At 38.7% G+C, this 72089-nt stretch overlaps 2 protein-coding genes across 2 annotated transcripts; one reads left to right on the top strand and one right to left on the bottom strand.

Moving 5' to 3' along the window:
- The first annotated feature begins 17191 nt into the window (after positions 1-17191).
- LOC127624800 (disks large-associated protein 4-like) lies at positions 17192-61931 on the top strand. Its single transcript, XM_052099713.1, has 12 exons — positions 17192-17485; positions 18235-18598; positions 19345-19838; positions 22000-22235; positions 27430-27574; positions 31038-31257; positions 44463-44887; positions 47250-47335; positions 51117-51514; positions 52545-52636; positions 55356-55508; positions 56363-61931. Exons 1-12 carry the CDS (start codon positions 17192-17194, stop codon positions 56585-56587), a joined length of 3132 nt encoding a protein of 1043 aa, XP_051955673.1. The 3' UTR covers positions 56588-61931.
- A 4913-nt stretch (positions 61932-66844) lies between these two features.
- LOC127625172 (myosin regulatory light polypeptide 9-like) lies at positions 66845-70255 on the bottom strand. Its single transcript, XM_052100276.1, has 4 exons — positions 70101-70255; positions 69299-69505; positions 68931-69092; positions 66845-67316 (listed from the first exon to the last, which is right to left on the bottom strand). The coding sequence occupies exons 2-4, from the start codon at positions 69483-69485 to the stop codon at positions 67141-67143; spliced, it is 525 nt and encodes a 174-aa protein (XP_051956236.1). The 5' UTR covers positions 69486-69505; positions 70101-70255; the 3' UTR covers positions 66845-67140.
- Positions 70256-72089: the final 1834 nt, after the last annotated feature.

The following is a 72089-nucleotide window of genomic DNA, read 5'->3' as shown; positions in this document are numbered from 1 at the left end:
TGCATGGCCAAAGAAATCAGAAGAAAAAAGTATGATGTTTCTGGGCCAAATGTTTCAGTATGTTGAGGAGCAGCTGGTGGCTCTATTGAGTTTGAGTGGCAGACCCTAAAATTGGTTTGGAGACTTTTCAGACTCAATCAGTAACATAACGTTCTCAGGGCTGCTATATTCAAGAAGATGTCTATCAAAACTGCACTATATGACCAAAGGTATGTGGACAACCCTTCCAAGTAATGGGTTTGGTTATTCCAAACATTCAAGGAAAAACGAATCTTAATGTACTTCATAGTCTGACATCGTGGAGAATTTGGTGCTTCAAAGTTTCTTGCAGCAGTTTGTGGATGGCCTTTTTTATTCCAAAATTGCAGTGTCATTGTGCACAAAGCAAGATCCATAAAGAAATTGATTACTTAGTCTGGTATTCAAGAACCTGACTGGTCTGCACAAAGCCCAGATCTGAATCCCACTGAACAACTTGGGGATGAATTAGCATTGATACAACTTAATACACCGGCTTAAGACTATAACTGGCCATGGCATGGGCATGTTGATGAATGGTCTCCTTTATTTTCTTTTTATCCATAAAAAAGCGTTAGCTACGTGACAGTTATGGGCGCTTCATTTCAAATCATGGAGAGGCTATATATATATATATATATATATATATATATATATATATATATATATATATATATATATGGCAGAATCATACAGCCGCCGATCATTTTGCCATGATGATTCAGATAGATCACTAATTATTACTTTGTTCTGTGACGTGTTTCAAGTGTAAAGCATCTATAGCCAAAATGTGTCAAGCCATCATTTTGACAAACTTTGCTAGTTGAATTCTAATGATAAATTATTTAATATTTCTGCACTGCACAGCATGAACCGCTAGAGGCCGTGTCTCTGTCTGCAGGGATTTATGAATATGAACTCAAATTGTTTGATATACAATGAGTACTTTCTAGATAAACTTGATAATTTATAGATATTGAATTCTAGATAGTCTTGGTTTAGAGCAAATGAATACCTACACTGGCTAAGAATTATTTAGCAGTTATTACTTATTCTATTATTTCTGAACATCTGGGTTTATTAGATTTTAATTTATTTTGCGTTTACACTATGTTGACAACTTCCCACTGTGGTGCATAGGTTCATTTTTCTTGCACACCTTTATTTCCTATAATGAAAATAACTTGGATTGCTCTAACCAGGTTGCCATGCATAATAGAGAACATATCATTTGAATAATGTTGGAGTACATTTCAAAGTTGAAAAAAACTTGAATCGTCCTTAAGTTTAAAATGGAGATTTTATTTTTTGGCATATCACCAAGCCCTAATGTTATTATATGATTTTATTTCTACAGGTTTTATATATATTTCTTAAGGCTGCACATTAGTAGAATATGATTAGATCAGTAAGTTTTGTGTAGCTTCATCTGAAGATCCTCTGAGCCAAAGTTTTGAGAAACTTTATAGGAAGAGTGTTCATTTTTGTACAATTCAAAATGTGTCAAGCAGGCAATGCGGATCCTGGTAAAAAATTATGTGTTCTTTGTAAGCGACTGGAAACTTGGAGTCCAGAAGTTTTGGCAAACTTGAAAAGTTGAACTCAAAAGTAAATGTAAAAAAGTGGAATCCAGATGGGTCAAGAGTTTTAATCACATCAATTTGTTTTGTTTTTTTAGCCATTTGTGGTGCTGTAGGGTTTGAGCAACATCCAAAATTGGTCTGGGATAATTTCAGACCCTTAACAATCATTATGCCAAATTTCACAACTTTTTAACATATGGTTCTATGTCTCACACGTGGATGCTGCGTGTGGTGTAAATGTCCATGATGAACGGAAGAGAGACCCCAATGATCTTCTCAGCTGTCCTCACTATACTCTGCAATGTCTTGCAATCCGAAATGGTGAAATGTACAAACCCGGCAGTGATGCAGCTGCTCAGGATGCTCTCGATAGTCCCTCTGTAGAATGTGGTGATGAAGGGTGGTGGGAGATGGACTTTTCTTAGCCTTCACAGAAAGTAGAGATACTTCTGGGCTTTCCTGGTTATGGAGGGACCAGGTGAGGTTCACTAAGGAGTTTGAGCTCTTGACGATCTCCACAGAGGAGTCATTGATGTTGAACAGATGTGCCTCATGACGAACCTCTCTAAGCAATCCATGATTATGGGTGTGAGTGCAACCGGACGGTAGTCATTGAGGCAGGACATTGAAGACTTCTTCGGCATGGGGACGATGGTGGTGGACGGCATTGCTCAGGGAGATGTTGAAGATGTCTGTAAGAACATCCCCCAGCTACCAGGAATGTTGTCTGTCCAGCAGCCTTCCGTGGGTTGACTCTGCATAGAGTTTTCCTTACATCAGCCTTGGTTAGACATAGCTCCTGGTCGTTGGGAGGAGGGGTGGTCTTCCTTGCTACCACGTCTTTCTGCACCTCAAACCAAGCGTAGAAGTCGTTCAGGGCATCTGGAAGGGAGGCATCACTGTCACAGGTAGGCAATGTTGTCCTGGAATTGGTGATGGCCTGGATACCATGCCACATGCGAAGCGTGTTGCCGCTGTCCTGGAAGTGGCTGTTGATTCTCTGGGCGTGTGCGCGCTTTGCATCTCTTATGGCTCGGGAGAGTTTGGCCCTCACTTTTCTTAGGGCCTCCTTGTCGCCTGCTCTGAAGGCGGAGTCTCGGGTCCTCAGCAGCGCACACACCTCCGCAGTCATTCACGGCTTCTGGTTGGAGTGTGTGGTGATGGTCTTGGAGAAAGTGATGTCATTGATGCTCTTGCTGATGGTAGCTGGTTACTGATGCCATGTATTCCTCCAAGTTGGTAAAGGTGGCATCCTCCCTGAACATGTGCCAGTCAGGGTGCTCAAAACAGACCTGAAGAGCAGAGCTGGCTCCTGCTGGCCAAGTTTCACCTGTTTCAGAACTGGTTTGGAGTGTCTGATGAGCGGTCTCTATGTTGGGATTAGCATAACAGAGATGTGGTCTGAGTAGCCGAGGTGGGGTCAGGGCTCTGCCCGGTATGCGCCGGGATGTTTGTGTAAACAAGATCCAGCGTGTTCGCTCATCTCGTTTGCAAAGTCCACATGCTGATGGAATTTAGGGAGCACTGACTTGAGATTTGCATGGTTGAAATCTCCGCCGACAATAAACAGTCCGTGTGTTTGAGCGTTCTGCATTTCGCTAATAGCCCATACATTTCACAGAGCACCTTATTATCATTAGCACTGAGGGGAATGTACACTATGATTATGAGGACAGTTGTGAATTTCCAATGGTAATTAAGAGTAACGCTCCCCACAGATGCAAATGAAACAGGGGGCGACTGACAAATAGAACCAGTCCAAGAAAGATTGCAACAATTTTACAATTGGTACAGTTAAAGAAATAAAAATATGACAAATATAAAGGAAAAGCTGAAGATGACCTCAACAAATTGTTGTGCTGAAAATGAAGATTTCGGTGGACTGTCCTCGAAGCATCTCTTTCACGCTCAGCCACAGGATGTAACGGTTTGCTGGAAGACCGAAAAACATGTTGATGCTGATGAAGCTGCCGATAAAATAGCAAGATAAATTGTAAATTGTAGAAAACACTGGAATTCTTTTTGAAAATGGATGTACTGCGCGTTGAAACGTTTGTCGTCTCCCACATGAACAGATTTTTTTTTTATCTATCTGAAAATGAAAAGAAACAAGATGGTGAAAGAGAAAATGCATTATGTAAAAGTAAAAGAACAAACAAACATGAAAGTCCACACGGTGATGGAATTTAGGGGGCACTGACTTGAGATTCACAAGAAGTCCTTTTTCAGAATGTTTTCTTAAATTTGTTTTCAATCGTTCTTCAGTGTTCAAGTCCACTGACCGATGACACGCAAAAGCACAATCAGTAGATACTACTACTTTGACTCTAAGCATTTGAATGTGTTTTGTATCACACACTGTAGAATTGCTTTATAGGAAGATTTGGACAGAAGAGGAAAAAAGAAAGAGATGGAGAAGAAGCATGATAGGGTTGACTGGTTCAGAATCTGTAATAGCCTATTTACTGAAGTATCCCTACTAACGAAAAGATCGCTAAAGGCCGCAAGAGTCGTGATGAGTATTGTTTACATTCACTGCCTGGTATTCTCCATACAATTCTAATTTAATCATGACAAAATATAGCTACATCATTAGAAAGGCCTAATCTCCAGCTTTGATATTTCACCACTGTTTTATGATAGAAATGTTACAGAGAGAGTAACTCCTTAATTTATATTATGAGTACACATCTGACATGCAAGATCTAAATGAGAGTTACGGGCATGTAATAAAGACACACATGCCAATTAAAGTGAGCTCTCGTCTTTTTGTCATTGCAAGGCTTTAGCAAACAATGGAGCCTAATTTACATAGGAAGGAGACATGTTAGCACGAAAAGAAATAACAATGACTTCATGTAAATACTAGAGATGCAGTACAATTTCAGTACTGATTGCACCTGCTAAAATAGATTAAGGGTTAGTGAATAAGATGCATTTTTTGCGCTGAAATTCTCGCTAAAGTAGCGCAACTGTTTAATTTAGTCTGAAGACTTTTTAGACTCTTCCCAATGAGTGTGCCAAGTTTCACAACTTTTTTACCATTCAGCTCTATGGGCTGCCATTTCCAAGCAGACAACTGTCAACCATCCTGTCTGGTCTCATGAAATTTACGTGAGCATTGCAATATATTTGCAAAACTCAAATTATGCGCTTCATTACACATTTGGCTGCAGTTTATAAGTGAAATGTCCTGCGGGGGGCGCCTAAACCGAGCAAAATGAGGTTGCAATTAGACAATGTTTTTAAGGTGAATTTTAGATGGAGGTTTCAATCTGTCAAACATACAGTGGGTACGGAAAGTATTCAGACCCCCTTAAATTTTTCACTCTTTGTTATATTGCAGCCATTTGCTAAAATCATTTAAGTTAATTTCTTTTCCTCATTATTGTACACACAGCACCCCATATTGACAGAAAAACACAGAATTGTTGACATTTTTGCACATTTATTAAAAAAGAAAAACTGAAATATCACATGGTCCTCCCTATCACACCTCCCTACGCTAAAACTTTACCCTAAACCTAACCAGTCATTTCCAAAAAGATAAATAAGAGTTTAAAAAAACAGACATCCTTACCCTTAATCTACACCCGACCCTAACGATAGTGTTTTAAAAATGAAAAGGAAAATGATAACAACTTTAAACTGAAACATACAATATGAACCAGCCAGGAGACAAAACCCAAAAAGGAGACTCAAGGATTGAAACAAGGTGTTGCCCATAAAGATAAGCAGCACTAATCAGTGCTGCCATGGCAACGCTGATTGTGCTGCTGAGAAGCACATGGGGAAACACGAGTTAGAGAAGAAAACACAAGCACACAGGACAACCTGAGAGTTGGGTGGAGGAAACTGTCACAACCTGAGGCGTAGATTCCAGGGGGATGGGGGAGGTAACCGGGTAGCTCAGCGAGTATTGATGCTTACTACCAACCCTGGAGTCATGAGTTCGAATCCAGGGTGTGCTCAGTGACTCCAGCCAGGTCTCCTAAGCAACCAAATTGCCCCGGTTGCTAGGGAGGGTAGAGTCACATGGGGTAACCTCCTTGTGGTCATGATTGGAGGTTCTCACATCATTTTTTTAGTAATCAACAATATGCCACAAATGTCACGACACACACACAAAGGTTAGGATCCAAGTGCATTTATTAGGGTAATCCAAAATCCGTAGCCAGCCAGGCAAGAGTCAAAATCCATACAAAACAGTCCAAGAAACAATGGGACAAGAACTAAGAGGTGCTGGTAACATTAAACAGACATTAAGCAAGGACTCAACAATTAACACAGAAACAGACAGGGTATAAATAGACCAGTGCAAACAATGTGAGTGGGAACAGCTGTGTGTAATGATCAGTGATGAGTGACAGAACAGGATGATGGGAAATGTAGTACAAGAGGAAATGTGACAATCAGGGAAAGCGCTTCTAGAAACCCAGGGAACAAACCAGACACTGTGACAACAAATGCTGTGGATTAAGTTTAATGAACCCAGAACACTCCTTTAAGCACTCACAAGAGAAGTGACACCCGTATTTGGCAGCAGTGTTTAAGTGGCAATTGAAAACAAATGACTTCTGATCATTTTGTGGTTGCAAAAATCTCCATTACAAAGTACATTCACCATCCCCGTCCAAATGCTTCAAAGTGTTCAGCAAACAGAGAAATGGAAAAACTTCTCAGCACAACTCTCACACTCTCAAACTAAGCATTTCTTACACTTTCACACATCCAGAGCCAAACCACACTCTCACTCACACAGATACTGAGTCATCAGCCTCGCGAGGACACGCAACATCTCTATTTTTTTTGTCATTCTCACAACATCTCCTCTGGTCCCCTGCTGTAGACGTGTTGGGCTCGTGAATGGAATTTTTTTGCAGAATGATCTCGGCTGTTCTGTCAGAGCTCATCCATTGAGCTCTGAGAGAGAGAGAGAGAGAAGAATAGATTGACCCTGTAACAGCGAGCACTAACCCCGGACACCTCTGCCACCCGAGAGACTGCTGACATCATATAAAGTCAGCACAGTTTCCTGTGGAGTCCCAGTTCATTAGACTGTTCAGTATTTAGTTTTCTAGAGGCTTGTTCTCTGGAGGTCAGTTCTGTGTTTAATATTCTGACAGATTGGAATGAGTACAAGTATTAGTATTGCTTATTTTTAGAATTCAAATACCCTAGCAACCAGAGAACCACTTTGCTGATAGCACAAGTACATCATCTATATGTCCATTGGATATGTCTGTTTAATTCTTTACATTGTTTGCTCATCTGCAGTATGTCTATAAGACATTTCCACTCGGATGTCAACAAGACATTGAGCAGATGTCTTTGAGATGTTTATGATTTAGAATGTTTGTAAATCTGATATTTTGATGTTAGATGCCAGATGAACAGATCTAAAAAAGACATTTCGGAGGCACATGTGCGCTATCTGGGTTGCTAACAACCACTCAGAACACCCAAGCAACCACATAGCAATGCCCTGGCAACCACTCACAACACTAGCATCATGGTGGTATGTTTAGCACAAACACGCACCTCAAATACAATAAAGGAATATTACAGATTCAATACAAGTTAAGCTCAATTGACAGCATTTGTGGCATAATATTTCTATCGGGAAGACACGCAGGATTGAGTGAAGTTTAAGATGCCATTTATTTGATGAATGTAAAACAGAAATGTAATGTCTCTCTTTGGCGTAGGCCCCGTCTGGCGGTCCAAGGGAGTTGTACTCAGAACCGTCATATCCTGCCGGAGATAGGAGGCAGGGGCGAGGAGCCTACCCCCGTGCAGGACGGGACTCGACTGGTGGTGGTGGGGTGGTGGAGGTTGCCGCGTTAGCACACTGAAACAGCAATGTGATAGATTGTGAGCAGACTTATAAAGCAATGGCTTACATGTGATTGGCTGGGAATTACCCAGTTAATAGTGCAATGATGAACAGCTGCTAGTCTTCCCGCTAGAACTACGCTGTGCTTACATTGATTACTGCAAAAAAATATTTTTGACTTGCCCCTCTTAAAAACAAAAAAGGAAAAATCAAGGTTTCAGTGACGTAATTTAAAGCAAAGTGAATGGGGCCAATTTTTGGACTGTTTAACGGTAGAAATGTGAAGCTTATTATTTCATAAAAACACTTCATTCTTATGTTAAAAATGATGTATTATTTGTGCTGTATCTTTTATTTAAATCACAGTTTTTTGTGGGATTACAGAGTTGGTATGTCGTCATAGCAACAAAGTTGAAAGAATGTACACAGAAAAGGTTAGTAAGCAATTTTAACACACTAAAATCATTTTAATAGGCATATGGTTTACATCTTGTAGCTATACTTTTGAAACAGTGAGTATTCTGTTGTTTACTGATTGGCCCTCATTTACTTCCATTGCAAATTGCTCACTGTAACTCAGAATTTTGCTTCTTTTTCGAGTCAATTAATTTTTGAGGCTACAAATCCTTAAATGTTACTTGTTTTAAACCTCCTGTATCTACAGGATGTAGTTCAGAATTTATGTAGTCTAACTGCACCAGGCAGATTCTCTTTCTGACCTCACAGTAAAATAAAAATCCTCTCCATGTCCTTCACTCCTGCTTTACCTCAACAGGATGCAAAGATGTAGTTTGAGGTGTAATAAATGACCTTGTACCTTGAAGGTCATGCTCAGTTCATGACATTGATTTTTTCAGGTTAAGTCAGGCTAAGTGCTTAAAAATGGGTCATGCTAAGATCAGAGAGCTTCAAAAACTTCAAAATCAAGAACTCCTAGAGGAACGGAGAGACAGAAAGTGAGGCAGTGGTACCAAGAACCACATAGTCACAAAAATGTTCCTTTTTTATTTCTATCATTGAGCAAATTGAGACAAAATCTCTTCGATCACAATCTTAAAGGGACAGTTCGCTCAAAAATAGAAATTCTGTCTTCATTCACTTTCACATTCACTGTCTTCACTTTCATGTCATTTCAAACCTGTGTTTAGATTTAGAATATAAAAGGACATACATTTTCATCTGTTTCTCACCCACACCTAGTATATTGCTTCTGAAGATATATATTTAAACACTAGAGCCTTATGGATTACTTTTATGTGATTTTTGGAGCTGCAAAGGTCTGATCATATTTCACTTGCATTGTATGGACCTACAGAGCTGAGATATTTATCAAAAATCTTTATGTTCTGCAGAATAAAGAAAGTCATATCTGGGATGGTATGAGGGTGCGTAAATGATGAGAGAATTTTTCATTTTTGGGTGAACTATTCCTTTAATGTTTTCAAGATCTGCTGTCAGGCACATTTTAATAAAGGCAGAGAAGTAATTAACCAGCCAACAGTGCGGTTCAGTGCTGATAAATGTGATTGCAACGAGCAGAGAGTTCAGAAGCTGCTTCTTGTAAGAGGCCGATACAATGACGGAAGTCTTTTGTGCACAATACAAATACAGCTGTAGAAGCTCATTTATTTCCTAAAGTATTTTAAAACGACTTGAGCACTAACATCTTAAAAGTGAAAAATAGTGTTTCAGTGTTCTGGTTCTATGCTTTAACAATTAAAAGGATAGTACACCCAAATATTTAAATGATGTAATAATTTGCTCACCCTCATGTTGTTACCCATATTACTCATATTATCTTCTGTGAAACACAACATTAGATGCTCTTTTCTATACAAAGAAACTGGCCAGTGATTTGTACTGTCAAGCCCTAAAGCAAGAACTAAAAAGCGCCATGAAAGTAGTCCATGAGACTTCTTCTGAATGACCGTGGCAACGTTTATGAAAAATGATATTACGTGCTTCATTACACATTTGGCTGCAGTTTCCCAGTGAAATGTCCAGCAGGAGGCGCCAAAAGCAAGTGAAGTGTTGTCATGGTCATGAAATGGTTAAATCAGATGAGGTTTTTAATGTGAATTAGGTTTTAATTTAGTTTTTTTTTATTTTAGGTTTTAATAAAAATGCACATCCCTAACCTAAAACCTATAGTGTCCTAGAAGCAAATGCGACATGAAAAGCACATTTTCTGAATCAACCAAGTTAGTTGTTGTTGCTTCAGACTTTTTCGTCTTTTGCGTCAGCTTGTGTGCTTAGCTAGGCTCAAACCATGGTTCAACATTATCAGGAAAGCTATCACGCAAGTTAATCAGGATAGAATAAGTGCAGGTGGGTCTGTAATACAAGCATTAAAATGTGTTAAAGTAAAAGAGTTTTGATATCATAACACAGCAGCGTGTGAGTAATGTGAAAAATAGGGCTGTCGATTTAACGCGTTAATTTAGAGCGATTAATTTTATAAAAAATAACGCGTCAAAAAAAATTACGCAATTAATCACAAAGCCCCCAGACCGTAATAAGGAAGATTCCTGAGAAATGCCAGCTTGTAGTACCACCTGTTTACTCCAGAGGGCAGTAAGTGAAACTTCAACTGTATGGGCAACGCACAGTTTATACAGTGAAGAAAACACTTCAGTAGCAGCGCAACACAAACATGCGTTACATTCTTACGATCAAAACACTTGGTAGAGCGCAAATTCGAACTAAGAGATCTCAAGAAGTATTAAACTAAATTAACTTGACACAGATATATATAATTTTTTAATATTTAAAGATAACTCCATAATTATTTCATCATTATTTAGTGAATTATTGTTATATGAGGGGCTTTCTCAGCAAATATTTGTATATGCGATTAATTAATCGGGACACCGTGTAATTAATTCCATAAAAAATTGTAATCGATTGACAGCCCTAGTGTAAAAATAAATGTTTATAAAGTCATAATCAACTGTTGTAGCTGTGATTTGTGTAAAAGTGAAGAAAACACAGTTGTTGTAGCGCTAGAGTTCATTTCACATAGAAACTGCAGCGAAACGTAGAATGCGGCACGTTAAAGTCAGTTTGTAAAAAATGTGTTATAGTAACGTTCATTCTATCGGGGAGAATCGCAGGCTTGAGTGAGGTTTAAGATGCCATTTATTTGATGAATGTAAAACAGGCGTCTGGCGGTCCGAGGGAGTTGTACCGGAATCATCATATCCTGCTGGAGATAGGAGGCAGGGCCGAGGAGCCTACCCCCATGCGGGACGGGGCTCAACTGGTGGTGGTGGGGTGGAGGAGGTTGTCATGTTAGCACACTGAAACAGCAATGTGATAGATTGTCAGCAGACTTATAAAGCAACGGCTTACATGCGATTGGCTTGGAGTTACCCCGCTAATGATGTGATGATGTACAGCTGCTAGTCTTCCTGCTAGAACTACGCTGTGCTTACATTTCTATGAGGCTAGGTTGGCTTTGCGTGAGGAACAGACCAACATTTAAGTCGTTTTCACTGAAAATCTTCCTCTGCCAAAGCTCTCAAATCTCATTCACATTTGTGTAAAGAACTAGCACCTTTTTAGACACGTCACACATATGTTGCATGACTAATTATGATGCTTTTTGAAGTCTGAAAAACAACTTAGAATGAAATTTGGTTGAGTAACAACTTACATTTTGTTGTGATGATCCTCATATTTTAGCACTTCTGAATACCTGGAATATCCTGGAACAGGTTGCATGGACTACTTTTATGGAGCGTTTCCATCCTTTATGGAGCTTGACAGTATAAATCACTGTCCACATCTGTTGTATGAAAAACAGACGCTCATACGTTCTGTCTAAATCTCCTTTTGTCAAAGATGAAAGAAAATAATGGGTTCATTTTTGAGTGAACTATCACTTTAAACTATTCCTTTTAAACTTCTGATTTTGAAACCGAGACTCTAAGGGAGGGTTGTGATTTATTTAATCAAAGCATGATAGTCTTTTTGAGAGCGAGAAACCCGTAGCTCTTGCCAACGCGCGATAAAGATTATAACCGAAATACGAAGGCAAAAGAGTTCAGTCTTTTATGGAAGCACATGTGGTCTAATCAGCACCCATAAGCCCGGAGTTGGTATCATCGAAGGGAATTATCTCTGCCTTTTTAAACTCTCAACATCCGATTATGGTAATAAACCACTGATCTGAAAACAGTATGCTCTGCCAATGAACTCTTCCTCATTAGAATAAAGCCGAGGAGTCTTAGCCACCCCATATCAGTCATGATCATACAGTACTGTTCATATAATATGTAATTTTCCTGGTTCGTATTCAGTTTGTTAAACGCAGCCCACAGATCCATCAAAGGGCCATTAATGACGTTTTAAACCTGACAGGTCAACCTAAAGCTTTAATCATCTCCAGAGAGGATACCTGCTTTAAATGGTCCATCTTGGTTTCACACATCATTTGCTTCCTGCCATGGTCAACGGCGCAACATTTTAATGAGCTGCTACATATGCAGGTATTCTATTTTGGTCTGTTGGGGTTTGTGCACGCTGTCAAATTCATCCATCATCCATTGTGCTGTCAGAGACATCACTGAAATGCCTCCTAGTAAAACACCTTGGTAACTGCAGGGGTCATGCCAGTGGGTGGAGTCATTTGCAAGAGGTGGGTTTCTTGAGCTCTGGATGGACAGTAGGGGAGGGGTTACATGACCTGGGCTCAAAGTGTGCTGTACGCCACTGGCTCACACCTGGCTGTTTGGATGGAACCACATATTCAAGATTAGGGGAGAAACGGTCATTGGAGAACCCCATATTGATCGACCAGCAATGTGAATATTGGGTGGTTACAGCGCTGGTACATTGTATGCTGTTTACTTTTTTTAGCATTTGAAACAGAAACAGTATTGAAAACATTAGTATGCTACACTGTCACAAGACCTCACCATGTTGCATACTTGCATTGTGCAATGCAATAGTATAATAGGATACTATAAACAATGTGTTACATATCTATCCATATAGGTCAGATCTCCAGATCTCTAAAGTTATTCAAAAACATAATAAAAAAATCCAATTCTTACAAAACAATTACATGAATACACCTTTACTAATATTAACATGTTTTCAATTTCTGAGTTCAGTCATGTTGATTTTTTTTTCAGTGCCTAAAACTAAAATAATAAATACAAAAAATGAATTTAACTAAATATAAATAAATACAAATTTTATTAAACTCTCATTAAAGCTAAAGGACTTGAAAAAAGCAATGTTGACATAAGTAGTTTGGAATCGTTTATTATTATTATTATTATTATTATTATTATTAAAAATTAAGCAGAGACATTTTTTGTGTGTATTTAGTTTTTAACAAATAACTGATATTTTGACATTTTTATGAAAAGGCATGTTTTGTTCAGGTCAAATGGAGTAACCTTGAGAAAACATCTTGATATTTGTGACTCAAAAATAAATACATAAATAAATACCTTATTATTATTATTATTATTATTTTGTATAAAATGCTATAAATGTTTTTCAAAAATGGATGAAACCTACAGTATATAAAAACAGCTGTTACTCAGTTGGTAGAGCGAGTTGGCTGCTAATCGCAGGGTTGGTGGTTCGAATCCCAGCCCACACGACTCCACAAGCCAAAGTGTACTTGGGCAAGACACTGAACTCCAAGTTGCTCCCAATGGCAGGCTAGCGCCTTGCATGGCAGCTCTGCCGCCATTGGTGTGTGAATGTGAGTGTGGATGGGTGATTGGGACACAGTGTAAAATGCTTTGGTAACCTCTAAGGTTAATTGCCCTATATAAGAGCAGACCATTTACCATTTAAATTATGATTTCAGGGATTTATCACCTTGGACAACCTTATACAGTGCAAAAGTCTTAGGCTTAGATGTTTGTCTTAAGATGGTTATTTTGTATCTCCTTCAGTGTCAATAGAAAATATACATTTTACATTTCCAAACATTCCTTTTGCATATACATTACAATAGAAGTAGACAAGGAGTCCTACAAAAGATGGTATGGCCCCCACAGAGCCCGGATCTCAACATCATTCAGTCAGTCTGGAATTACATGAAGAGACAGAAGCAACTGAGACTTTATACATACATAGAACGGTGGCAAATGCTTAGAACAGCCTATACACTGTGCACAAGTGTACTTAAGCAAACTGATCTCATAGTGAATTTGGAAACAGTATGTTGACTTCTCTTTAGCTAAAATCGGTCTTCACTGTCCCCAGTGGCCAAAGCAGTAAGTGTTGTTGGGTGTATGGACACGTGTGAGCTCTATTTTTCCAGGTGAAATTTCCACAGAGGGGTGCCAAAATTGAAATTGAAATTAAAATTGTTTTCAGTTTGACTGTAATACGATGTTGTGGAATGCATATTTTAAAACTGGACTCCCCAATCCAAACCCTACCAATAAAACTAACCGTCATTGGATGGCCGTTCCTTCACTTCCAGGTGGCCGAGTTCCTGCATCCCCCGACAGATGGCCGCGGCTGCTCCGTTGGGGTGGATGGTAGCGTCGAGAACTCCGCTACGGCGAATCCCTCTCCTTCCCGGGTTTCAGCACCAGTGTAAAGGGGGTTAATGGAAAGGAGGAGGCAAGAACCGGCTTGATAATATAAATAATATTTTAATATAAAATATAAACCAAAAGACACAAACATAAACACACAAAGGTGTCGGACAGCTGCACGTAAACGCTCTCTCTCTCTGTCGCACCACCATCTGCAGTCGGCCTTTATCCCTCTCGGAGGCTTGATTAGCCTGATCCCTCCGCCCTGTCACATAAACATTTAATGTTAGAGGGAAAAATGCAACCTCCAAATAGCACTCGTCACTGATTAGAGTTCCTGGTTCCGGGGAAGGTAAACATGCTGAGCGGATGTAAAAATGTCTGATAGCTGATGGTGCTTGTCGGTGAGTCGGCATAACGTGGCCGATCCTAGGGTACCAGAACTATCGGAAACAACATGCTGACTTCCTGTGTGATCATGTTGCCTTAGGACAAGGGTGGGGAACCCTGCTCCCTGCAGAGTTTAGCTCCAACCCTAATCAGACAAACCTGAGGAACTCAGTCTTGATTACTTGAAATATTTAAGGGCAGGTGTGTTTGATTAGGACGTTATTACTAACAGGATAAATGTTCAGAGGTTCACAGACGGTCGCTAATCAGGGAGCCAGAAATTCTGATGACATCACCACAATTGACGATTCTGTGTCAAAAGTATATTTCTGTCATGACATCATTGTCTTTCCAGTCAGGTGCTGTGGCCGGGGACAGAGGACAGAAGTGGGTTTGTTATCATAGTGTTTGCGGTTTCTCAGTGTGATAAGAGGAAGGAAGGACACCCTGCTGATCACATGTCCTTCCTTTAAATTCAGCTTTTACAGTCTTACATTTCACTATAATCATACTCTTAATTAGTATTTTTGTTTTATTTTCCATATAAAAATGGTTTTCTTAAGAACCAAAATTGTGGTTCTCAACCTTTTTGACATCAAGGCCCTCCATTGTCCAAAATACCTCATCTTAATTATAAAAGTTTCAGAAAGTAAACATCTATTTGTTTCGGTTTTTGTTGTTGTTTTGTTGTTGTTGTTGTTTTGCTGTTTTAGCATTCAGATTCATTCAAGTTCATTAAGTTTGATTATTTTAATATACGCAGCCCCCCTGGAAGTTTCTGAGTGTACATTTAAAGTTTTTAGAGAGAAAATAAATAAATATTAAAATGTTTTAAATGAAGTTTATATTTCTTACCCCATTGGCAAATTGCTTGTGTTTTAAGCATAATTTTTTTTGCCATGCTGAAAACGAACATAAGTGTGTGTTATTATTTTACACAATATTGCTTCTCAAGTAAATTTATTTTAAGGTTTAACCTGATAACGGTTTCCACTTAATTCAAATACTAATATGATTATAGTGTTTTTGGACATTTTCAATTGGGATTTAACTGTTTTTAGTGATTTCCATTGCAGATATCTATAGGTCCCTAACAGTTTTTATTATTATTAACTTTTTATATTAAATAACTTTATTATAATATTATTATTTTTTATTGTTATCGATTTTCACTGACATTTTTTACCTTAATGAGAGCCTTTTTTCTAACCATTTATATCAAACTGTGTTTAATCCATTGACTTCAATTTAATCAATTCATTATTACAGATGAATAGACTGAGAATTTAACACCCCCTCACCCTAAAATTCAATCAACATCAACTCATATTTGATCAGGGGTGGAAAGAGTTCTGTGATTTTAGGAAAATAATGAAGAAAAGTGCTGTGAATACTTTCCGGATTCACTGTATATATATATATATATATATATATATATATATATATATATATATATATTTATTTTTTTTTTTTTTTTTGCCATGCAAGTGAAGCTCTGCAGGTTGTTACATTCTTATTTTTTTACTGGAAAGCAAAAATGCTTGCAGTGAATCGATTTCATTTACACTCATTCCAAACATCATTATCATTAGGCATTTTGGTTCCATACACAATCTGCAGTATTCCTTTCACATTATGAAAACATAACGGCCCATCAAATATGATTTCTTTTATTATCTGCAGTCATGAGGGCAGTTGGTGTGTTTCAAAGTGGGCACAAAATGACTGTCAAGTAACCCATTTTCTTTTCCAAATGTGTGGGATTTTTGTAACACCCTCCGGCTTGGCTCTGTGTGGATATGCCAGTGCTGGTTTGGGAACACGCTTTTGCATCTTTGACTGATTGTCACTGGTGACTGAGCATTCAGGTGTGAATGTAGCTCCTCCGGAGGCCCGTCCAGGAGGAGGTGCAGCTGCGAGGTGAATGTTAACGAGGTTTTCAGGCTCTTTGGTGGTGCTGTGAGTCATCACGCCAGCCCTATTGAGACTGACTGCGGCGTGCAGTAATGACAGATGAAAACAGCTATGTTTAGCATGCCAATAGATCTCTTTGTTACCGATGGTGCGGATGCAGGAAAAGCTGAAGGTTTTGTCAATGGAGCTCTGCTGCGCTGTGATCGGTCGAGATATTTGAATGTCTCGGGCGATTCGACTACAGATGAGTGTGACTCTCACATATTCAGCACAATATGAATGAATCTCTCATGTTGACGGTAGAAGTGAAGATTGCAGAAGATGAGGGTATCTCATGGGTGTATGTATTATGTTGTGCTGCAAAACATTCTGCCTCTTGAGTATGATTTGAAAAAATTTGCATGCATAAAATGTGTAGTCTTTTGTAAAACAACCTCGGCAAATGCTCTCTCTTTTATGTTCTTTTCACTGCATTCTCTCTACAAAGACATTTTTAAGTTTGACTTTGAAAACGTATTGATGTGCACTCAGAGCTTTGGCATTCTTAAGTCAATACATTCTTTTTAGCGTTGCATGGCCAGACATTTGACTATTGGCAGTAAGTCTGTTCCACATTTAAAGCATTTTGTGGCCTAAAGTTGGCAAATAACCACTAACACTAGAACTGCCCCTGTCTGACAGACATGTAAAGTAGGCTTGCCAACTGTCCTGTATGAGACATCTATTGTCCTGTATGTAAGCGGCAAAACCCTTGAGGAGGTACAGTGAAAGCATTGGGTCGGATGACGGAGCATCCCATATAAATACCTGCTTAAAGATTTCACATTTATTGCCCTCTTACATGTATTTTCTCTCTGTGTCCTCTAGGGGGTGCCCTCAAGGGCTGTAGTGTCTCTACATCTGAAAGCATGTTCTAGTGTGGACACTCAACAGTAACCATGAAAGGCTTAGGGGCCAACCGTAGCCGACATCTCTCAGATACCTGCGACCCCACTGCAGGTCCCCAGGAGCCCTTGTGTCCCTTGGCCCCGGACCCCCAGTCCGCCTACCTCCTGAGCCCCACCATCCATCATTATGGCACTCTGGATCCTCATCTCCACCACTTCCCAGTTTCCACCACCACCTCCCTGCAGTCGGACTGTCTGCTGTCCCTAAACAACCAGCTGACGAACAGCAGCACCTTCCCTCGACTCCACTACACCACCCAACAAGAGCAGAGCGAGTACATGCAGGTACTTTACTAACAATTGATTATGTCAGCATGATATTATTGATTAAATGTGCATGATATAATTAATAAGGATAAATCGGGTTCCTGTAGTTCACGCCAAATGCATGTAATAAATGTAAATATCAATGTTTTCAACTCAAATATGTTTTCATTTGATAATGCATTGGTTTTTTGTTTACGCCTTTCCTCCCTTAAAAACTGAGACTTTTGTATACGCTCTTTAGGACTGCATACTCTGGAACGTGATGATGTCAGGAAACAGAAGATGGGAGATTTTAATCGAAAATGCATTAGTGTGTATGTGGCCTAATTTCAAGAGAAATTGCAACACTAGTAATAATGTGCATGTGGTAATGCGGTACTTCATGGAAATTTCTATAGCCAGTACACATTTTTCAAGTTTTGCTGTCCTCTAAAATATATCATCAGCAAGAAAATGATCTTGTGTAGAGTAAAAATTGCTCGGAAGCCAGAGTGATGTTTCATTTGTGAGCGAATCGTTCTTTTGAGTCAATTCTTTTCATTAAATTGGTCGAAATGGTTTACAGATCAGTCGAATGAATGATTCATTTCCAAATTGGTTTGAATGAAACGTATTTATAAACATTTGTATCTGGTAGACAAAAGTCACTGGAGAAGTCATGGAAATTCATTGGTCGAAAAGGATAGTTAACCCTGTGTTAAATAAACAGCAGTTCTACATGATGTCCGAGGGATTTTAAATACAAATTTGGGTTTATGTTCTTGTAGCAGGACTATGTGTCTCAGACAGGCAGTCGTGCTGGCACCCTCACCTCCTCTATGTCCATGGGCATGGGTCTTGGCCTGGGATTGAACGCCCCTGCCATGATCACCAGTGGCACTGCCACCATCTCGTCTGCGGCCGCTGCAAAGATGAACCAGATTCCAGCCAACCTCCTCGACCAGCTGGAACGCCACCTGCCACTCCAGCGAGACGGCTTCAGCACGCTGCAATTCCACAGGCGCAATCGTGGCTCCAAGCCGCGTAGCGAGAGTCCCAGCCGCATCCGTAACTTGGTGCAGTCCGTACAGAAACTCTTCGCCAAGTCACAGTCTTTGGAGGTGTCGGCGGTCAAAGGGAGCATTACAGCAGGTAGGGATGCAAATTTTGGCAAATTCTTCTTCCATTATTAATTGGTCGCCCTCCAAACGGATGTGGCTCCAAACCTATATGACATTGGCCACACTAATACGTTTTTGTTTGACAATGCATTCATTTAGCTGCGTTTACACCTCTCGTCCACACTAGAACAGCGTTTTCCTCCACCAAACGCTCTCCATTACCATATTCTTTGGAAAACAAAGGAAAAGAACAAAAACGGGTTAGTGTGGATGTGGCCATTTTTTGTTTCGTGGGAACCCATGCCTCGAAAATGCTCATTGTTGTGGATATAGCTGATTAACCTTCTGACCACATGCGTGGACACTGTATTTTGGCTTCACTATATGCAAGTCTAATTTAAATTAATTTAAACTGACTGAATACTGTTCACAACAGTCTACAGTGTCATTTAAGGGTTAAACTTCTAGTGTCACTTAACACAACAGCATGGCGTCAATTTCCATGAAGCGCTTCTATGGGCACAGAGCCAAAAAAAGTGCCTCTGCTAAGAAACCTCTTTAGTTTTTTTCATTGAAACCTATTTGGGTGTAAACTTTAGCATCTGTAGTTTCATTTGATATGCCACTTTTAAAAATTCATTAATTTTTTGCACGTCAGCGCACTGATAAACATGATGTCCACATACGTGGATTTCGGGACATTATTTCCTCAAAAGTTCCCTCAAACAAATTGTTGATTTCGGTTAATCAGTTGACTATTTACATCTCTAATCGCAGGTCAAGGTGGCAACAGTGTGAAGACGGCCCGACGAAGCAAAAGCAAAGACCGAGCCAAGACAGAGGGCACCAAACGGCGACCACGGCCCAACCTCTCAGGATTCTGGAGTTCGGATGACGGCTTAGAGGACGAGCAAACAACTCAACCTACTGCCGGTCCATTAGCAGTGGCTTATCGTAACCCATTGAGTATGATGTCATTGGGTAGAGCCGTTTCAGACAGTCAGGCGGCACCCAGACCACACCCACAGGGCTACAACACCATTGCAGCACACTCGCTCAAATCGTCCATGAGCAGCGGCGATCTGAAGCCGCAGTCAGTGCTGGCACCCTCCAGTGGCCAAACAGGGGACAACACACTGGTGAAGAGAGGCTCCTGGTCATCACTGACCCTCAATCAGGCCAAACAGGTGCTTCAGAAGGCCACAGTGAACAGGACCCTACTCAAGTCCAAGTCCTGCCACGGTCAGGAGATGACCTTCAACCTTCTACAGGTAACACAAAAAAAGAGAAAGAGGTCTTCTGAGTATTTTCTTCTGGGACAGCCTGTAAAGTTAGCCAGCTTGTTTTTAGTCTTAGTGTTGTGAATTCATCACATGACAATGGAAGCAAATTCCAAACAAACATGACAAGAACAAAGAAATGTAGAGTTAAAAAATCAGATTGTCATGACTGAAGGGGCCTCAAAGTTCAAGCCGTTTCAACTTTGACCCCATTGCCACTGACCTTTCAAAGTGTCAGCCAATGATTACCAGACAACATGACTGGGTCTAGGGGGGCATTGCCCAAGTAAATTTTCCTTGTGCCCCCCCGAAACATCTGATGTCCCCCAGACCAACACAGAAAAAAACGATCAAGGGGATGAACCAAAGCAAAATGATCAAGGAGCACCCTGGTTCTGAAAAAGAGATAAATAGGTGCCCACCCTAAACATCAAAACACTAATTACATTCACCAAGCAGACCTAAACATAAACAAACTTATCTCACAGAGAAATCGGAAACAGTAGGTTGACTTTTCTTTAGCTGAATAGGTCTGGTTACTGAAATGCAATACACTGCCCCCAGTGGCCAAAGCCGTAAGTGTAAGTGTATTTCCCTGCTGAAAAGTCCACAGAGGGGCATCAAAAGTGAGTTGTGAGTTGAGTTGCTGTCACCTGTAAAAACTGTAATACAGTAAAGAGGAATGCTTATTTTATTAACTGTACCCCCCAAACCTAAACCTAACCATCAGGAGAAAAAAAATTTGTTAGAGGGGAAAATGCAACCTCTGTTTCATGCTCGTCACTGATTATGCGAACGCAGTTACTTTCTGGTTTCAGCACGGGATCTGAACCCGGGTCTCCCAAGCTGCTGCCGCTACACACTTCCGGTCACGCCACGGGGGAAGGTAAACATGCTGGAGCCAATGCAACAATGTCTGATTGGAGATGCTGCTTGTCAGTGAGTTGGCATAAAGTGACCGATACTGGGGTGCCGGAACTTGGAAACAACATGCTGGCATCCTGTGTGATCATGTTGACATAATCAAGTCCATTTATCAATTTCTGCAAGCAAAGCTATAGTCAGGTCTTTTTTCTCTTCCAAATGTATGTTTCCAAAGGCACCCCCCTCTACGCTTTCTTGCCTGGCAAACTCGTAAAATCGCCTTCAGTGATCTATCTGGAACTTTTTTCAAGTGGAGGTCAAAGCATTGCTTGGCACTAGTGTAACTGGTCCTGCTCAACCTGCTCTGAGCGAAATTCGAACCAGCATCAGCCAGTAAGGCGGGCGTGCTAACCAAGAGACCAAAGGCTACAGCCTCTAGCGTCAGTCACTAGAGGCCAGGGTAGTGAGGTTTACACATACTGCACAGCTATCACGTGCCAGCTGGCTCCCGTTACACTCATCCCCCTAAACCTCACTTCCATCCAGGTCATAGCACCACTTTAACCAGTCCTGCTCGACACGCCCCAAGCGAAATTCGAACCGGCGTTAGCCTGCATGGGAGGCGGGCATGCTAACGAGGAGGCATATGGCTACAGCCTCTAGCGCCAGTCGCTATTGCACATCTTGAGGCCAGGGAGTGAGGTTTACACATACTGCACAGCTATCACGTACCAGCTGGCTCCCGTTACACTAGAATTGAGCAGAGCCTTGACACAACGACACAAGTCACATTGAAGCCACTTTAGTCAAATATAGCAATATTAGAAGCCCAGAGAGCTCAGAAACAAACTGAAAATAGATACCACTGCTGCCATAGGGGCCATTAACATCAAGGCTTAAGACGTGTTTTTAACAATTAAAGTTCTTTTTAAATTGACATTGACTCCTGCTCCAGGTGCTAAAAAATGTTTGCAAAGGAAAAGAATTGAAAGGCAGAGCAGACAAACGTGAAAATGCACTTAATATTATATTTAACGGTTAAAGTTATAAGCTATGTTTAAATTAGAATAGTACCATACAACTCTTATTTTCTAAATATTCTGTATTCGTGGAAAACAATCAATGCCTTACCAACCACATGCAGTATGTGCTAACAACCACCTTAACAACTCCACAGCTACCTAGTTTCAAGTCGGAGAGTTTTGCATTGCAAACACCACTCACTTTTATTGTCATGTGGGTAGTCGGATAAAATACATTGAGGTTTGGTTGTGTTGTCTGTTGGCAGGTGCCCACAGGGGAGTGGAGTGGGACACTGGCTAAGGCAGGGGTCACGGGTGAGATCCCGTGCAGGAGAATGCGCAGCGGCAGTTACGTTAAAGCCATGGAAGACACAGAGGACAGCGATGACTCAGACAGCCCACCATCACCCAAACCCTCGCCCAAAACCGCCGCCAGACGACAGAGTTACCTGAAGGCCACACAGCACTCTCTGAGTGAACAGCAGTCACTCCTGCCACGCAAGTGAGTCAAACCACTCACAAACACTTGTACACACATAAACCACAACATTCACACACTCTCTCGTACGATAATACACACAGACACATGCACTTTTACAAAATATCTTAATGAGGACATGCCAAAGACTTATAATAATAGCTAATTATAGAGACTACAGAGTAGCCCTACACCTAAAATAAATATTTTTTATTTCATAGAACTCATTCTTTTTTTTAAATTGTATTTATTAATAGTATTTACCTGTTGAGGACGCCCTACACTCCTATGCACACATATAAACCACAACATTCACACAAACAAGCATACACTCACACATCTAAATGTAATTGTTATTGCAGTAAAATGGATTATTTCATACACATCACCATCATATGCCAATTGATAATTTAGTCAGGCTGTGTCTCGTCCTTTCAATAGAAGTACAGCTCTATCAACAGCATTTGTAGCATAATATTGATGATCACAAAAATGGATTTTGACTTGCTTCTTCTTTCTTAAAAAAAAAAAACCATACATAAAATCAATAAAATCCTCACTCTTTCAAAAGTATAGCCACAAGACATGAACAATATGGTAAAATTACGTTCTAACCTTTTCTGTGTAAAGAAACGTCGTCGTTGCCATGACGATGTAATGTCAACAAACCCAAAAAACCTTAAAACGACTGAAAAAATGACTATTTAAACAACTTTACAGTTCAAATATGACATGATTTTGAACAGATTAATTAATGTAAGTGCTTTTATAAAATTATAAACTTAAACATGTCTGCCTTTAAACCCTCCAAAAATCTTGATTTTAGAAAGTGAGAAACGGGTTGAAATATATTTTTGTTGTAATCAACATTATGCCACAAATACTGCTGATTAAGCTTACCTTGTAATTAACCTGGAATATTCCTCTAAATTAAAAGCCAACACCAAGTAATGTCAACAAAAATGTCCACGTCATCAGATTGTGACCAGCAGATGGCAGTATGTTGACAGTTTGTTTACCGCCATTTACCGACTTGGAAACTACAAAGCTGATTTAAAATTGCCCTGAACTCTTAAATATTCTGTAACGTACTTGGTACGTTATCAGATGCACACAGTGTCAGACTACAGGATATTTCTAAAAAGTTCAACTGTTTCATCATCATTCTCATCATCACTTCTGTGGTGTCCAACATGTTGGCTACACTCAAAACTCAGTGTGTGCCATTACAATGGCTGCCTAAGGGTCTGTTAAATGTTTGTTTACATTTTTGAAATCTCAACGGGTGTTTTCATAAAGTTTCCCAATTCAGATAGTATCGTCCTAAGATAATATTTAAATTATATTTAATATTTAAATAATCTTAAATTCCAAAGGTGCCAGGGAATCACTTGCTATCTTCCATGGAATACAATAGGAAATTAAAAATGAAAATTCTGTCATCATTTAGTCACTCTCATGTTGTTCCAAATAACGTTTCTTTAGTGGAACAAAAAAAGAGACGTTAGGCAGAATGTTAGAGACTGACAGCCTCAGTCACCATTCACTTTCATTGCATCTTTTTGAATGGTGATTGATACTATTTGTCATCTGTAGGCTTGGGATTGATGCCTTTTTCACGCATCGATAATCAGAACATTTTCCCAGTGATTATCGATTTTGTTTTAGACATAAATAGGGCTAATCACTGTACAGTAGTCTTTGTTTCTTCATCCATGTTTCTCAACACAACTTTAGTAAACTGAGTGGCAGAGTAACTAAGGAAGGTACGCACATCGCCATGCCCAGCTACGACTTTAGAGACTACTCAGAATTCTGCAGCATGTTCACAACTCGTATAACTTCCCATTAAATTCAACACAAATCATTATTTAAGGCCATAGATTATTTACTATAGCCATCACTGGATGATATATTCTGTATATGTTTCTTTCATATTCTCTACACAATGTATTTTTAGTTATATGTATGTCTTTTTGTGGTTTGACTGCATATTCAAGACTACACACAGAGAAATTGCATAATAAACGTCGCCATTTCTTATCGTTCCGTTTGCGCTTATAGTTTCATACACTAAGCGGCAAACTCATAATCAGTTAATTCTTGAAGTACAAAACCTTCCTAACTTTTATGTGTACGGTGACTAGATTCACAATTTTGGACTGCCACCTGTACCACATTAACACATCCTTCAGTATTAAATACGGTTAATGTTATAGCACCCCCTTGTGGTCTCCCAAAGCTATTACGCCAGACTACAGTAAACAAAAGGCCATTTGACAGTGAATTGGAAAGCACACATATTAGGCTTCTAATTTTATTGTCGACTAATGTTAAGATATCAATGCCTCAAAAACATATTGAGAAAAATACGTGCCGATTAATAATCAATATTTTATGACATTCCTAGTCATCTGTCACAAAAAGTCCTTTCGAATGACACAAGGGAGAGAACATGATGGCAGAATTATCATTTTTGTCGCCCATATAACGCCACACCCTTTCCATACACCCGCTGTCTATAGCAGACAGAGCCCCGTGAGGAAGCAGTTTGGTGTGGGCTGGTCTCCTCTGCACAACGCCAGCTCAGTGCCACACCTGTACAGGTTAGTGTTTTAGCCCCGCCTCCACCTGAACACCTGCACCCACCCACAACGGTCATGTTCCCTAGTTTAGCATCCCTCACTGCTCACTGACTGAAATTGTGGCTGAATTAAATCATTTACATCCCTTAAAAAAATCAAGAGTTCATGGCAAATTTGCCGATTAACACCTCAAATTAAGTTTAAACAAATGCAAAGAGAGATTGCAACCCCAGAATTTAGAACGGAGACCTATTTACCCTCTGATGCATGAGTTGTTAAATCACAAACGAAAAAATATACAAATGTATATGTGTTTTTTTTTAACTTGGACATGTCAACAAGTACTAACAATGTCCAAAGAGTGTCTTTTTACTTATTTATATTTTCCCCAAAATGTTTAATTCCCTCCACATTGCCATTTCCTGTTCATCTACAATTCTGTATTATGTTTAATAGAAGTCTATGTTGGAAATGGTGGTGACACATTTGTCATGCTAAGGCTAAGTTCATAGCTAACTTTAATGTATTTTAAATACTTTACATTTAAATTATATTTTCACACTTTTTTGCATAATTTGGCAAAATTACAGCTTGATTGCAAATGCACCTAATATAAATATTCTGCTCACACGTGATATTTACATAGAATTTTCTTCAAACATCTCTCTTCAACAGGGACATATTATGACTTGCAAAGGCCCTGGGGCCAATTATCTCCAAGGGCCCCCCTCCACCCAAAAGTTGTTGTTTTGGTTGGGAGTTTTGTTGTTCATGCCTAAAATGGTTTTCAAGCGATGGGATCACCAAACTAGATTGCGTAGCCTTAAAGCCCAGGGCACCCCTGGGCAGTCAAGGGCCTCCTGGTAGTCAAGGGCCCCATCGGCCCAGTCGGTAATCCGTCCCTGCTCTTCAACTCATATTTTATTTTAAGCATGCTCTTCACTGACACTTGGTTAACAAGTACACTGACTTTTGTAAAATCTTCATTATGGGTAAAAATGTTTGTTGTGGTGGAAATGACGACACAACATTTGTATTTTTATAAAGTATTTTCATAGTTTAATATTAGAAGTCTGGGCTAAAACTGTCAAATCTATACATTAAAAGCTTTTTAGAAGTACAAAAATAAATGTTAAGAATCAAACGCAAAACATTTTTATGTGACCTTAAAAATAAAAAATAAATCAATAAAAAAGTTGAAATAGGTTTGCTTTAATAAAAATCATCACCTGGGACATGAAGTCTCATATAGTTGAAGAAACACCCATTTATTTTAGCTTCAAAACAAGAATAGAATCCTTTACTCTACATATTTTGAGAGATTCCATTACAATAGAATATAATTGTTAATATTCCAGATTTACTTGCTGCATCAGAGCATGTGTCAGCCATGTTGTACTTATGTGGTCATAAATCAAAACACAATGACATATAAAGAGGTTAGGCATATAAAACTATTAGAAAGCATCAAAAGTCATATCCCATGGGGTTTTAATGTGATATCATAAAAAATTATTTGCTTTTAGATTTTTTCATTGTTGTGTACACCATGCATCATAGGATTAACCCATAACTGTTACCTCAGATACACTTTCACCAATAAATTAACATTATCCAGGGAAAGCACCTTCCAATGAACCCTAAACTTTCCCACAAATCACCCTGATGCATGATTGCCACCTCCACCCAGAATCCACAACTCAGAACAGAGGGATTACTGTGAGGAACTTCAATTAAACCAAGCTGAAAGGGATAGTTCACCCAAAAATGTAATTCTGTCATGTTGTTCTAATCTTGTGTGAATTTCTTTCTTCTGTGGAACACAGCATGAGACATTAGGCAGAATGACAGTCTCAGTCACCATTCACTTTCATTGCATCTTGTGCAATGAAAGTGAATGGTGACTGAAGCTAACATGCTGACTACGATCTCCTTTTCTGTTCCACAGAAGCCACACTGGTTTGGAACAACAAGAGGGTGAGTAAACAGAGACGGACTTTTTATTTTTGGGTAAACTATCCCTTCAAATTAAACTTTGAAAGTCTGCATGTTGTCAGAAAACTGTTCCTCTGTGCTTTAACATTTTCAAGACTCACGCTCTCCATCACCTTTGCTCGCTCACCTTGTCTCAGTGACTACTGAAAGTAAAGAATGTTCTATCGGGAAGACACGCAGGCTTGAGTGAAGTTTAAGATGCCATTTATTTGATAGATGTAGAACATAAAGTAATGTCTCTCTCTTTGGCGTAGGCCCCGTCCGGCAGTCTGAGGGAGTTGTACCGTCTTGACCTGCCGGAGATAGGAGGCAGGGGCGAGGAGCCTACCCCCGTGGGACGGGGCTCAACTGGTGGTGGTGGGGTGGTGGAGGTTGCAGTGTTAGCACACAGAAACAGCAATGTGATAGATTGTGAATGGACTTATAAAGCAATGGCTTACATGCGATTGGCTAGGAATTACCCAGCTAATGATGTGATGATGTAGAGCTGCTAGTCTTCCCACTAGAACTACGCTGCACTTCCATTTACCGCAGTGCATCAAATGGAAAAGGATGTACTGTATGTTGTTCCTCTGGAATATTGATCAGATTCTTCCTTCACTCATCTCTAATGTTTCTTCTTTATTATTCTCGTTCAGCTGTATGCCGTCTCTGTGTGAGGTCTCCACCAATCACAGTCTGGATAACCTGGACTGTTTGATGGCACAGAGTGAGGCAGTCCTACAGGAAGCGGGATTCCTTCAGGGTTGCGCTTCACTGGGACGAGGGACTACCATGAGCCAGGTGAGATGATTTCACTTATTTCAAGTTGTATTAAAGGAATAGTTCACCCAAAAATTTAAATTATGTAATTGTTTACTCACCCTCATGTTGTTACAAAACCATTTGATTTTATTCTTGTCCATCGAACAAACAAAGAGAATTTACGCAGAATTACAAACTCAGTCAACATTCACTTCCATGGTATGGAAATAGCAACCACTCAGCAAAGCCCTTGCAACCAGCCATCACACCCTAGCAACTGAATACCCCCTTGCATCCACCCAGAACACTCAAGCAACAACCTAGCATCCAGCAACTACACAACACACCCTAATCCCACCTAGCATCCATTAAGTACACCCTAGTTACCAATTTACAAAGCCCAAGAAACTACACAACACACCCTAGCAACCACTTAACAAAGCTCTAGAAATCACCCAACACACTCTGAAAACTACCTAGCATCCACCCAGAACATTCTAGCAACCACCTAACATTCATCAATAAACCCTAGCAACCTCTTAACAAAGCCCTAGCAACCATCCAACATACCTTAGCAACCAATTAGCATCCTTCAAGAATACCCTAGCAACCACTTGGAAAAGCCTTAGCAACCACACATCATACCCATCCACCCATAACACTGTAGCAACCACTTAACAAAGCCTTAGCAACCACCCAAAACACCCTAAACCCACCTATCATTCATCAATAAACCCTAGCAACCACTTAACAAAGCTCTAGCAACTATCCATTAAAATCATAATACAACGTCTCATTGTATCCGCTCCATTGTATTGGAGTAATATTATTCTCATAGCTTATTGACAATAATATTACACATTTAGGTAATTGTGAATTGCGGATATAACGAGATGTTGTATTATGATTTTAATGGTGGAGAATTTTATTCAGACAAATAATCTATTTATTTGTCATTTATCTAATTTATAATGGTTGTCAAATGGGACTAATTCCATTATAAATTTAATTACAGGACAGTTTAATTTAATTCCTAGCTCACATATACTACCAAATTCACGACACAGAATAACCTAGCAACCACTCATCAAAGCCCTAGCAACCATCCAACATACCATAACAACAAATTAGAATCCTCAATGAATACCCTAGCAACCAATTTACAAAGCACTAGCAACCACCCAACACACCCTGACAACTACTATGCATCCACCCAGAACACTCTAGCAACTGCATAGCAAAGGTCTAGCAACTAGCCATCCTTACACATTATCATCCACCCAACAAACTCTTAACAACCACTAAGCATCCACACAGAACACCCTAGCAACCACTTAAAAAAACCCTTGAAACCACCTAGCATCCACCCAGAACACCCTTTTAACCACTAAGCAAAGCCATAGCAACCACCCAACACACTTTAAAAACCACCTAACATCCATCAAGAAAACCCTAGCAACCACTTGGCAAAGCCCTAGCAACCTCCCAACACACCCATCTACCCAGAACATCCCAGGAACCACTTAGAATAGCCCTAGCAACCACCCAAGACACCTTAACAAACTACTAGCATCCACCTGGAACACCCTAGCAACCACTTGGCAAAGCCATAGCAACCACCCAACACGCCCATCCACCCACTCAGAACACCCTAGCAACCACTAAGCAAAGTTCTAGCAACCACCCAACACACCCTAACAACCATATAGCATTCACCCAGAACACCCTAGCAACCACTTGGAAAAAACCCTAGCAATCACGCTACACTCAATAAATATCATATTTTCTTTAGAACAAGCTAAATCTTGTTCCGTTTACTTTTCTAAATTGTTCCATTCTACTCCCGACATCAGCCCGTAAACACTGAAATATGTCAGAGATGTTTTGCTGTTTACTGTACGCAACCTCTAGAACAGAATGTTCCAGATTAAGAATGTTGTATTACATCCTTAAGCCAGTTTAAGGAGACATGAAGATTGGAAAATTCACTTTGAGAGCATTTTAAAGCAAGGAGATACTTGAATGGAGATACTTGTTTCAAAGTCTCTTTTCTCTCAAACTTTACTGAAGAAGACGTTGAGACTTGTGAAGCAAATCAAGGGTCTACAGTGGGAAGAGTGGGGTTTTTTTTAAGGATATTTTTCATTTTACCCAAAGGGATAACATACTATGAAGACTGAAGGATGGAAGTTTTTTAAGTGATGTTTCTAAGATTGGACAGACGTGTTTGCAGGAAAAATGTTTGAATCAAAGGGGAAAGTGAAGATAAAGGAGCATGCAGGCTAGTTTGTTGCGTATATAACAGAGCTCAAGTAGTTTTCTTTTGGGAATTGGCTTGGAATGTTTACTTCATGAGAATGTTGTCTTTCTGAGTCGATCGTTTTTTTGTTTTTGTTTTTTTGCCTTTAATTACTGGGTTTGTCCTTGACAAACATGCATACGTTTATACCCACAATCCTGTTCTTTTGCATCCCTTACCGAAAACCCCCCCCAGAAACTTTCTCTTTGCTTTTCACCATCTAAAGGTTTCAATCAGGCTTGAACACCACCAGCTGCTGTTCCAATCCCTGCAGACATAAAGAGTTTGAACTCTGATTGCGTTGTCTGCAGGTTTGTTTCGTCATATGAATCACAGCGGAGTTCATTCACTCTTGGAGGCTTTTTTCTTGCATTCTGCCTGTCGGTTTTGGAGCAGAGAGGCGAAAAAAGGATATTTTAGGATTAAGAACATGGCACATCGGCAGTGCTCGAGACAGTGATTTAAAAAAGAGCTCTGAAAAACAAATCCCTTTGTAAATTATTTGCTTAAATTACCCTATTTCAGTGAAGCAAGAAAGGATTTTTGTTATTTCTTACACACAAACACACATTGTGGTCCAAAAAGTCTGAGACAACTAGTGAAAATACCCATTTTCTAATGTAAATAAAAATTTTATTACAACTTTTTTTAAAATGATATCAACAATGTGAGTGAAAATTAAAAAAAAAGTTTTCTAAAACTTAATTTCAAGTCTTAATTTAGATTTTTAATCACAGATTTTCATATTTTTTTTTGTAAAATAAATAAATAAATAATAATTTCTAGCGTTTTTTTTTTAAATATACACCTGAACCACAGAAAAGGACCGATACAATCGTTACAGAATACATTTTTGGATTTTCTCCCCAAAAACTTACATTTAGCAATTTAGCAACTTAAATTTGATCAATATTTGTGTTATCTGGGAATTGAACCTTTGTCCCTGTCATTGAAAAATCCATGTTGAGCTACAGAAACATTTGCACAGACTATGTGACGATTGCTTGAAAGATTTATTAAAATATGGAAGACACTTCATACTGTTGGATCTAAGGTCACCTTCTCTTCCGTACCACAATGCCCCAATCCACCCTAAAACGGCAGCCTCATCTCACCCCGTGTGAGGCGTGGGTGTGGGCGGGCAGCGGTCGGTTACCCCGCTGACCTCACATGGGTCGATTCAACCTGCACATGTCCTTTCAGGTGGAGCAGGGTTACCTGAGCGGCACGGCTTACAGGCAGGTGGACTCTCAGGCGGTGAAGGCTTTAGATCTGCCCATGCCCACCTGCTTCAGATCTCGAAGCCACAGTTACCTGCGGGCGATTCAGGCCGGCTGCTCTCAAGACGACGATACGGGCTCCGTGGACTCGGATGAAACCCCGCCCACAACTACATCCATCAGTAGCTATATCCACAACACCGGTGAGTACATTCTTGGGATCTGCTGCAGAACAGCAAAAAAGACTCTTGGTCTGTAGTATATTGGTCTGTTTTAGCATTTAAAGGGACAGTTCACCCAAAAATGAAAATTTTCTCATCATTTACTCACCCTCATGCCATCCCAAATTTGACTTTCTTTCTTCAGCAGAACACAAACAATGATTTTTAGAAGTATATTTCAGCTCTTTCGGTCCATACAATGCAAGTGAGTGGTGGCCAAAATGTTGATGCTTCAAAATGCACATAAAAGGAGCATAAAAGTAATCCACATGACTCCAGTGGTTTAATCCATGTCTTCAGAAGTGATATGATAGATGTGGCTGAGAAACAGATCAATTTTATGTCTGTAACCGCTTTACCGTATATCTCCACTTTCCATATCGCCACCTACTGGGCAGGGAGGATCATTTATATTAAAAAAGGATTTAAACATTGATCTTTTTCTATATTATTTGCAATATGACATTATTTTCATGACAAACACATTTTACCCAAAATTGTCATTACTGTAATGTGTTTTATTTACTTTATTGAGGGTTTTTTTGGTGTGTTTGTTTGGTTGTGTTTGTAATTCCCATAATTTCCGGTGGTGATTCTCAATAGCAAATTTTAAACAAAATATATAAATAACAACAATAAGTACTTTTTTACTCTATTATGGAAAAATACTGTAAAATAGTGATTTTTATATAAATAAGGGCAATCAGAATAAATGAACGGTGGTACAACAAATTCTACCATGATTTATAAATTATTAAAAAAATGTATAATATATCATCATTAAGAAAATATTTGTAAAAAGTCTGAATGGTCCTTTATATTCTGTCTAATGCAAACATACGTGTATCTGTAAAGCGATTAATGGAAAGGAGGAGGCGAGAACCGGCTTGACAATATAAATAATATTTTATATTATATTATATATTATATAAAACTGAATCAAAAGACACAAGGTGTCAGGCAGCTGCCCGTAAATCTCTCTCTCTGTCGCACTGCAGCTTCCAGTCGGCCTTTATCCCTCTCTGAGGCTTGATTAGCCTGATTTGGGGCCCAGAATCACGATCCGGCCCCGCCCTCCGTCCTGTCACATTCCTCCCTCGTTCTCTCAGGCCAGGCGCCCCGGCATGAATGTGGCACCTACACGCCGTAACAGTGATAGCTTGGTCCTCGGCAACTCCTCCAACTTCTAACAGACAACAGCCGTGCCTTCCCAAACGGATCGGAGGCAGACCTCCGGCCCCTGGCAGACGTAATGCACCGCAGCACTCGGGAAACAGAAGGGGTGTCCCACGCCCCTGGCAGCTCTTCTCCCGCTCCAGGCGGTCGGCCAGGAGCCCCTTCCCACTCGGCGGTCTCATAACCCGCTGCGTTTCGGCGGCTGGTAGGGGTCTCCTCCGCCCCTGTCAACAGCCCTGACTGCTCCAGGCTGTCGGTTAGGAGCCCCTTCTCCCTTTGCAGTCGGTGGCCGTTCGTCCGCTCTCAGGCAGCCAGGCTTCTCCGGGGTGGATGTTAGTGGCGAGGACTCTACCATGGCGCATCCCTCCTCCTTCCTGGATTTTGGCACCAGTGTAAAGGGATTAATGGAGAGAACCAGCATAACACTATAAATAATCATTTTAATATAAAACTGAATCAAAAAGACAAACGTAAATCTCTCTCTCAGTCGCACTGCAGCTTCCAGTCGGCCTTTATCCCTCTCTGAGGCTTGATTAGCCTGATTAGGGGCTGGGTGTGCGGAATCACGACCCGGCCCCGCCCTCTGCCCTGTCACAGTACCACAAGTTTTATTCACACTCAAAACTTTAAATGTATGATGAGCCAAATAACTCAAATAACTAGTTAAAATAATAATTAAATACATAATAAAATTAATTAAATAAATGTATAAATGCCCCTTGTATTTCATTTTAGCACTAGTTTGCATCCATTTTCAGTCAAGCCTTATCTTTGGGTTGATTTTTTTCATTTAAGCTCAGGCTTCATTTATTTAATGATTTCACTTTAAAGTAATTTGGCCTTAACACTGTAAGAAGCAAAACTGCCCTTTTGGTTCAAGATGCAATCTGCTCAACATCAATGACCTGTCATTCTTTTATCAAGTTCATTCAGGACTTTGTACTTTTGTGGTTTATGACTATAGGCCTGGTTTACCTTATCTAGTTGTAGTACATAAAATAAAAATGAATTATATAAATAGTGTTCGTCGTATTGATATAATATGATCATTGACCAGTGGAAAGTAATCGTACCGCACAGTACGACAGCAGACAAACAAAGCTTTGACCTGGTTGTCGGGTGACATAGTGATACCAGTGAGTTTGCATAGAAGCAAATGCTTTAGTAAACAGGACAGTCTATCGCAGGCTATATAATATGACAACATACAAAGAGGTCTTGGGTACTTTGTTATCATGATGTCATTATATTGCCTTCAATGGTGATGTCAGTACCATCAAAAGTGCCCCTGTTTTTCTCCCGCAGTAAGAAAGACCTCCGAGTGAAGTCGGATGTCTTATCTTTTGAGGTTGGCATGTGGGCAAGTCCAGACAAGTGATCTGGAATTAAAACAGCCCGTAGTTCATGACTACAGTCTCATGGTCCCTTTAAAGGAGTCTGTCATTATTCACGCATCCTCATATTATTACAACCCCTTACAATGTTTGGAGAATTTTGTAGAGTCTTCATGGATGGACTTCATTCATTAGGCTACTGGATTCATTACATTTTTTGTCATCTCAAATTCTCACTTCCAAGTTTGTGCCAGCAGAAAAATCTTCTGACCTAGATTTTGGTCTGGTAGTGTCCTGCTGAGATGAACCCTGAGCTTAATGGCCAACATTCTCAGATGAAGCTCAGACTTTCTCAGCCCATCATGACCAATTTTATCTTGTAAAACTTCAGCTACAAACTAAACCTCATCTCAGCTGGTATTAAAGGTCATCAAGCAGATTAGTTTGGCCAAACACGTGATACAGCAGCAGCCAGGGGGCATCCCATTTTACACATATTACTGTACTTGATCAGGGCAAGAGTGGGACTAATAAACAACCATTGACTGATCCATCATGACCCAAATCACAAGTACTGCTTTACTAACTTCTGTATTACCTAAATTATGATTTATGGGTGTTTCTTCAACTTTGGGCGCTTCTAGTAAAGTCTTGTTTAAACATTTTTAACACTCAATTATTTTGTATTATTATTGTCCATCAGTGTATGTACATGCATTGCAGGAGATTTATGTCATTTTTGTCTTCCCAATACTGTGTCATTTCCAGCACATCTCAAATTCTGGATTGTGTTTAATAGAATATACAGTGGTGGAAATGACTCCGATGGAAATTTAAAATGTAACCTGCTTCTTTGTCTTGCTATGGTTAATTTCATAGCTAACATCTTATGTATCGTGCCGGCACAACTGCAGAAAAGTTGTAATTTTGCAAATAATGGATCAACTAATTTTCACACAATAAATATTAAAAATGTTTTTGTTACTTCACTCTTTGTTTAGATGATCATCGTTTTAAACTTGTAATAATTTTTGTTTTTAGAATAATTTTTTATAGTTTAATATTGAACATATTGGCCTGGGACAAGGCTAAAACAGTCAAATCTATATGTAGGATGCATTTGAAAAGTACCAAAAATAAATGATGAAGGCCTGGTAAAAAGTTCCCTATTTAGTTTTAATGTGACCATATATATATACATATATATATATATATATATATATATATATATATATATATATATATATATATATGGAAAAAAGGTACAGATTGTTTAAATCTGTTTGATTTAATACAAATCAACCCCTTGGACAAGAAATGGCCCAAAGTTAAAGAAACACTCCATTATGGATATTCACTGTATTAAGATTAAGATTCAACTTTATTGTCATTGTGCAGAGCCAATGAAATGCAGTTGTTTTCGCATATCCCAACTAGCTGGGGTCAGAGCGCAGGGTCAGCCATGAAACAGCGCCCCTGGAGCAGATAGGGTCAAGGGCCTTGCTCAAGGGCCCAACAGTGGTATCTTGGCAATGCTGGGGCTTGAACCCCCAACCTTTCGGTCAGTAACCCAGAGCCAACTGCTGAGCCACCACTTTCCCCGCATTGTGATACAGCTTATGATTAAGTATGAGTGGCACACTCCAGATTAATTAAATCAAACCACATTACATCATAAGAGAAAAGAAACAATGAAGAAAACACTTGGAATATTCTTAAAGGGGTAGTTCACACAAAACCGTAAATTCTCTCATCATTTACTCACCCTCATGCCATCTCAGATCTGTATGACTTTCTTTATACTGCAGAACACAAGCAAAGATTTTAAGAAAAATATCTCATCTTTGTAGGTCCACACAATGAAAGTGAATGGTGACCAAAACTTTGAAGCTCCAACAAGCACATCTAGGCCACATAAATGTATCCATAAGACTCCATTGGTTTAATTGTTTTTTTAAATATAACTCAGTTTTCATCATAAGTCATGACATCAGCACTCTCCTTGGCGATCATGATTTTAAGCTTGATTACTCTTCCTAGCGTCATCTAGTGGTCTGCACATGGGTCAAACTCCATGCTTGAAATCATGATCAAGCATGGACACTTCAATGGCAAGATATTGCCAGTTGGGAGTTGGTATATTGGTCTGTTCTGACCCAAAATTGATAAAATCGATTCAGAAGACATTAAACCCCTTTTATTTTTGTATTACTTTACTCTATTTGCTTTAGGAGCTTCAAAGTTGTGGTCACCATTCACTTGCATTGTTTGAACCTATAGAGATGAGATATTTTCTAAAAATCTTTACAATCTTTTACAAATCTTAAAAAGTCATACACATCTGGTATGGCATGAGGATGAGTAAATGATGAGAGAAATTTCATTTTTGGGTGAACTATTTCTTCAATAAATTGCCAGTTTGCAACATGACCGAAATTGCACAAACAGGGAAAATAGGGAAATGGTTTAAAAGAAAATCATCTATTAAGATTTCTACTATTCACTTGTGGATTTAATAAATGTAAGTATATAGTGTGTGTTTATGAAATGTACAGTGCTCTGCAAATTTACTCACTAAATGTGTGTACATGTAGTCATGACAAATCCCTTTTACTTTGCTCTATCTCTCGTCTTTGAACTCCCTTTAAATATCACACTATTATATTTGCACGGAATACTATATATCTCACTGAGGGGAAAATATGCTATTAAATGTACTCTCCTCCATGTCTGGCTGCTTTCCGCGGTCATGTGACGGACCGCAGCCACAGCCCAGCCTGGGTGAAGCTCCCGTCATCTCTCCCATTCTACCGCCAAAGACAGACCAAGAGAGAGCGAGCGGGGATTCTATTATGACGCAAACTGCATTAATCGCCTCGAGAGCAAACGCTGATGCCGCCGGCCAATGAGAGCGAAGCGAGTGGATGCCTCGAACGCATCGTTCTCCAATCCCGCGTGCTGAAAGCGGATTACCGGAATCGCTTCTGTTTTTTCCTCGACTCCTCGAGACGTGGATAGTGTGATCCGTTGAACGGAAGAAACGGGTGGAAGGAACAACACTAAGATTTGAAGTAAATAATAAACTGTCAGTGGATCGCTTAAGTCTTATACGCGACGATATGGAAACACTCAATCGACAGTGATCGCTTCTCAGCCCGGAGGAAGAGGAAAAGGTGCGCGTGGATTATTATTATAATAATTTCTTTCTTTTCTTTTTTTTTAACATTATAAATGTCCACCGTGAGCGCGTGGACACGCGCACGGCAGGAAATCAACGAACGAGCGCGCACAGCGTCTCGAGACCGATCGCATGTGGTTTTCTTTCTCTTGTGCGCGTTGTCGGCTAAAGTCGCGACAACGACATGTGATAATAGCGAACTTGGTGGTTAGAAATGTGCTTTCAGTGATGCTTTGTATGTTTGATTTGGTGAAATTTTGATTGCATTAGCAGGTTAGCTCGCGCTAGCCTGCTTGATGGCTATGTGGAGGTGTGTTTACAGTGATGCATCCGTCTAGACAGCAAAGCATGTCTCCCATTACACACCCAACTATGTCATCATCATGTATGATTTTTTTTTGCAGCTGCATTTCATGTAAACACTGCTTTAGGGGACACAATGCCCATCGATTTGGATTGCACGTGCGCTAAGCACACACAAAGGCCAGTTTCAACGTGTGTTATGAGCATGGTTGAATGCATTAGTTTGACATAGTCTGGGAGATATAGCATAGCTACCCTTTTGTTTGAAGTCTTAAACGGCATAAAGGCATGCAATCAATACAAACACAACTTTAGGGATTATAATGCACCCATGAGGAGTCTCTAGCTATGCTCACACAGTGGACAGTGTCTATGCACTGTGTTCTGGTTAAGTTAAATGCAACTGTTTGCATCCCAAAGTCAGGGTGAGTCTATCTGATTATAATTTTGTTTAAAAATTCGGAGAATGAAAGTCATGCATGTTTTCATGCAAAGACTGATTTTGGAAATCAAATGCATTGAATGTGTGGGATCCATAGCCGATAACACACAAAGGTCTGTTGCTATTTTGTGTGTTGTGAGTCATCTGTTTGCATTGCAAAGTCAAGGAGAGATAACATGACTACCCTATTGTTTTAAGTTTTGAAAGAGGTGTGGATTGCCTTTAACTAACCTGACCTGATTCAGTAGTCAGTAATCCCAGAAAGTGTGCATTGGAAATATCGTGATGGTTTCAGTTTACATCATAAAAGTAGGTGGAAATTCAGAATTCACAGTATTGTGTGTGATGTCATTTATTATTGTACTTGCATCATTAGTTAAGCTAAATTATAGGTGAACTAGCTTATTCCTTTAATGACACATACTGTAATAATTTAACAAGGATTTGATTTAAATGCCTGTTATAGTAAAGGTTCATGCTTCGATTGTTCTGCCATCTTCATACTTGATGTTTTCACCGTACTGACTAGTTTGCCCTACATTGAGCAGGTTGTTTCCCTTCTTTGGAAACACTTGCTGTGCTTAAGAGTGAAGATGTACACTTAATCTAAAAACGTGTCCTAATAAGGATTACAAGTCTGGATGTGATGGAAAGGATTGTGGTGTGTGTGTGTGTGTGTGTGCTGTTTGTCTCCCATCTGTGTAGTTTTAAGACATCTTTGCATTTATGGGTTGTGTGGACCGACAGCAGTTTTATTACTTTTATTAACAGTTTCATAAAGGAATAGTTCAGCAATCTTCAATTACTCCCCCTCAAGCCATCCCAGATGTGTTCTTTCTTCTGCTGAACACAAATATTTTTTGGAAGAATATTTCAGCTCTTTAGGTCCATACAATGCAACTGAATGTTGACCAAAACTTTGAAGCTCCAAAAAGCACATTAATGCAGCATAAAAGATCGATAAGACTCCAGTGGATTAATTCATGTCTTGTGAAGCGATCCAATCAGTTTTGGATGAGAACAGACCAAAAAATAATAGTAGCAGTCTCCTTGGTGATCATGTTTTTAAGCTTGGTTACACTTCCTAGCGCCATCTAGCACTCCGCGCATTTGTCGAGCACTATAATCGAGCTTGAAATCATGATCGTGCCTTGAGACTGTAATGGCAAGATGTACAGTGAAAAAGGAGTCAGATATTTGTCTGTTTTCACACAAAATCAATTAGATCACTTCAAAGTTTTGGTCACCATTCACTTGTATTGTATGGACCTACAGAGCTGAAATATTCTTCCAAATATCTTAGTTTGTGTTGAGTCATACACATCTGTGATGCCATGAAATGATGAGAGAATTTTCATTTTTCAGTGAAGTGTTTCTTACAGTTTATTAACTATGACTTGAATTTTTCAAATGGCCTTTGAGGATGCCTAATCGCAGGAAAATTACGTTACTGTGGCAACATTATTGCAAAATTATAATGTGGTTCCTTACATATTCCGTAGTGAAATGTCCACTGTGTGGCGCTAAAAGCGAGTTAAATGTTCTTGCAAACAGATGAGGTTTTTAAGGTTAATGCTTTATCGAGAAGAAAAATTCAATTGCTGAGAATTTTTCATTTGTGATGAACTTTTCCTTTAATCTTAACGCTCAGCACATCTAGCTTCTGTACGAAAGTCTGCCAGTTTTGTCAAAATGTGGTATGTACCCAGTTTGGCAGGGTCCCCAGTGCAGAGCGACTGACTCTAATGCTGTTAATCTGGATTTGAGCCTCGCCTGCGGAGAGAGAACTGTGTCATAAACTCAGTATCACCCTCTGTGCAGGGGCCCTAATGCAAACCAGCCCGGAGGGGCCACACGTGCTGGTGCAAACTGATCTGAAGCGAGATAAAACCACGGCCGTGAACCATTCTGCTTCAACGCACTGAATCCCATTTGACTACAATTAAAAGAGACCGTGCGTCCATTCAAAATTTAATTCCACTGCTTTTGCTGAAATTCAACAGGATTGTGAGGGTTCTTGAGGGAGGTCATGTTGAAATTAATTCAACACTGCTTTGAGATTTGGTCTCGGCATGAAAGAGTTTTGAGCTTCCACAACATCTCAGAGAAGTGAAGTTTAGGGCATAGAGTTGTTTAAAGTTGTTCAATACCCCACAACTTAAACCAAAACCATTAACCTGTTGCTCTTTCATACTGAAGGCATCTTAAGGTGCTTATAATTAACAAAGTGTCATTTACAATGTTATCAGTAGTGCATGATGCCTCGAATCATGCGATTTGTTGAGGAGGGGTGTGCTATTACTTCTCTAAAGGCGGGTCACATTTACATTCCCATGGCGAAACTCGGACAAATGCAGTCTACTCAACGGGAATTTCGGGCGATGGACTTCAGTGGCAAAGAATTTCCCCTCGCGGATTTCCCGTGGAGTTCAAGTTTGGTGCACTTTGACGGGCCAATAGGACGTTGCCTGGTTTGGCTGTGGGCGAAGCATCGTACAATCGAAGTGCTAATCTGAATATTCACAATAGACAAGGACAATCATTTAGCTGCGAGATTCTTTTTAACTTTAAGAGTGCCGAATTAAAAAGTTGCAAACGTAAATATGACCGCGCCTTACGCTAACAGACTTGTTAATTCAAATGGCTGATTGAATTTGATGGAGACTTCATTTCTGTCGAGTGACCCCAATGTTATTGGGACATGGGGTAGGGCACATTTACTTGGGCCTTGGGTAATGTGTTGCAACGCTCTAGCAACCAATCAGATAGCTAAATCATCAAAGCAGCTACTGTATATTTGACACAGAATTACATATTTTCTTTCAATAAATGTAAAAAGTCTATATGTTATAGGACAAGTACAAAGATGAGCATTAAAGTTCTTAACTAGCTTTTTAACTAATTATTGTATTTGTAAAATTGTTTTTTTATAGCTTGTTTGGTCTTTTTTATATCATATCATTAGATCATTCATCTGTGAAAATCTGTATTGGCAATTAAAATGGCATAGACTGATGTGTGACAGCTGTCCTGGCACCGAACGGCAAGCACCAATGCCAACAAGCCGTGCCAGAAAGAGGAAACAGATTTATTCAATATTGTCCCTGAGCCGCACAGTCTCTGTGTTGAACTGGCCCTGGCACGACTCCCATATTCAGCAAACAAAAGACAATTCTACCACTCACAGGAAGGCAAATATTATTAATAATAACGCAAGTCTTTGTGCTCATCAATAAACTATTGACTAAACATAATAGTTTAGCCCTGATCTATCCAAAATGATTTGCTATACATATTTATCTTCTTTTGAAATACCATAGTACATGTCCACGGTCTCATCATGATATCATAGTATCACATTATTCTTTGAAGGACCTTAAGAGCACCATGTAAATAATGGTAAATGGTCTGCACTTATATAGCGCTTTTTTAACCTTAGCGGTTTTCAAAGCGCTTTACACTGTGAACTCATTCACCCATTCACATACACACTCGCACACCAATGACAGCAGAGCTGCTATGCAAGGTGCTAGCCTGCCATTGGGAGCAACTTCGGGTTCAGTGTCTTGCCCAAGGACAAGGTCTTCCCTGTGGGACAGGAATCAGTCCACCAACTCTGCGATTAGTGGAAAATACTAAAATACACAGTTTCAAAAGTATAGCCACAAAACAAACGATATGCATGTTAACGTTATTTTATAAGCTAAAATTTGGTAGCATGAGGGTAGCTCAGCTGTCTTCACAGTAGTGCAGCTTTTTTTAGTAACAAGCACATTTTTCCAATAAGTGTGTTGAATTGTATTACGCTGCTTCAAAACCAAGCGAGTTTAGGCGATAATCAAACACGCTTTCCTAGATTATTCCCCTCTAAACTGACGTTTCATTTGATTTCATATTAGCTAATCCGCTTGTTTTGACAGTTTATCATAGCAAATCAATTCATTCAGATGAGGTTAAAAAAGGGTTTTTCGTCGATTCGGCACTCAGTGTTGTTTACGTGTCGCTGTGCTTCTTTAAGCCCAAAGTATACTTAAGATTGTCACAAACGTTTAGCGTATGCATACAGTTGAACGCCTAGCCCTTCTAATTATACTTCATACGACTGTGCGCCAGGGCTGGACTGGGAAGAGAAATTGGCCTTTTTACATGGCAACTGGCCCAAAGCTTGTTGAGGGGTGGGGTGCCGTTTTGTGGTCCATTCTGCATAACATAACGGCTCATTTTAGCTTATCGCGGCCCATTCAGCACGTTTCGCCGACCCGGCCTGCTCAGTTCTCCCGATTGCCATACCGCCCCTGATTATCCCCAAAATGCGTCGCCCCACCGTGAAAATGCTATGTATGCCAGATTACCAATCCAACCCTGCTGTGCGCGCATACAAGTGATTAGCGTGTGCATGCTACGACTGCTGTTAGATACTGGACTATTTCTCTTCAGGACTCTAAGAGATATACAGAAGTCTCAGACTCGAGTTATATCAATGCAGGTATCTCCTGACCTCTTCACACGCATGCTCTTAATGTCCACATCCACTTTTGTTCTTTAAAACTTTCGTCTTCTGTTGTATACCTGCGATTACATCTTTTGCATTTCTACTTCAAAGAAATCTTTTGACTCTTTGAGAATGAGCTTGCTACCTTGTGGACCGACTAATTTGTGCAAATAATTCCTGGTGCATATTGCGCATTTACAGTATGCATGTTGATAAAAATTGGGTCGCATGTGTTAAGTGCTCGTTCACTCTGCTGGTAACATAATTTGTGTCGCACGTCCTGTACTCGGACGCCTATTGTCTGACTGAATGATACTTTGGGCTTTTTTACTTTTGGGCTTTTTTGTTGCTTTTCCAAAGGGCTTTCATAAAAGAGTTCTGAGTCATCAACCAATCCAACCAGCTCCGAGTTGAAATCACAACATTACTTTGATGAGCCAATTGGGCTAATCAGCCGAGGAGAGGGATAAAGGCAGCTGCGTGTGGCTCTCTCTCTTCCGAAATGCCACTTTCGGCAGTTTAGCCCGATTGGGGGCTGGGCATGCGTAGTCCCGGCCCCGATCTCCTCCTTGTCACAATTACAAACTTTGATTTTATGCAGATAATTATTAAAAAATCGAGCAAAAAGACAAAAGGTACATGACTGTGTACATAACATCTTTTGTGAGGGAATTAACTACAAACCCATGTAGAATTGTGAATGGCATACTCAAATTAAAAACTATGGAATATATTAAACTATTGATTTAAAGTTGTTCATTGCTTTTATACAAAGCGACTTACAGTGCACTTATTACAGGGACAAACCCCCCGGAACAACCTGGAGTTAAGTGTCTTGCTCAAGGACACAATGGTGGTGGCTGTGGGGATCGAACCAGCGACCTTCTGATTAACAGTATGGTGCTTTAGCCCACTACGCCACCATCACTCCAGACCTATTTTTAATTAATGAAATGATAACTTGCAATGTTAGCGGAGCTCATGGTAGATCTGTCTTAAAAGTGTTATAAGTTATCGTAAAAGTAAATATGTCAAGGAGATAATAAATGTAATGTTTCATTCTATTGAGATCCTCATTGTTCTGTGCCAGAAAAATTCTTCTTTTTATAACGTTCTCAAAATACAATACTGAGAAATCTGAATGAAAAATTTTAAAACCGTAGCTACTTTTTGTATAGCTAACTGCTTTTTTAAAAGGGTAGCTTCAGGGGCTTGTAGTTTGGCAAGCAGCAGTTTCAAGCTAGCTTCCCCAGCACTGTTCACCAGACTAATAATCCACCACTGTGTGTTATTATCTTCATGACTTGACACATTGTACAAAACCTTGAGTCTTGTCAGCAGATTTCTAGCCCGTGTTCTGTGGGTGTAGCTCGACACATTCCTAACGCATCCTGCCATCGTTTGGCATGAACTGAATGTTGTCGTGATTTGAGTATGTAAATGCCTGTCTTTGTTTCGTCTCTTCCTGTGGCTCAGAGCAGGGGCTGCTGGGAAACTATGTGACCTGAAGAGACCATTTTGGTTGGTTTCTGGGTCGCTTGAAATATGGTTGGAGTTGGTGCAGTTGTATCAAGTTGATTTCAGTCTTTTTTTGTTTATGGGTCATATGCCTAGATTTGAGAACATAGTTTAACATCCAAAGTAATTCAATATCCATACCTCTATGCCATCATAAGCTGTAGTTTGCCAGAATCATACTTTACGCCTTGCAGCCTGTCTACACCGGAACGTGAGTGGCACGCTGCGGCACGTCAAAAGTGAAAGATGGAACATGCTTAACGTTCGCTCTTGTGTGACTGCGGCAGTAACAAACCTCTGTACTCAAGGGGGTGATATTTACCTTCAAAAGTATGTGCCGTTAAACTGGATGTTATTCAGTTAAGTTGCTATTTAAATAAATTGACTTTTTAACTTTTATCTCGCAAAAAAACACAAAACCGAGTTTGCATAGCTAGAAGCATCTGTGTTTACGTACTTGCATAGAGTATGTTTTGGCCATAAGTATACAACAAAAGAAACTTCATAGTAATCAATTTATGTGATATTTAAGAGTCATTTTATTTCAGTCGCTAGTGGCCCAGAAAATGCATACTTTACCTTCTAATTTTATTTCATGTTTATTTCGCCCATCAGCCACCATGCTCTCTAGATATAGGCATACGCCACTAAATAGCTTTAAAAAGCCATACTGATAGCTTATTGATTGGATGTTGTGAATTTTATCTCCACATTTTTCTTACCTTTCCATTTCTCTCACTTTAGTCTCTACGTGTACAGCCGCCTGTAGGAAGGCTCCGCCACCTATTCCTCCACGCACCACCTCGAAACCCTTCATCTCCGTGACTGTCCAAAGCAGCACCGAATCTGCCCAGGACACGTATTTGGACAGCCAGGACCAGCGCAGCGAGGTCAACAGCCAATCAGGACGCAGCAACTCTTCTGACAGCCTCGCCAGCTCTCGTACAGGAAGTCTAGTGAAGTGTTTCAAGCGGCCGCCCATCCTACCCCCCATCCCTGCCCCGCGAGAACCCGTACCTCTGCCCAGTGCGAGGGTTACCACACCACCTCCCACCGTTGTTCCGCCCTCTCCTGCCCCAGATGCCAAAAATCAGCCAGCGAGTCTGACGGTGGCAACTGATGAACCACAAGCTCCGCCCAAGAGAAAACTCTCATCGATTGGTATTCAGGTGCGTACATGAAAATGACTTGGGCAAAATATACGGACAGAAATGCATTTACAATGAACGTCGATTGTGTTGAAAAATTTGTTGCATAGACTTTCAATATAAATCCGTAATTGTCAAGGCATATTTTTGTCTGTTTTTACACTGTCAAAACACATTTTGTTGCCACAGATGCTAATTCTATGAATATTTTGGTCAACTCCTTAAAGGTGCACTCAATAATTTATGTGTTTATGATCGCTTGGACGCCTAGTAGCCTGGATGCAGCATCATTCAAGTACAATAGTTTTCAGTTACAAATGCCACTGTAGAAATTAACTTTTCAAAGTCAGCAATTCATAATTGAGTGTCTAATAACAGGGCGGTTACGGCGATTAAGCGAGTAGTATTTGGCAACCCCCATGGCGCCTCTCCACATTGGATAAAACCGTTTTTATAAGGTTGCTGATATGATTGGAGACTTCATCTCATGCGAGTGTGTATACAATTTTAAACGCATGCTTAAAAATAAGAATTTGTTTCTTTAAGCATAAAACATTTTCAATGAGGAAATAATTACCGATTGTAACTTTTAAGCAAAAAGACAAAACAAAAGACTGTATTGTAACTGTTGCAATGTGCAGCTATGCCTTGCGTGCACCGCGTGGCGCAAATGTCGGTATCTGCACAATATGTCGACTGTTCCAAAGACTGTATCACAAAGCTGTCGTAGTGCGCATGCGGTGAACACATTTATTCAGACTCGCTGTCAAAAGAGTTTACTTTGAAGTGTGTAATGTTACATGGAAGAGCAAAGTATACTGCAGCCCTGAGGCTAGAAACATGTGTTTCACAACTATGCAAAAACATGACGAGAATGCTTGGCCAATGTTTTGCGGTCTTATTAAACATTCATGAACTTGTGTGTTACTGTGGTAATAACATACCTCAGTAGGTGAGGGTGCGATAGAGTTATAGTACTGTGCAAATGTTTTAGGCACTTGTGAAAAATGTTGCATAGTGAGGATGTTTTAAAAAAAATAATGCCATAAATAGTTTTCACTTATCATTTAACATCATGCAAAATCCAGTAAACATATAAAAAACTAAATCAGTATTTGGTGTGGCCATATTTGCCTTCAAAACAGCACCAATTCTACTAGGTTCACCTGGACACCGTTTTTCTTGGTTGTTGGCAGATAGGATGTTCCAAGCTTCTTGGAGAATTCACCACAGTTCTTCAATCTATTTAGGCTGTCACAATTGCCTCTTCTTGTATTCCCAGACTGACTCAATGTTTAGTTGGGGGCTCTGTGGGGGCAATGCCATCTGTTGCAGGGCTCCCTGTTCTTCTATTTGCAAAAAGTAATGTTTGGGAGTCTAAAATGTATATTTCCTATTGACACACTAATGCTGAAGATATAAAACATCTTATGTGCCTAAAATTTTGCTCCGTATCTTCAAATGTCTTTGCATTTAAACCAGATGTGTTACCATTAAGGTAGCTAGCTAAAACATGTCAACAGTATAGCTAACATGAACTTGGTCAGTAACATTTTCAACTGTTGCTCCACCATGATAGTAGTTTAGTCGATCTGAAGGACAAAAGTGACTGTAGAAGTGTATGCTGATGTTTGCTTTTGCGCCCCTTGTGGCAGTGCTGAGAATACAGCATGTACTTGCATTGTATTGTGAATTGCCTGAACAACAGTTGAAGTTTCACTTACTGCCCTCTGGAGTAAACGGGTGGTACTACAAGCTTGCATTTCTCAGGAATCTTCCTTATTATGGTCCGGGGGCATTGTGATTAAATTGCATGAATTTTTTTTAACACGTTATTTTTAATCAAATGAATCACACTGAATTAACGTGTTAAATGCACATAATGTGCATTTCTGTGTTTCTGTGCTGGTTTTCTCTTAGACCTAAATAAATTATATATATATAAATATATATATATTATTTTGTTTGGTCCGTTTTGCTCTTTTGGTCCTGGTATCTTTTTTTATTTTTGTAGAATAATAATAAAAAAATTATAATAATGTAATACTCATTATAAAAAAAAATATTTGCTAATGGGAATGCCTAAAAAATGTCATTTTTATTGGTAAATTAGTTATTTAAAAATGTAAAATATAAACTAAATTATATTAAAAAAAATATGCTAATAAAATTATAATTTTACATAATAAAATAAATGCATTGTGTAAATTTTATTGCTATTTGAAATGTTATAATATAGAAAAAATTGTGGTATGAAATAGTGCTTGCATAGTTTGTTTGCGAATCGTTTGCATTCCTGTTATAGTGTGGAGGATGTTTCTAGCATTATTGACTATCATTTTCAGCTAAATGTTTTATATTGGTTATTTTTGTTTTGTCACAGGTGGATTGTGTCCAGCCGGTGAAAGAGGAACAACCTCCCACGACCAGGTTTCAGTCTATCGGAGTTCAAGTTGAAGACGGCAGGCCGTGAGTTTCCAGAAAGATCCTTTTACAACAGTAGTTCATCCAAAAAAGAAAGTCGTCAACATTTATTCACCCACATGTTGTTCCAAACCTGTATGCCTTTCTTTCCTCTGAACACAAAAGGAGATATTGGGCAGAATAACAGCCTCCATTTCACTTTCTTTCCATCTTTTCTCTCTACACATGAAATTGAATGGTGATTGAGCATTCTGCCCAATATCTCCTTTTGTGTTTGAAAATGAAAGTCATACAGGTTTAGAACAGCATGAGGGTGAGTAAAAGATGACATAATCTGCATTTATGAGTTAACTATTCCTTTAAACTCCTCTGTATCCTTGAGCAATAAAAGATCCGCTTGTCTCTCATTTGATATATGCCTCCATTTACCCATTTGGAATGTGATCCGCGTGTTGACGGCAGCACTTCTTCCAAAAGCCTCTTTTAAATGTCGTCTCTGTGTGCGTTTGAGTCAGCAGCAGTGCTTCTCAGCCATGTATCGATGCTGAAAACACACAAATAATGATTGAGTGCAGAATGGCAGCACATAATGAGATTCAGTTCTTATCTCCCACTCACTTTTTCTGGCTCTCTCCATAGCAGTCTATTTTCATATCTCTCCATCTCTCTCTCACTTGCATATCTCTGTTGAAGTATGCTGTCTCCCACATACCAGCTGTCTGTCTTTCTCTTCGGTGTTGTGTTTCGTTGCTGGACAAATGAAGTACAGTATATTTCATAACATGTTAATCGGGAAATTAAGCTTTATAAGAGATATATAGAATTCTGTTATGTAAAAGATATGCATTATGTTTCAGAATATAGCAGTTATTAGTGTTTTATTTTACAACTATATTCTTTTAAATTGATGTTCCAAACAAAATTGACAATGTAGGTATAATTACTTAATTTTGTTATTGTGAAGTCAATACAATTTTTCACTAAAATTGATATTTTAAATTATACATTTAAAAAATATTATATGATAAAGTGCCATATGTATGTCTATAATAATATAATAATAACTAGAATTTCCCGAAGAAAATGTGAGTGGTGCTTGCCGTGGCAAAACTCGTCATATAGCATTTTATAACTTATTGCTAAGCACTTAAATAATGGTAATAGAATGTTGTTAGCATGTGTTTTTCATGGTGGTAGCATTTAAGTGTTATGTTTGTGTTAGCATGATGCTAGCATGTTTTTAGAATATTTTAACACTTCGCTAGGCGATGCTAGCATGTGTTAGCATGATGCTAGCATGTTTTAAAATGTTGCTAGGAGATGCTAACATGTGTTAGCATGATGCTAGCACGTTTTGAGCATGTTTTAGCACTTCGCTAGGTGATGCTAGCATGTGTTAACAAGATGTTAACACGATTTAAACATATTTTAACTTCGCTAGGCGATGCTAACATGTGCTAGCATGATGCTATCACGTTTTGAGCATGTTTTAACACTTCGTAAGACGATGCAAGCATGTTGTTAGCACGTTTTTGGCATGTTTTAGCACTTCGCTAGTTGATGCTAGCATGTGTTAGCAAGATTTTTACGTGTTTTAACTCTTCGCTAGGCGATGCTAATATAATAATAATATGCGTAATAATGTCATGTTTTGGCAAACTAGTTTTATTTATTCAAAACTGCACAATATAACTGTATAAAATACATTATAAAATTGTCTAATTGATCAAATACATTTTTACAAATAATCATATTGTTAAATAAAAATGAGTGTTTTTTTGCATTTTAATATTAAGTATTTTATTATTTATTAATTGCCCTATGACCATGGGCTACATGGTCATACATGGACACATTTTGCTGTTGTGCACAGTCTCCGTGCTTACATGGGCCCCCTAGTGGGCTGGGCCTCTGGGCACACGCCCATAAAACCCTTGGTATGATCCGCCCCTGCTTTGCTTTGATGAAGCGCTAGCCTTTAATATTTACAGTGTTTTCTTCAATTAAAATATTTCTCCATGTATGATTGTGCCTTTTTTAAATATTTATGTATTTCCACATTTATTACACTTCATTATTACATTTAGCAGCTTGTTTGTTTATATGCACTTGTGCGATTTACATAGTGTGAGGTTACATTGATATGGATAACAAGCGCTTAATTGGTACTGTCTCTTTAAGAGATTGGCTGCTCCGCGAGCAAGTGTTTACGGTTGAGTGAGTGCAGCGTACACTAACTAGATACGGTTGTTTTTCCCTCATCTGTGCAATGTATGATTAGAAATGTTTCTGATCACTAACTGACTGTAAATAACAGAAAGGATTTTAAAAGAGGCACGAAATGAAAATGGGATGCCTGGGTCTCCTCTTTGAAGAGACGAAGCTGAATCCAGCTTCTTATTCAGGTTCTTCATTTGCACTACTCAACTCAATCTCTGGCGAGTCAAATCTGAATACTTACTCGCCTAGGAGGGGGTCAAAATATAGTTTTTCTGATTAATCGTGATCTTCATTTGAATTATCTCGATATCAGTTGTATTACCGGTAATCACAAGGTTGATCTTTCACAGTGCGCAACCCTCTTCTACAATGAGAGGAAATCACTCGCATTTGCAACCAAATTTCGCACTATGCAACTAAAGTGAATATATTTGGCAACTAGTCGTGAAGTGTTCAACAGTGAGGAGTTGTTCTGTATAATGTGTGTCCAAGACGAGATCCACTCAACCCATTTGTCATTGAATACTGTATTTTTTAATACGCTTTCTGTTCTTTACTGTCAGTTGTTAAAACCAAGCCCTATACTCGCCATTGGCTAATAAAATACGTATTTTAGTCACACGGTGCGAGATTTGGTCACATATGCGAGTGATTTACTCTGTATGTAGAGGGATGTGTAAAGCAAAATGTAAAAATATACTATATAAAAAGGTTTAAATAAATGTTTATTGTTAAATAGTTTTTGTAGAGATGTTATTTATAAACAAATGTGTCATATGTTTGTCTTATAATTTGTCAAATTATTGTTTGATAATGCACATTTTAATAAAAAGTAATATATTTGAATTTTAGCATAATATATTATAAAATAATGTATACTACAGTATTTAGAATTTTAAATGGTTTCACTTTTAAAAAATTATATTTTATAATTTGCATCTTATAACTGTAAAATATTTAAAAAAGGAAATAATGGCATGTTTACTGGTAAATTAATTATTGGTGATTATTTAAATGTATTATATTATTAAGTAGAATTTTATAAAATGTATGAATTTATAAGATTATCATTTGTATTGTAAAAAAAACTGTTGGTAAATTGTATTGATATTTAGAATTTTAAATGTTTTCACTTTTTTTAATGATATATTAAAATGTTGAACTTTTATAATTTTAGAAATGTTATATAATAAATGAAATGCACGATAATGCCATGTTTATTGGTAAATTAGTTTTGGTGATATTTAAAAATGTACAATATTATGAAATATATTTGTATAAAACTGATGTAATTTTTAGAATTATCATTGTATAATATAAACAAAAGTTATTATTGGTAGATTTTATTGATATTCAGAATATAATATTATAGAAGAATGTATTATTCTTTATTGGTAATCCATCTTGTAGTAGTCAACTAGTGTTGACTTTGGTCGATAAATTGTTCCAAAACACTGGTTATAATAGTTTTGTTTACAGCAGTCTTCCAGCATTGATTTTTACATAATGGAAATATAACCTAATATAAACGTCTTAATAGAAGCCGACAGCGAGAAAATCCCTGTTGGTCAGCCGCCTCTCTGACAGCTTCTCTCTGTGTGTCTAGACTCAGTCGCTTCACTAGCATGGCGTCTAGACAGGAGACGACGGAGGCTGAATCTCAGGAGCAGTCCGACGGTATACCTGCAGTGCATAAGGCGTCCAGCCAATTGCTGGACGGTGGCATGCACAAACCCTCGAGACCAGGCGTGACGCACCGCAGTTCTGCCTCGCTGCAGGAAACGCTGGATCCAGCTCTGGATCCGTCCTCGCTCCCCCCGCCCGACCCCTCATTGCAGGCCGGGACCGGCAGTGTGAACGGAGCCGTGGAGCAGCCCAGGGCGGCGGCGTGCCTCAGAGACGGACGCTGGTTCCAGAAGCTTCTTCAAGCTGAGACAGACCGCATGGAGGCCTGGTGTCAACAGATGGACCAGGAGACCAAAGACAAACAACTGTCCGAGGAAGGTGAGAGAACATTTTAAATTTTTTTGTACTTATCTCTCAACAGGCCTTCATCTGGACCACATCTATTGCATTAAAAAGATACAAAAAAATAAGAATTCTGTGATCGTTTATTCACCCTCATTCCAAACCCAGATTATTTTTATGTTTTTGTGTGGAACACAAAAGGATATGCTTGGCAGAATGTTACCCTCAGTCACCATTCACTTTCATTGCATGGATATAGCCTCAAAAGGCAGTGCTTCAGGAGGTTATTAGTGTTAAATATAGTTCTGGTAGTACTATAAATTCTCCTCCGTGCCCAGTATGTGGCAATATGCATAAAGAATGTGGAAGTAAAAGCAAAAGTGGAGATTTACACATAAATCTTGATCTTTTTCCCACCTACACCTATCATATCGCTTCAGAGGATATGGATTTAAACACTGGAGTCTTATGGATTGATTTTATGCTGCTTTTATTTGCTTTTTAGTGCTTCAAAGTTCTGGTCACCATTCACTTTCATTGTATTGTCGTACAGAGCTGAACTGTTCTTTTAAAAATCTTCATTTGTGTTGTGCAGAAGAAAGTAATGCACATCTGGGATGGCACGAGGGTGATTTAAATGAGAGAATTTTTGGGTGAACTATCCCTTTCAGGAAGCTGTCACTAATTGCAGCAGCTTTATCTCGGCGTTCCTGATATCTCGTGCCTCTTTTACGGCAATCACCGGAGCTTCCATTTACAGACGTGCACAAAATGCCCAGAGGATCCATGAATAAAGGATGATATCACTCTCTCTCTCTCTCTCTCTCGCTCTCTAAACGTGCAGACTCATTAACCAGCTTTAATAAGAAACAGCTCTCAGTTGTCTGCTAATTTTGCATCCTCAATCATGTGATTAAAGTCATTAGGTTCAAAAGGTGGAAAATTGTTGCTGGCTTCTGTGAGATGTTAATGCAGAAATGATGTATTTGCCGCGTCAAAACGGAGCAAAGCAGTGTTGTGCATTTATTGTTTCTAAAGAAGAGCATGTCTCTCTCTTTCTCTGTAGTGTTGGGAAAGATCCGCAGTGCGGTCGGCAGCGCTCAACTCTTAATGTCTCAGAAGTTTCAGCAGTTCCTGGGGCTTTGTGAGCAGAACCTGGTGAGTATCCCGATGCGGCCCAGTTTGAAGTGTTGCCCACATAATAAAAAAAAGCTATACTTTTATTTAAACCACCATCAAACCAAAAATTCTCGCATGTTTTTTTTTAAGTCAAATCCTTGTTCAAGGTTGAAGTTTATTGGGCTTTAGAACTGCTGATGAGCAGCAACCTCTAGTGGCACTTCATCTGCATTGCAAACACATTTTTACATCGGATATTTAAAGGGATAGTTCACACTAAAATACATATTCTGTCATCGTCACCATTCACTTCTATTGTATTGAAAATATATGCAATGAAAGTGAATGGTGACTGAGACTTGCATCGTTTGTGTTCCACAGTGGATTTGAAACAACATGAGAGTGAGTAAATGAGGATAGAATAAATTTTTAGGTGAGCTATCCCTTTAAATTCAGTTTCAGTTAGCTGCTGTTGTTATTATTTTGAATTTGAATTTAGTTTTTTTTTCTACTTTAGTTTTATCTACAATTATGGGTGAAATGCAATTAATTCAATAGATTTAATTATTTAATAAATGGAATATTAAAACATTTATTAATGCCCATACAATTAAATACAACATTAACTAAAAACAGAAAAGATCAGATTCCATAAAAAAATGGTGACTCCTGCTGTGTCCAAGTGTAGCCTACTTCCCTAAAGTCAAGACAAACTCACCTTGAGCTGACGTGTTCTTCTTTTCACATTAAATGGTGGGCGGCTGTAGAGCGTGTCGGCCAGTAATCGCAGGGTTGGTGGTTCGAATCCCGGCCCACATGACTCCACATGCCGAAATGTCCTTGGGCAAGACACTGAACCCCAAGTTGCTCCCAATGGCAGGCTAGCACCTTACATAGCAGCTCTGCCGCCATTGGTGTATGAATGTGTGTGTGAATGGGTGAATGAGTCACAGTGTAAAGCACTTTGAATACCGTTAAGGTTAAAAAGGAGCTATATCTTCTCTCCTCACTTGTACATTGTATTTTCAGAATGTTTTGCCATTGAAACGCAACAGCTAACACACAGTGGTTGCGATACATTCATCCGTCATATTAGTTTAAGTGTCCCTGATATATGGTCTCGATTTAGTCAACATTTTCAGTTAGAAATGACTGTGTGTAGTAAGCGTGAGTCTGATAAAATGTCAGAGTTGGGGAACGTACTTTTTAAAGTGTACTTGTGCTATTGACATTTCTGGATGAAAGCGACCGAGCACGTCTGGCGAATGCCGATCTCTTTCCCGTACGCGTATACAGGACAGTCGCGCGAGCGAGAGAGTTTAGAAAGTACTTTGAAAGAGTGCGCTGCTGCTCTCAGCCACAATAATCACTCGTAAGGACACAAACGTGTGAAAACTGATATGCAGTATCAAATACACAGAATGTGTGATGTACTAACTGTAGAAAGCACATCAATATGAAGACAAAGACAAATCCTGGACATTTAGAGGCAATTTTTAAATCCCGGCAGGTCTGAAAATGTCCTGTGAAAAGAGGACGCCCTGTGTTACATTATTTGTTTGTTTTTCATTGCATCACAAATGCCATGGGCTCGGCCGGACTTGGAAAAAAATCCCAAGTCCGAAAGCTCGAGTCGGAGTCAATTCCAAGTAAAAATACGTCCGAGTGCGTGAAATTGGACTCGCGGCTCGTGTCAGAACTCGAGTACCTAACTCTAGTTTGTGTTGTTAATTTAGGGTCAGTGATATAATGGTTTTGATCTATTAAGTTATTCAAAAATAAATAAATGTAATTAATAATGTCAGTTTTTTAGTTCAGTCTTATTGATATTTCTTCTGGGGTTTACAGTCGAAATGTCATGTGGCGTAACTGTCCAGAGACAACAACTAAAGCTGAAATTAAAATAAATAACTTTTGGCATACATATTGTAGTTTGGAACAAACTTTTATTGTTAAAATTGTATTCACCGTATTCAAGTCAATTGGCATCACCAACATTACAGGAGTACAGGTAGCAAATTTGTAATTATTTAACAAGAAAACTATAAAAAAAAAAAAAACACTGAGAACCTCTTTTAACCCCCATTTTGTGTGTGTGTGTGTGTGTGTGTGTGTGTGTGTGTGTGTGTGTGTGTGTGTGTGTGTGTGTGTGTGTGTGTGTGAGAAGTAAAAAAGATCTATGTTAAATATTTTCTAGATTACATTTTTATTAGGGCTGTCGATGTAACTCATTAATTCAGTGCATTTTTTAATTTACGCAATTAATCGCAATGCCCCCGGACCATAATAAGGAAGATTCCTGAGAAATGCAAGCTTGTAGTACCACCTGTTTACTCCAGAGGGCAGTAAGTGAAACTTCAGCTGTGTGGCAACGCGTAGTTTATACAGTGAAGAAAACACGTCACGTTCTTGCGTTCAAAACACTTGATGGAGCTCAAATCTGAACTAAGGGATCTCAAGATGGGTTCTAAGTATTAAACTATATTTAACTTGACACAGTGACCTAAACATTTTATGTTTATGGCCAATGCACCGAGCCTACACAAGCATGTCTGATGCATGTGTGACATTGACGGTCCTTAAACAAGCCCTCATAATAAATCTCCAACTGATTGACAAATTCACTTGTGTAATGGATTGCTGTGAACTGTATGCCAATGATTGACTTATGATCAATAATATGGTAGTAATCATTACATTGTATTCTAAAGCCGCTTTTTTTATTGTTTTATCAATGATGAACTCTTCTGCCCATAAGGATGCAAACGCTCAACCGCGTCCCACGGCGCAGGATCTGGCGGGGTTCTGGGATCTGTTGCAGCTGTCCATTGAAGATATCAGCATGAAGTTTGACGAGCTCCATCTCCTCAGGTCCAACGACTGGAAGATGTCCGAGACGCCGGACAAAAAGGTCCAACCGACGTACCTTTGTAATATCCTAACATTTCCTGTTGCCCTAGTAATCTGGTTTAACCGTGGTATTTGTCTTGGCCAGATTTGCATGGCAGTGTATGGAATAGCCTGCTACAGTACCATACTACACGTGCTATTGCTACAGTGTATATGTTAAATGTACGCAGTATTTTTTTGAGCCTAAAACTTTCAAAACGACGCACTCTTAGCATGTAGGCTATGTTCAGAATATCATACTATAATATGATCAAACTATAGTACAATTATTCCAGTTTGCAGTATGTATACTTAACATACTACAATTTGCAGTTTATCACTGCATAGTCCATACTACAATTAGTATGCAGTATAGTATATACTGTGCATTGTGTAGTAAGCAGTACTGTAGTAGCCTGTTCAATATTACATTTTAAATTAATTGGAAATTATTACATTTAATATTTATTTTATTTAAAATTAAACATTTTTATTATTATTAAAATATGTAATTTTATTGCTTTACGTTTATTTAAAATATAAATTAATATAAAGTAGTTTTTATAAAGTATGTAATATATTTTTTGCTTTACATGTTTTTATATAAATATATAAAAATGTATACTTTTTAATAAAGGGAATATTTACAGTATATATTTAGTATATATATATATATATATATATATATATATATATATATATATATATATATATATATATATTTATTTTTTTCATAAAATATGTAATATATTTTATTGCTTTACATTCTAGATAAAACCTTGTATTTTTATGTATTTTGTTCTATACATAATTATTTCATATAATATTTAATACATTTTAAAAGCACTTTTTAATCATTTTTTAATGTGTACTCAGGAGGAGAAGAAGCCGGCTCCTGCGCACACACCAAAGAAGACAGTAAAAGTGAAATCCACCGGCGGGAAGGAAAAAAGCGGCGACTCCGTGGCGGACAAGCAACGTCAGGAAGCCAGAAAACGACTGATGGCGGCCAAGCGAGCGGTGTCAGAGCGACAAAACTCTGCCACGGAGAGTGCCGAAAGCATTGAAATCTACGTTCCAGAGGCCCAAACGCGACTTTAAGGAACAAGAAATTAAAAACTCGTACACCTCTGAATCTTGCGCACACGGACGCCGCACTCGTATGGAGGATACTATGGTTGGATCTGTAGCTGTGGCATGCAAAAAGGTGTAAACAAGCAAAAAATATCGAATGGAAAAAAATGGACGTGAATTTTGAACGCTACTGCGTCACCGCTGCCACAGAAGAACCTCCCGTTGACGTTTGTTTCTATAGTAACCCTTGTTATAATTCTAAATGTTATAAAAGTTAATTATCTCATGGAATATATCAAGACTTTGTCTGTAAATTGTGCTAATATCTCGTCAGATCTCCGACCCTTTACATGCATCACATGACCCACCCAACACTCCTGGCCGACGTTTTTTGCGCCCCTCGTACAGCATGCACTCAGGACCTGCACGTGTGCACTTGTATTTCATCAACGCAGTCTTCCTGTTTTCACAAAAACGCATTTATTTCACTTTTGGTTAAGTTCGCACATTTTTGGCTGTATGGCGTGTCTTCAATGGGAGCAAGAACGCAAGGCATTTGAATGCCGTTACGAATGTAAATGCTAACGATATTTGGCGTCCAGTCGGTAGCTTCTGGAACTCTGTCGTTAAATGATTTGATGGTACAACAGACGCTTGAAATTCAACAAAACAAATCAATGCAGGACGTCAACCGTAAAATAGCACAGATCCCAAACCACCAACCCAACCTAAGAGTTCGAAAATTCTAGCACTCCGCTTATTTTCGTTTTCGACTTTGTCCACTCACGTTTTTGTTCACCATAGTAAAAATGGTTTCTTGAAACTTTCTAGTTTTCTCTTTTCACCCCAGTAAAAATTGACGCTGGAACACATGAACTTGTTTTGTCACACTGAGCACATAGAAATTGTCGAACGAATCATCTGTCGATCTGTCCGTCTCTCGTAGGGTAAAAATACGATCACGCAACTTTCTTTTTAAGGTGAATGTTTTAAAAAAAATCAACATGATAATGGTCCAAATTTTTACTTGGGCCAACTATTTCTTTTTGTAATATTATTGTAATTAATATTATAATTATTGTTATTTTAAAAGTTTCACTTTTGTTTTCTGTTGTTGTCCAATCATTCCATGTGTGGTTCTCAAGCTTGTATCCGGTGGTTGATTTCTGATCGGTTTAAGCAATGATAGTACATCTGTGTTTTATGTGTGTGACCAATTAGAAGCAATCATTTGTGATAGAGGATGTTTTGTTTTTTTATTTCTTTATCAGATATTAAAAACTTCAAATTACCCAGAACTTGTTGATATGATCTGGAGAACTTTCACGAACCAGTAAAAAATAATAATAATAAAAATAATTCTCATCTCATTTTGCACCGAACGCAAGCGAAGCACATTTCTGTGTAAACTCTTCGTAAAACCGCGTTTACGTAAATCGCCGTATTCATTTCAATGTGGCACGATAAGTAGGCATTTTACGAACGGTTTACGAAGAAATTCGCCTTGTGAGTTTACCTCTACAGTTTGTTGTAGACACATCAACGCACCCAAAACCTTTTATTTCTAGCAAAAACAATCAGACGTGCAGTTGGTCCGATATTTGAAGGCGAAGTGTGTCATTTATGATATTGCAAAATAATCGATATTGCAAAGATAATTGTTACCAAACACTCCTACCACCCTGCCTTTGACAGCCATTGTTGAAAAAATAAAACAGGTAGTCCCGCCCCCAAACTCACGCGATTGGTTGAGTTAGAAGCTGACGCGTTGAAAGCGCTGTAGAGTCAGTGGTTACGCTCTTCAGGAAGTTGACATACTATTGGCTTATTTATACGCTTCACCTTGATGAGCTGAAAAAATCAATCAATAAATGTGCCAATTATGATCCTGATTCAAAGAGTCAAGTTCACACCAAACTGTTTTCTATGGAAGCCCATTTCTGCCACCACCAATAGCAAAACTCCAGTGTGCAAATCATCAATATTTTGAGACATTATCTCATTATTCAAAGGAAATTATTATTATGTATTTATTTCTAAAGTATAATCCCAGGATAATCTCAATAATTTGAAATGTTATTGTTTTGAAGTGGTATCTCAAAATATAGTAAATTATATTAAAATTGATAAATGATGTGTGCCAGTTTTATTATTTGACATGGTGGAAATTAGCTTCCATAGTTTTTGTAGCCAAAAGAGAAAATTTGGTTGTAGGATGGCAAATAACTGTTTAGGCCAAAAATATATTTATTTTTTCTACTATTTTTACGAAACTGCTCCAAAGAATTTCTGCAAAAAAAGCTTTTTTGCCACATTGGAGGTACCAGGTCACTTTTCAAAACCTCTACACTGTCCCTTGATGGTTCATATTTCTCCCAACCTCTGCTAAATGAATAAAGCCCTAAAATCTGATTGGTTGATAGGAAAGTTTTTCCTGGAACATGCCCTACTTGGTAATTTAGATGCTATGTGGAGTTATAATGAAGCATCAGTTAAGCGTTGTTTCAATGTTTCTCAGTGTTTAGGAGAAATGCAATAAAGAACAAAGGTTCACATATATATATACAGTATATATGCTCTTGCATTAGGGGGTTTCAGCTTCGATATACTCATAAACAGACAAAAATATAATCTATATTTTAGCTTATAGTTAAGATTTATGCATTTCAGTTTCATGACAAAACTCCATGTTTAATGTAATGTTTAACACAATTAAATTAAAGGTGCACTCAGTTATTTTTTTCATGATCAAAAATTTGTACCCATTAAAAAATTTATAAAAGCATGATATGGAAGCTCCAGTCAAATCAGTAACCTTATAAAAGCTGTTTTAATCCTACATGGGGCGGGGTCCCCTCATGGGGCAGCCATGTTATGATCACATGATTAGCGGAATACGACTCTGTTGAACTCCCTTGTAAGTAACTGCACTGATATTGGACACTTTAACTCATTGATTAAATTATTCATGGCTGCTTGTTAATAGTGCATTTTTTCAATGGCATCTGTAACTGCAAACTATTGAGTTTGAATGATGCTGCATCCACACCACCAGGTGTCAGTGTCCAAAATCCAAAACTCTCCAAAATACTGAGTACACCTTTAACATTTTAGTTTTATTTATTTATTTATTATTATTATTAATGATTCAATTGAATGTGTTTTTTTGTTTTGTTATTAAATTGAAATGGGTAATTCTTCAAATTATTTTATTGAGCATTTCTCTGTTTTATCACGATTGTTGAATATTGTGGGTTCAATACAAGTTAAGCTCAATCTAGAGCATCTGTGGCATGACATTGATTACCACAAAAATAACTTTTGACTCGCCCCGCCTTTTCTTTAAAAAAAAAAACAAGTTACTGTGAGGCACTTACAATGGAAGTCAATGGGCCCAATCTGTTAACGTCAAAATACTGTTTCAAAAACATCACCACAAGACATGAATAATATAATTGAACGTGATTTTTAGTGTGATAAAATCACTTGCTAACCTTTCTGTGTAAAGTTATATCCAATTTTACAACTTCGTTGCCATGACGATGAAGTTAGCAAACCCTACAACCTTAAAATGACTGTAAAAATTTTTTAAACAACTTTACAGTCCAAATAATACATGAATTAATGCAAGTGCTTTTATGCAATTATAAACTTCACATTTCTGCCGTTAAACCCTCCAAATTTGGACCCATTCACTTCCATTGCAAGTCCCTCACTGATATTAAAATGTTAGCATTTTTTCACGAGTTGAAATAATGTTTTTGGTAATCAACATTACGCCACAAATGTTGTCGATTGAGCTTAACTTGCACTGAACCCGGAATATTCCTTTTAAGCTCAGTCGACAACATTTGTGGCGTAATGTTGATTACCACAAAAAAATATTTACGTCCCTCATTTATAAATTTTTATTTTATTTTTTAAATAAATCGCAGTTAGTGTAAGGCACATTGAAATGGAAATGAATGGAACCAGACCATAAACACTAAAATACACCGTTTCAAAACCGTATTTGAATGTTTACGAACTGGCCCCATTCACTACCATTGTAGGTACCACATTTTAAATAAAGATGGATGTCGGTTATTATTAGTTTTTTCCCCATTATCACATTATACCACAAATGCTGTCGATTGAGCTGAATTTTTATTAAAACATACAGCGTTTCACTTCTGGTTTGTGTGACGGCTTTGTATTTTTATTTGATCTCAGACTGATTGCGTGTAAGATATCTGGACCAATCACAGCGCAGAACGCTGAATGTTTAGATTCAATGAAAAATGTGACGTAATCGACTCTGCAATAAAGTAGCATTTTATGTTACTGTTTGTGATATGTGAAAAGTCACGTGTTCGTCCAGAAGAGCAAATGTATTTTCACAAATGTTCAGTCGTGTAAAAATGTACATTATTGTCAATCATGCTCATTCATCTTCAGCTTTGATGTCTATCTGACATGCTTTTCCAACAGTTACTAATAATTAGCACAAATCTCCGAACTCTGCATGGCAAAGCAATATCCCCCCCTACAGAGCATTTGTGTTCCTTTAAGGACTGATCATTTACATGATTTCAATTGAAGATCAACAAACTCAAAAGTCAAAATCTTAATAGGGCTACACTGGACTGAACACACGGAGGAAACTTCTGCAAGACTTTCAATGGACTCCTAGCCTGTCTTTGTACGTTTTTATTTAGTGTTTCATTTTTACAGACGATGTTTTCATGGAATATTGAAACTTGTGGCTTTGTATGAAATAACGCAACACAAATCAAATGCATTTGTCTCTTGTCACTTACCAATGATGTGACCTTTGGTGACAAAGATTACGTTTCCAAGTCAACGGAGAACTTTGCATCGATGTTCACGTGCACACACTTACAAGACGTTGACGTCATCGGGTTGGCATTTGCTCTTTTGTTTGGGTCTTGCCTGGTTTAAAGGAATAATTCATCCAGAAATCACAACTCATGCTCATGTTCCTCTAAATACACCGCTTTTGGTGTAAATGTAGAATGAACCACTACACACAGGCCTAACTATGGATTTGGTTTAACGCTGGTGAACCTTTGTGAATAACCATGAATTGAATCTGCTTTCCAGGGTCCGTTTTTGTTTTTTAACTGTTTATAACCAAGATAAGTATGAACACATGGGATCTGATCTGGGATCAGCCAATTCAATATGCATACCGGCCTGAATCTCATTCTTACGTCTCCAGAGTCCAGAGAAAGATACATTTACTATAGATATTGTTGATGGTTCTTATTTTTCAAAACTGACATGTTTTAAAGTAATATAGATATACAATGTTAGATTGTAGGATTGTTGTGGGAATATTTCTTTTACAACAAAAATAAAGTTTTATTTAACGAGACTACATCTGAACAATTGGGATTAATGTTTGTTCTGTGTGCACCGTTGGTAGTGACACTGATTTTATACGCTAGTCATAAAAAGGTGGAGTGTTGGCAGGACCAGCGCTACCTATAGGCGAACTAGGCAGTTGCCTAGGGCCTCGGCCTTGGAGGCGGGGCCTCCAAAATATACACATGCTTATCCACCAATCAAGAGCAGCAAAATACTATGCTCTTTGTCCATTGGATATAACAATTGTCATTCACCTGTAGTTAAACCAATTAATATCACCGTTTACATGCGAGTCACTCCCAACCTCTGAATTTATGAATGAAGAGATTGTAGATGAATAAAATCCAACTTTTCTGCACATTTATCTGATGGCGCCGAAGCGAACTCATCCTTCAGGGGCTGCTAAGCGTAAGGCTAAGCAGGCACGCAAAGAAAGTGCATCTCGTGATTCAGGTATCATCTATTTTTGAGTGATTGTAATGTATTGTAAAAAATAAACTGATTCTAACGAGCAGCGTCATTTTGAGATAGATCGTTTGACGGTTATTTCCAGTTCAAAAGAGCGCGAGCACCGTTGATGGACTGAATTCACTTCTGACACTTTGAATCCGAGCGTATGTAGCTACAATCGATTTCCAGCTCTAGTCAGGAGCTGACTCGCAAAACACTACAGAAAAAGTCAAGTTTGTCAGTCAAAGAGCAAACGCACTATACTAAAGCATTGTTTATTATGTTTTAAAACAGTCTGTATATCTTCTAAAACGCAAATGTTTAGCCTACATTAACTGCTCTAGTCTATCATAATAGACTATAGACCATAATAGACTTCATTTTTTTCGTTTTCCATATTCAATAAATATTACTGTTGCAATATTTATTGAAAATAAGTATGCAATCTTAAGCATATGAATAAGCACACAATTACAGTTGACGAAATTAACTTGTCTTTTCACTTCCACTAGCAGCTGATTTGTGTATCATAAGGTATTTCTCTACAATACATACCTAATATGACTATATTTAGTCTATCAAAAACAAAACTGTTCATTGTCCCAAATAGTGGGTTAGTGTGTTACCATAAATAAATTACTGAACAAATTACTGCAAAAAACTTCCTGACTGCTAAAAAAAAAAAAGATGACTTTTCAGATTATTTTTTGTTTTGTTTACGTTAATTAAAGTTACATTAATATGTACATTTAAGTAAAAATATAAAAATACTGATAACAGGTTTTGTATAAATAAAATGGTTAGGAATCATATTTGTTTTCAAGTCTTTTTTATTAAATGATGTTTTATTAACAAAGTTCGGGAGGAGCACATTCAGATAATCAACGAGATAAGAGGTATATATACTGCAGACTTACCTCTGTTCATTGACAGTTTATCAGCATCCCTCCACCACCCCCATCTCCTCACTTTGATTTTTAATAATCTCTTATTGGATGTAAACAACACAATCCAAAATACAATGCAATCCAATGTAATACTGTGTAACTCTGGCCAAAATTCAGAGCCTGGAGCCCTCCCCTGGACAGCATGCCAAATATGCATAATCTTTACTCTATTTAATTTGATGTAAGTGTGAACTCGTGAATTCTGAAAGGAGGAGGGCATGGCGGGGGGGCCTCCAACATACATTTTGCCTAGGGCCTCCAAATGTCTAGAACCGGCCCTGAGTGTTGGGGACTAATATCATACTTTGCCTTGAAGTTTTCCTTGTGATACAAAAACACAAATCCCAAGACGTTTTAGATTCATGGGTGAATCTTGCAAAGCCTGTCAAGAACACGTCCGGGTCATATTTCACCCAAAAATCAAAAGAAAAACATAAATTGTGTTTTGCATCAAATTTAGGTCCATTAAGATCTTTTTTATTGTGTCATTGTTTTCATCCATTTTCATGACCATAATTAAATAATAATAATACTACAGTAATTGATTATAACAGATATAGTTGGGTGTAATCTGATTACAAAATATACTGTAATCTAATTACTTTTAGTTAAGTTAGTACCTATGAAATGGGGGCCTGAGTAGCTCAGCGAGTATTGACGCTGACTACCACCCCTGGAGTCGCAAGTTTGAATCCAGGGTGTGCTGAGTGACTCCAGCCAGGTCTCCTAAGCAACCAAATTGGCGCGGTTGCTAGGGAGGGTAGAGTCACATGGAGTAACCTCCTCGTGGTCGCTATAATGTGGTTCTCGTTCTCGGTGGGGCGGGTGGCGAGTTGTGCGTGGATGCCGTGGAGAATAGCGTGAAGCCTTCACACGAGCTAGGTCTCCGCGGTAACGAGCTCAACAAGCCACGTGATAAGATGCATGGATTGACAGTCTCAGACGCGGAGGCACCTGAGATTCGTTCTCCGACACACCCGGGTTGAGACTCTACGCCACCACGAGAACTTAGAGCGCATTGGGAATTGGACATGCCAAATTGGGGAAAAAAAAACAAGAATGTAGAGATTATTTTACATTTGTTGATCGGAAAAACAAATGTTTTAGAGAGTAACTTAAAAAAAGTTATTATTATTGTGATTCATTTTCCCACGAAGAAACCAGTAGTTATCTGGTTACACTTTTAGAGAAGTAATAAGTAGATGGAAGTGGATTTCTCTTTTGTGTAACTTTCACAACACTGATTCTAGGCCCGGCTTCTGACAGCTGCAAGGGTGGGCTGGGGGATATCATAGGTGGGCATTTGGTATGGGGAGGGGTTACTCAGACTACTAATTTAATGTCTTTAATTGGCTTAACATGGCGTAATTGTCAAGATCATAAGATCCAATATAACTATAATTAAAAAATTGTCCCCATATTAAAACATATATTTAAATAAATAAAATGATAAACATTGTATATAATCATACGCACTTAGTTTACTCATTTTAACCACTAATAAATCTAAACATAACTAATATTGGCATTAATACTGTTATAGCATAATTTCATGAACAGCTGCTTTGAAACAGTGGCTGACTCGACTTGCATAGGTTGAATAGAGGTAGTACTGTATACTACCTCCATTACCAAGAAACAAAATAAAGTGATACACTTTTAGATCAATTAGAATTACAGCCTTAAAGCAACTTACAAATACAAATTAGAGTCCCTGCGTATGCAAGGATGGAGTGGAGAGAAATAATATCAAGGACGAAAACAAGGATGTAGTGAAAGGAAATATAGTAAATGAGAGATCAATAACATGTCAGATGGGAGGGATGGATGGATGATGGATAGATGGATGATGGATGGATAGATGGATGATGGATGGATGGATAGATGGATGGATGGATGGATGGGTGGATGGATGATGGATAGATGGATGGATGGGTGATGGATGGATGGATGATGGATGGATGGATGGATGGATGGATGGATGATGATGGATGGGTGATGGATGCATGATGGATGGGTGATGATGGATGGATGATGGATGGGTGGATGATTGATGGATGGGTGGATGATGGATGGATGGATGGGTGGATGATGATGGGTGGATGATGGATGGGTGGATGATTGATGGATGGATGGATGGGTGGATGATGGATGATGATGGGTGGATGATGGATGGATGATGATGGATGGATGATGGATGGATGGATGGATGGATGATGATGGATGGGTGGATGATGGATGGATGGATGATGGATGGATGGATGATTGATGGATGGATGATGGATGGATGATGATGGGTGGATGATGGATGGATGGATGGATGGATGGATGATGATGGATGGGTGGATGATGGATGGATGGTAAAAATATAGTAGTTTAAAAAGCAATGACAAACAATAAGCAAAAAACCTATCACAGCACTGTATATAGATGTATAATAGATGTAAGACACGTGGAGACAGACAGAATCTCTCATCGACACCAAATTAACAACAGGGGAACCAGAAGCACACATCCAGCAACAGTGCGGTGCGGGACAAGTTTTGATTGTTGAGTGCAAGCGATTCTAGGGGCCCAAAAGTCCAGGGGGGCCCACAACAAATTCAAAACTGTATTATTTGAATAGGTAAGAGGCCCAGGGCAATTTACAGTCAGGGGGCTCAGAATTACTTGCTACAGCCCTGAGTGCAGGTGTGGGCGGGGTGATGTTTTATGATTGGTTGGGCAGTCTACAGATGACCCTCAATATTTGCCCACACAATATTGCTTATAACCAATGCGCAATTTAAAAAATAAATACAAATTAAATCACACAAAGGAGTACAAATATAGGCTTCATTTTTTAATGCAAAATATACATTTCTTTTTTTTTCCTTTAGGGCTGAAATTTGATGCAGACATGTTTTCATGAGATTCACCATCATGTCAAAAAAAAAAAAAAACAGGAAAACCTGGAATATTTTTTGTGGTATCCAACTGTATCGTGGGGTTAGGAAAACTATAACGTGTTAATAGACTTAACCCCCCCAAAAAAAACAAGCATGCACAAGTTGAATGAAAAAAATATTTATTTTAAAATTGTGGTTGTATACCAGAGATGCCATTTGCAGAACACACACACAAAAAAAAAAAAAAAACTACAAAAAAAAAATTATTAAAAAATTTAAATAAAGAAATGAACGCATTTCAATTCCATCCATCCATCTATCCATCCATCGTCAACCGCTTATCCTGTGTACAGGGTCGCGGGGGGCTGGAGCCTATCCCAGCTAACCTTGGGCGAAAGGCGGGGAACGCATTTCAATTTCAGAATATAATTCTATCAAATTAAATTGAGTAATCATTAATAAAAATATATATATAAAAAAACTAAATATTTTAAGTTTGGATTTAATTTTGTTCAATTTGAATTGTATTAAATATAAATGTGTAAAACTTTAAAATAGGCAAAAATATTTTATGGTCTTTGCAAATGCTAACAAACATATTCTGAAACATACAGGCCTTTCACAAAAAGTACAAGGTCTTTATTTCTTTATTATAGATGGAGATGAGGCTTGTGAAATCTTAAATTTTTTCAATTATGCTTCCTTCACTTCATATTATGTTTTAAGACTTCATAAATGGGTTTAATCATAATAATCCCCTTTTTTTGTATACTTCACTGATTTTAGCTGAAAAGACCAAAAAAAAGTTTTAAAATATAGCTAAATGTAACACTGAACTATTGGATAATATTTTAAGTATTTTGTGATTAATACCATTAGACATGTGGTATGTGTAAAGAATGTACATCTGTGTAATAAGACGCTTTTACATGTCATCTTTGTCCCTAGCTCCGTGTTTGAGGATTCGAGTGAACTCAACATAGTTGAAGTTTCCTTTCTTGTCGATTGGTGCCTCGCGTAACAGTTCGTCCACTTCTTCATCTGTGAAACGATCACCCATGGTGGTCAACAGCTCACGGAGGTGGTCTTCATGAATGAACCCTGAAGAGTTACAGACATCAGGTTAGATCAGCTCTTGATTAGATACTTAAAAATCACAATTAAAGCTAAAAAAAAAAAAAAAAAAGGTAAGCAACAATTATGGGGCCAAGCAGACCAAAGGCACGTAAGGAAATATGACTGGACATCAATGATTATGATTTTAAGAATAGTGCCATAAAAAACAACAAGAGAAGTTTATTCTAACTATTGGCCAATAGATGGCACTGTCTCCAAATGTATATGATACTGTCAGGGAATGATAACAGAGACACAAACAAAGATTGCAGAGATACAACCTCAGATCCATTTCGGCATATTGCCATGAAATTTATTGATGCGTTTCACCAGAATGATTTGGCCTATCAAAAAGGTCTATCATTTTCAAATATAGTACTGTGGAAATGTTTTAAGCTTCTTGGAGAATTCACCACAGTTCTTCTATCAATTTAGGCTGTCTCAATTGCTTCTGTCCCTTAATGTAATCCCAGACTGACTCGATGTTCAGTGGGGGGTCTGTGGGGGGCCATGACATCTGTTGCAGGGCTCCCTGTTCTTCTATTCTAATCTTTTCTATTTGCAAAAGTAATGTTTGGGGGTCTAACATTTATATTTCCTACTGACACACTAAAGCTGAAGTTATTAATAACATCTTAAGACAAATGGTTTTGTGAAAAATCTTATGTGCATAACTTTTGACCACAAGGAGGCGCTGATCCCAAAGTTCATAGGTACCCTCAGGGCCTGGTGCTGATGATGCATACCAAGTTTCGTAACAGTACGCCATTGCGTTTGTAAAATACTGAATTTTATGACAAAATTCTAAATGGCCAACGCCCAAAATGGCCGACCTAGGACAATTGGGTATCATTAAACTCATTATGTTCTAAGGAATCTAAAGAAACGAGTCTCATGATTTTAGGCCAAACTAAGGTTATAAGCAAAAATAGCCATTTTCCATATTTCCTGATCACTAGGTGGCGCTGTGCCAAAACTGGGCAGGAACCCTCGGGTCATGCTTGGGAGGACATGTATGAAGTCTTGTGTCAATACGCTAAAGCATAGCGTAGCATGGCGAAGATGCACACTCGTGTCCATTTTGGCGTGTTCGACGACTAATTCGTTTGGTTTTTTCATCGGGAATTCCATAATTTATTGACACGTGTGTCTCTAGATGGTAGATGCAAAATGTCGAGCGAATCAGACATACGGTCTGGGAGGACTTCGGAAAAGTAGTTTTTCTGAAAATTCAAAATGGCCGAAAATCTAGTTGGGTGGAAATTGAAACCATGTTATGTATTTTGCCCCCTCTATCTTAGCAATCAAATAATGGATCAGTGTTTAACTAGCAATATATCTACTGATGTCTCAGTTTGATGATGCTGCAGCAAAGTGGGATAGCATTGAAATGTAATCAGCTAATTTTATTTTATTCATATTTCTCTTTTTTAAACAGTCCACAGTCTGTATACATGTGTAGCAAATAAAATGTAAAAATCACATTCTAGGGACCCCAGTTTGAGAACTGCTGTCATATGGAAAAGTGTAGTATAGTATAGAGTGGTATACTGCTGATTAGTATAGAATAACCATATATTATATAATAACCAACTGTACCGGTAGCTTCCTCGTCAAAGCATGTGAAGGCGTTCCGTATGACATCTTCAGGGTCGGTTCCATTTAGACGTTCTCCAAACATAGTGAGGAACATTGTGAAGTTGATGGGCCCTGGAGCTTCACTCATCATACCCTCCAGATACTCGTCAGATGGGTTCTTTCCTGGATCAACCAACAGAAAACGGAATAAATGTGGAAAGGATCAAATGAACTAACTTGGTCTAAGATTCATTTGTGAAGATAAACCATCTAATGTCCCTTTTCCTCTGTCACCTGGACATGTTTCTTTGAGATTGACCCTTTCACGACTAAAACAAAACATTGTTTCCATATTCAATATACAGTTCCCTAAAAACATTAGACATTACCAAGAGATGCCAGCATATCATGTAGATCCTCTTTGTCAACAAAGCCATCTCTGTTCTGATCAATCATATTGAAGGCTTCTTTAAACTCTTGGATCTGTGATTGGTCAAACATGGCAAACACGTTGGAAGTGGCCCTCTGCGGGCGTTTCTTTGTGGTCTTTCCCTTGGCACGCTTGGCAGCAGACATCTTGATGTCAGGGTTTATTTCTGTAATGAAGGGACAGATAAGAGTTAATTAGAGCCATTATATCACTTATCTACATACGTAGTTATGAAAAAATACAGCAGATCCCATCAACTCTGAAGCTTGTTTAAATATAACATTTGCGATCAAAGTTGTTGATAACCAAAGCATGATGGGTTAAGTATGTTTTCTTGTGGTTTTCAAATGTTGAGTATGTAAGAAATTACATAAAGCAACCAAAAAACCCAATATACAGTACTCATCGACTCTTGTATCCTTACAGTCAGAGGGACATAAAACAAACTAACTTTTACATCATATTTCAACTGAAACCCATATACAGTGCATGCTTATATATATATATATATATATATGTATATATATGTGGTCACACTACCACTCTTTATTATTACTGGTTTCAACATTTTAGATTAATAGTAAAGACTAGATTGACTAGTCAAGCATTTAAGCATGAGCCTTTATGTCAAAATGTTTCCAATACCATAAGAAACGTCTTAACTTGAAGATAAAATGCAAACTGTATACATAATATATATTAGCCAATAACAGACCAAACAATGGTTAAAACCACCAAAATCAAGATCTATAGAAGTATACCTTGTTTTTCAGTTGAAACAGTTTGAGAATGCACGTCTGTGTTGAGTTTGGTCCTTAGACTGAAGGGAAGTTTGTTTGGATTTTCAGACTTTCTCCACACCTCCCTGTTCCAAATTCGGCCAATAAGGTCTAACTCCCGCAGTCGGGCGCGTCTAGAGCCATACAAGGCAAAGGAATCTGAGAGCGGCAGAGTTCTCATATCCTGAGTGAGTGTTTTCACAATGGCTCGGGCTGGGCTGGACGGAGTCCTTATTTAGCAAACAAGTATGCAGCACAAAATAAATGTTTCTTTTGCCAGCATGTCAGTGCAGATGAAGGCCAGAGCAGGGCGAAGTGCATACAGGCTGGATGAGTGCAATTTCAAGCCCTACAGCTTGAGTCAAGCTTTTGTAAATAAATGTGTACATATGTAATGGGAGCCAGCTGGTAGATAGCTTTGCAGTGTGTAAACCTCGCTCTCCTGACCTCAAGAGGTGCACTAGCAACTGACGCTAGGGGCTGTAGCCTTAAGCCTCCTTGTTAGCGCACCCGCCTCCCACACTGGTTTGAGTCCCGTTCGGAGCAGGGTGAGCAGAGCCTGTTACAATGGTGCCGTGACCCGGATGGGAGTGAGGTTTGGGGGGGGTGCTTGTAACGGGAGCCAGCTGGTAGATAGCTGTGCTGTGTGTAAACCTCACTCTCCTGACCTCAAGAGGTGCACTAGCGACTGACGCTAGAGGCTGTAGCCTTTAGCCTCCTTGTTAGCGCACCCGCTTCCCACACTGGTTTGAGTCCCGTTCGGAGTGGGGCGAGCAGAGCCTGTTACACATAAAATGTATTTCTAATATCTATGATTTTCTACTCTCTATTTGCTGAATTGTATTCTATGATATACTTTCGCTCACGTGTCAACTCACGTGCTCTTCAGGACTCGCACCCCGGTCCTTTGCATCGCATATTCAGCACTTTGTATGTTGAGCTACCACGCAATTTGATCACGCTTGAACAAGCTTGTTAATGTTGTTGGTAATGCAATGCAAATGTTAAAATGAGTCATGCGCTATAGTAAAAGTGTTTATATGTCGTAAGTTAGCATTGTGTGTGGAAAAAGGCCAAAAGTATGCGTTTATGTACTGATAATCTGCCATTCTACTTATGATTTGAGTGAAAGGGGATAAAAGTCATTGTTGTTAGCACATCGAGTGTTCATTCTGCCAGGAAATTGCCATGTTACAAACAGGCCACATAAGAATCATTTTGCAAAAATGTAGTTGTAACATGATACTTTGACCAGGTTGCAAATACCACCGAGGGAGAAATATGAAATTTGTCAAAGACAGTAAAAAGGCGACTTAAACCGTTCCAATTTAACAACGTCCACTCTCACACAATCTCCTTTCTTGATTTCATTCTAGCAAGGAAAAAAAGTAACTTTTTACTTTAATACTCAAGTAGTTTAATGTGAATACTTTTTTACTTTCACTTAAGTAGAATTTCAGAGTACTTTTTACACACCTGGTGTGTGATGACTCAGAAGTCATTGCTGCCAACATCCTGGTGAGTGACATTCCAGAAAATATACTCTCATACTATCATATACTGTAACAGTCAACCAATGAAAGCCAATGAAATGTACTTAAAATGGCTACATTTAAATAATTATTTTAACTTAATGTGTAAAAACAGAAATGATTGTCCTTTTAGAAGTGCTGCTGCTGGGTGCTAGACAGCGAGTCCATGAGTTATAAAAGTGTATTTGGGACAGACTTCAAGACTTCTATCAGATGATGCATATTTATACATTGATTTTCATATACATGCGGTTTTAAAAATTATTTAGTCATGACATTAATAGGGTAAGGAACAAACTTCCAAGTCATACACCGACAAATAAGCATTACACAATTTAATAAAGAACCTCTGAAAAGCAAACATATACAGTAACAATACCAAAACTCCATCTTTTTTTATATTTAGAGTGCAAATAAACATGACACGGACACCTACAAG

The sequence above is a fragment of the Xyrauchen texanus genome, chromosome 31 (assembly GCF_025860055.1).
Source record: "Xyrauchen texanus isolate HMW12.3.18 chromosome 31, RBS_HiC_50CHRs, whole genome shotgun sequence".
NCBI lineage: Eukaryota > Metazoa > Chordata > Actinopteri > Cypriniformes > Catostomidae > Xyrauchen > Xyrauchen texanus.
This window is presented reverse-complemented; position numbering and strand designations above follow the sequence as displayed.

Coding starts and splice junctions, on each gene's coding strand:
- LOC127624800 (XM_052099713.1), top strand. CDS start 17,192: ATGAAAGGCTTAGGGGCCAACCGTAGCCGACATCTCTCAGATACCTGC. Junction 44,888..47,249: donor TCTCATCGATTGGTATTCAG/GTGCGTACATGA, acceptor GTTTTGTCACAG/GTGGATTGTGTCCAGCCGGT. Junction 47,336..51,116: donor CAAGTTGAAGACGGCAGGCC/GTGAGTTTCCAG, acceptor CTGTGTGTCTAG/ACTCAGTCGCTTCACTAGCA.
- LOC127625172 (XM_052100276.1), bottom strand. CDS start 69,485: ATGTCTGCTGCCAAGCGTGCCAAGGGAAAGACCACAAAGAAACGCCCG. Junction 69,093..69,298: donor TGATATGCTGGCATCTCTTG/GTAATGTCTAAT, acceptor TGGTTGATCCAG/GAAAGAACCCATCTGACGAG. Junction 67,317..68,930: donor CTTTGACGAGGAAGCTACCG/GTACAGTTGGTT, acceptor GTAACTCTTCAG/GGTTCATTCATGAAGACCAC.